At 41.3% G+C, this 69,347-nt stretch overlaps 4 protein-coding genes across 7 annotated transcripts; 1 reads left to right on the forward strand and 3 right to left on the reverse strand.

The window, feature by feature from the left end:
• Positions 1–1,150: 1,150 nt before the first annotated feature.
• On the reverse strand, positions 1,151–3,500 carry LOC130206789 (alpha-2A adrenergic receptor-like). The gene has a single exon (XM_056434913.1). It carries the CDS (start codon positions 3,352–3,354, stop codon positions 2,188–2,190), a length of 1,167 nt encoding a protein of 388 aa, XP_056290888.1. The 5' UTR covers positions 3,355–3,500; the 3' UTR covers positions 1,151–2,187.
• Positions 3,501–5,786: 2,286 nt separating this feature from the next.
• Positions 5,787–10,383, forward strand: smndc1 (survival motor neuron domain containing 1). Its single transcript, XM_056434915.1, has 6 exons — positions 5,787–5,896; positions 6,269–6,388; positions 7,344–7,486; positions 8,519–8,680; positions 9,868–10,021; positions 10,134–10,383. Exons 2-6 carry the CDS (start codon positions 6,269–6,271, stop codon positions 10,269–10,271), a joined length of 717 nt encoding a protein of 238 aa, XP_056290890.1. The 5' UTR covers positions 5,787–5,896; the 3' UTR covers positions 10,272–10,383.
• A 1,546-nt stretch (positions 10,384–11,929) lies between these two features.
• LOC130206790 (max-interacting protein 1-like) lies at positions 11,930–20,424 on the reverse strand. Its single transcript, XM_056434914.1, has 6 exons — positions 20,113–20,424; positions 18,908–19,010; positions 18,579–18,608; positions 16,666–16,780; positions 14,195–14,366; positions 11,930–13,424 (listed from the first exon to the last, which is right to left on the reverse strand). Exons 1-6 carry the CDS (start codon positions 20,339–20,341, stop codon positions 13,261–13,263), a joined length of 813 nt encoding a protein of 270 aa, XP_056290889.1. The 5' UTR covers positions 20,342–20,424; the 3' UTR covers positions 11,930–13,260.
• Positions 20,425–24,735: 4,311 nt separating this feature from the next.
• On the reverse strand, positions 24,736–51,473 carry add3b (adducin 3 (gamma) b). 4 transcript variants are annotated; one of them, XM_056435446.1, is made up of 16 exons: positions 51,287–51,473; positions 43,380–43,584; positions 42,378–42,606; positions 40,935–41,079; positions 40,200–40,351; positions 37,601–37,681; positions 36,806–36,955; positions 36,368–36,511; positions 34,491–34,589; positions 33,633–33,806; positions 31,391–31,651; positions 31,098–31,214; positions 29,922–30,011; positions 28,547–28,670; positions 26,707–26,802; positions 24,736–26,537 (listed from the first exon to the last, which is right to left on the reverse strand). In XM_056435446.1, the coding sequence occupies exons 3-16, from the start codon at positions 42,567–42,569 to the stop codon at positions 26,317–26,319; spliced, it is 2,046 nt and encodes a 681-aa protein (XP_056291421.1). In that variant the 5' UTR covers positions 42,570–42,606; positions 43,380–43,584; positions 51,287–51,473; the 3' UTR covers positions 24,736–26,316. The 4 variants fall into 4 exon arrangements, with proteins under 4 accessions (XP_056291421.1, XP_056291419.1, XP_056291422.1 ...); XM_056435444.1 differs by having other exon boundaries at positions 43,380–43,785; XM_056435447.1 differs by lacking the exon at positions 43,380–43,584.
• Positions 51,474–69,347: the final 17,874 nt, after the last annotated feature.

Here is a 69,347-nt window from a genome sequence, read left to right on the forward strand (position 1 = left end):
ACTGTCTTGCATGTTACATAATGTGGATTATTTGAATGTGAATTGCTACTTATGTTAGAATATCCCAACAACAATAAACATATATTTAAGTTGTAACTTTTTTCACCCTTTCAACATCACGATACCCGTTGTCAGCGTCAGTTACAACCTCATATTGATTGAACAACTTTTCCAAAACAGCTCTTTCTTGCATAGCTTCTCAAATACCAATGTTGTCTCATATTTCTCGTGTCAGATTGTTCGTGGGAACTCTAGCAGCAATACCGTGGTCTGTGGTTTGCCATCTGTGGTAAGTATGTTGTATTTTAAGACTCAGAGACATGGTTGAACCCAAACATGTGTACCACAGGAATCTCAAAACACCAGAGTCCCAGAGAGCAAGTCATGGGAATCACTATGTTATTTACGGTCTATACGAGAGGTGGCTGGCAGAAATGTTTGCTAAGTTAACGTAATTATGGACGGTGCATTTACTCTATTTAGATTCACAGACTGATAGGGGTCCAAAAGTATGTTTGTTGAAGGAAAGTGGATATAAAAAGTTCATATCCATAGGGCTGTTAACAGTGTTCTCAAAAGGAAAAGAGATGGGGAATGCTGATACACCACATTTATAAGCTTGTGTGGATATTAATTAACCTTACCGTAACAATGTAAGTTGTCGCAGCCAATCATATCTCCATTGCTGAGTGTTCTTTTGTTTGACTCCAGGGGATGATTTAATGCTGATATGAAGGGCTATATAACTCATGATAAACTCAATCAATATTGTTCTGCCACTTATACCTCCTAGGCATCAAATCCTTGTCATATAGTTATCATGTTCTCGTGCTCGTTATGAGTGAACTAGATCGTTGGTGGTATGGGGATAATGTATTTTAGCTGTCCTCTTGCTATTGAACAAGGATTAGATAGATAGACAGATAGATATATACTTTATTAATCCCCAAGGGGAAATTTGTCGTCACAGTAGCAGCACCAATAAACTAAACACACGAGAAAAAAATATAAAATATGAAATATAAAAAACAGGGATGAAAGATTATATATATGTATATACAATGAAACATATATGTATATACACACACACACAAACAAATATAATACAATGACTGTGCAAAGTATACAAAGTAAAATATAAAATAAAATATATATGTATATATATATACAACACATATGCATACACAAATACAATACAATACTAATGACTGCAGTGTAAAATTAAATTCAATATAAAAATATTAAATATAGACAGAGTGTGCCAAATGCAAAGTGTGTGTATGTGTGTAGTGTAAATAAATGAAATGTGTGAAGTGCAGATCAACATAGTGTAAATATGAAGTTATTATTACAGTTATTGCACTAGGATCTGACAAGAGGTGATAGTTTTCTTCAATTTGGCAATACTGTAACATTTACAATAATCGACGTTCCTAAATGTTTCATTGTTATGTCCAATTACAGAGCAAGAGGGGCATACTTTATGAATAATATTCATCTTTTTGGCATTCCTCCTGCAGGATAATTACTGTCATGAGAACATGATGGAGCTTTCCATCTTAATGAAATCACTGGCCCGTTTGTTTCCAGACTATTTTCCTTATATTTACCTTTCAGTGGATTGCAGTATTTGTAGCAGATGGCACAACCAACCTGAGTATCATGTTTCTTCCTCTAGAATATGGTCTATCAATTGGAAAGGTTGATGAATGAAGTGTTCTAGTCTGTGACTTGAGCCCGAGTGGTCTGCCTTTATGTTACACACATTATTATCATTATTAAATCGATCATTCTTTATAGCCTTTTAAAGTCTAAAGAATCAGTGCACAAGAGAGATGATATCTGATACATTCAACCGCGGTTACAAATGAACACATACGTGTAGAAAATGTATCGTGCATGTTGTCACACATGTGCAATGTGAACTCCCGGGTTGTCACAGTGTAACACCAGCTGTTAAACAAAGTGCACATTAAATCTTTGTCGCGTGATTTAATGTTACAAACATCTACCGATTTGGAAGCACATTCAAATGTTAAAACGCGAAAGCAAAACATGCTACATTTCACATTTTTAAAATATTCTATAAATATCTTTTCATATCGTTTCATGTTATATTTACACAGGAGCCTGTATATTACTGGCCAAAATGTTGCTTTCGAAATGCCGAGATAAAAATCGCATTCGCTAACCCCTTCTGTCCCTTTTGCAAAGGATCTTTTGAAACAACCTCCTGAAGTCGTGATTGAATATCGTGTATATCAAAGGATTTAGTGAACTATTGCAGTAACCAAACCAGAAGAACATTTTGAATAATGTCTCTGGTACACAGCAGGAGTCACACACGGCGGTGAGTGTGTACGTGAAGAAAAAGGGGAACCAGCAAAAAACAAACACTCCCATGACCACAGCCAGAACAAATGTGAAGCGCCTCTCTCTGTACTGCCGTCCTGTCCACTTGCTCACTCTCACGCAGGGCTCTGGCTTTGGAGAGGTTTCTCCAGCCTTCTCCCGGGCCACTTTCGTTGTCTGTACGTCCCTCCTCTTCTTCAGGAAGCAAAGGATGCTTTCATTCCCATCAGACGACGAGGGTTCTTCCTCCACGTCGAGCCCGTCGACATCTCGACCGCCTTTTCTCTCCAGAGGGTCTGAGCCACACTTTGTGTCTTCTGGATTGTGACATCCTCTCTGCCTTTCACCTGGATGGGCTCTTGTTCTTTTCTTGGCGATCTGGTATATTCGAACGTACACCATAATCATGATGAGGCAGGGTGCGAAGAAAGAGGCGGTGCTGGAGAATATGATGTACCATTTCTCCTCGCTGATTTTACATTTAGGGCTGTCTTCTTTGCCCTCGTCCTTTTTCATTGTGATGAGCGGAGGGAATGAAATGATCGCCGCCAGTACCCAAACGATGACGACTGTGCTTTTAATCCTGCGCGGTGTCCTCCTCTGGTTGTACTCGATTGCTTGAGAGACGGACCAGTATCTGTCCAGGCTGATGGCACACAGGTGAACGATGGACGAGGTGCAGAAGAACACATCCAAAGCCAGGTAGATTTCGCACCACACTTTACCAAAGTACCAGTTACCCATCAGTTCATTGGCTAAAGAGAATGGCATCACTGAGGTGGCGACCAGAATGTCTGCACACGCCAAAGAGACTAAGAACAGGTTCTGTGGCGCTCTCAGGGCTCGGCTCGTAGTCACAGCGATGACCACCATTACATTTCCAAACACAGTTAGCAGGATGAGGATGCCCACAAAGACTGTTAAAGGCACAGAGGTCTGCACTGTGTAAAGGTTCCTGTCAGGCAAAGTCTCATTTTCGCCGGTGAAGTTAAGGCAACCCATCAGGATGAGTTGTGGTGTCGATGGCTACGGACAACGAATGCTCTTTTAGGAGATTTGGAAGCTGTGCTTGCCAGCAGTCTATAAATATCATCCATTCAAGAACACGGCATCAGAGAATTGAGTCTTTTCATTTTGCCCACTGGAAGATTTTGTTGAAGAAATTTCTGCTTCTTTCCTCTTTGTCAGTCAGAAAAAGAGACAACAGAGAAAAAATCATGAGAAATGTGTTTGCAGAACAAAAATAGAAAAATATTGAAAGAAATAAAGGGATTGTTCTTTCATTCACAGTTTCCCCACATGAGATTATTTGAAATATGTATATATTCTTTAAACCACAAACATTTTAGGATAGAAACGTTCATAAAATAGACTTACATTGCAGACAGTCCTGGCTCAGAGAGATCTTGTCATCTTCTGACTGAAGTGGAGAGCACGTTGTTTTATAGGCTTGATCTGACGCTGAGGATGTGTGATATTGAATCCTCTTCAGTGAGCTCGGGAATGGGCGGAGTTCATCCCCTGCTGGAGCTTTAAAAGCAATTTTGTGTTGCTCTCCGACCCAATAACCACTGGCTGATTTTGGCATTAACAATATTTTTGATTTATAGATGTAATATCTGTAGTTTATTAAATTAAAGTGGATTAAGAGTACACTCTTATGGAGTAAACTCAATGGTTTTGCAGTTCTGTCTTTATGGGCAAAATCTTTGGATGTATTCTGAAAGAAAAATAGCTTGAACTAAATCCTGAATCAAGAGGATTGAAGCAACTTACTGAGGAGATCAATCACTACTAGTGCAACAGTAAGAGCAGCTTTTTTACTGACATAAAGATTTCATCTAGACATGATTTGCTTTCCCAATAACTAAGTAGAATAAATCAAAAATGAATACACTGAGACATTTTGTGTATTTGATAAGACAAATCTAATTATTATTCTCAGCTACTACGCAAAGTATGACATCTGTAAGCAAGATTTGATTTATTATTTGCAATGCTGTATGTGTGCCAGATGTAAGATAAAGTCATTTTGATTGTGGTAGCTCGTGTTGATTGTGACAAAATGCCTAAAGAAAACAGCAGGAAAGGTAATGCATGCCATTGAGCATGCATTACTAGTTATCTACTTTAGGATTTGTATGCCATTGTATTTATATAGACACAGCAGGACACATGTTTTACTATAATGACTAACATATATTTATTAATTAGGAGTATTAAAAGGGTTTCTATAAAGAGACATATTCAAGTTTTAGTGTTCCGAGGCATCTCTATACCTTACTCATCTGACATCCAGACTAAAGTACAGAGTATGATATGATTTGTTGTGGCTCAGCTTTGCTTCAACATGCGTTGTTTTAAAAGAGAAGCAAAATGATTTATAGAGCAGCGTGATTTATGGCTGTGATTACAAACCTTTTTTTATGATTGCTTGATACACAGCAGGTCCACGTGACTGTCTACTTGTGTATCTATATAATGTATGTATGTATGTATGTATGTATGTGTGTATATGCATATATGCATATATGTATACATGTATATGTATCTATGTATGTGTGTGTATGCATGTAAAAAAGTCAAATTAATATAAATGAGTATAAAGTCAAACAATTTTTTTTTAAACATTACAACTTTTTGCATGCAAAAACATATATATATATATGTGTGTGTATGTATGCATGTATGCATATATATATAGTAGTAGTAGCTTTATTGTCAATTTCTTCACATGTTAAGACATACAAAGGAATCGATAGGACGTTTCCCACTCTCCCACGGTGAAACATATAAAAGTGCACAGGCACAACAGATAAGACAAGACATTTCCTAATACTAAGTAAACATAAAGATTCACGTACAGTTGTTATAAATACTATATATATAAATACTATAAATACATATATATATGTATATATGTGTGTGTATATATATATATATATATATATATATATATATATATATATATGTTTTTGCATGCAGGCATGTATGTATGTATGTATGTATATATTATATAAATATATATATATATATATATATATATATATATATAATTTCCAGAAAATGCCACGTTTTAGAGAATATTCTGGTTCCTGGAGCAGGTCTAATAATAATATATAGATACATTAAGATTGAAGTCAATAAGTAGCGTTTCTCTTCATGTAAATACAGAAACTTCATTTTGACTCCACAGTCAGACTCACAACCGCAACCCGTACGGTATGACTACAGTTACATGAGACACAGCAGAGTCTCCTACGTGCATGTTAATTATAGCTCGTATCTACCAGCATAGGAAAATGAAAAGCCAACTAAAGGGCCTGCGGGTGCACGGTCCGTGCCGCTGGAGACACTAACGAGCCGCTCTCGACTTGACGTGAGTTCACGTGTTATCGCGAGAGCGTCGATCGCGGACTTCCGATTGGATATTTGTGTCCGGCAGGAAAGGTACTGTTGTTCTTTTCAGCAGTCGGTTTGGCAAATAGTCGGAAAGAGATTTGGATGCCTGCTGTGTTTGACGGTGAAGAGCATTTATACCAAGGTACGATTGACAGTTCCCCGCTGTAGTTGATGGCCCTCCGCTGTTTGTTTCTAGCTTTCTAGCTATAATCTCCGTCGACGGAAGAGGCCGAGGGACATAGCTAACAGCTAAGCTAACCTCATAGCGTGAAGCTAATGTTGCATACCGTTATGTCAGGGGTTTTCTTCAACGTTACGTTTCGTGTTCACGGTTTCTCTCACTTTGCGGGCACGTTTTCGCATGCAATGTACTTTACGAGCAGTGCGTGGGCTTCAATTATTGCTAATCTAAGATGTAATATGTTTGACGTTAGCTGCTCGGATGTGCAGCTAAGTGGAGCTGTCGTTAGCCGAGTTTACGAGAAAACGCTCTTCTGTTTTTGTCAACACGCAGATGTCGGAAGACTTGGTGAAACAGTTGAGTAGCTACAAAGCCCAGCTACAGCAAGTAGAAGTTGCTTTATCGACCGACCAAGAAAATGAAGACCTCCTCAAACTCCAGAAAGACTTACAGGTTTGTGTGAATTGGGATTCATTTGAAACGATTTCCATTGAAGATGCGTATTCGTCATTGCTGGATTTGCATAAAAGGACATAAAGAAAATAATACACGTATGATCATTATGTCAATAAAAAATGGGATTAATCAGATTAACAGAGTTCCCATTATTGCATGTATGAAATGTTGATATTGCACAGTAGAGTACATCGATAGTGATGGATGTTATGTACATACAGACACTATTTGTCCATTAAAAACTAAAATGATGGACATTTTTTTTCCTTCATATTTCATGACTTTTCCTAATTTATTGGGGACAACGAGGTAAACACAAAATTCACATGCTGATATGTTTTCAATGTCCTGAACACAACTTGTACGCATCGGTGTTCTTTGGGGTCAATTTGAATTCTGTAAAGAATATAAGAAATATCAACTTTTTTACACACATTGGGTTTGGTTGTGTATCTTTATTTATTTCTTTAAAGGGCTATTTAGGTAGTCAACAAACAAACATAAAGTACCTGACACTTAAACTTGGGAAACAATATTAATTCTAATAATTTTCTGGAGGTTTAAATTGCTGGGGGCAAATTGAACCAGAGGGTAAAAGATGTTAGTACATTTGAAGGTAACAGGAGGGTTGAAGGATAATGTTCTAGAATTGTGAAATACATTCTTACATTTTAAAAATATAGGCAATCATTAATGAGTTTTCAAAGTGTTATGTCAGTATTGATATGATGTATCATGAGCATTTTCCAATTTACCTGTCTAGATTAGCTAATTCTGAATAGTGAGGCATGTTGCAAAGACTTCCCTCAGTGCTTTGTTTAATAATAGCCAAAACACAAATAATATCGCATTCCCAACTATTGCCGTTGTCACTTTTGCAAGCAGACTTTTACAGAGGGGGGGGGGACTTGCCTACACTTCCCGTGACCGTTCGATTGCATTTCTTCTCCAGGAAGTCATTGATTTGACAAAAGACCTCCTGACCTCGCAGCCCACTGAAGGTTCTTCCGGTCCCAACGGCTCATCCGCCGCAGTCGCGAAGCTCGGCTGGAAAGTGGGCGACAGCTGCATGGCTGTTTGGAAACGGGACGGACAGTGAGTATCACCAGCCTCTTCTGATGAAAATAAATAATGCAATTGCATGCCTTCTTGGTGCATCTTAAATAATGCACAAACTGCTCATATGTCATATGTCAGCTTTTCAGAAAGATTGTTTGAGAAATGTACTCGGAACAAATTTTGAAAGCGGGGACCTAAAGTAGAGAACCATTTTGGCTCTCTATGATATGATATATGATAATATACCTTTATTCGTCCCACAGTGGGGACATTTCAAAAATCACAGCAGCGGTGCACATCAGAGCATTAATAAAAATAATTATAAAACACAAAACTAAAAACTAATACTAACTAGAACGGGCACTCGGTAGAGCGCATACCTTCGCATATCACAAGATTGGGCATGAATTCTGATCATTTTGACATTAGTTGCATGCCAATTGGATAGAAATTGACCGTGCTATGGTAAAAAGAAGATTTTGACCTATCCATGACCTTGACCTTTGACCCGATCGATCCCAAAATCTAATCAAATGGTCCCCGGATAATAACCAATCATCCCACCAAATTTCATGCGATTCGGTTTAAAACTTTTTTTGTTATGCGAATAAAACGCATACAAATAAATAAATACACGGCGATCAAAACATAACCTTCCGCATTTTCAATGCAAAGGTAAATATACTACTATTACTATACTATTGTATAGAAGAAGCCTGGATTCATTCCCATGCTGCACATGTTATACATTTGCCCGAGACAACTGGGCCCAGGAGATGCTCTGGAACCAATGATTGTTTACTGAAGAGACTTGCAGCATGTTTTTTGTCCTGCAATACATAACCCAAAAAAGCAGCTGCCGTTTCACGAATGTTTGAATTCAAGAGGAGCACAAGTCGGAAATTAATATACCTGTGCTACATTTTTATCGAAAAGAATATCCAAAAGTAACATATTGCAGAGTTTCATTTGTCATTAGTGTTCTATATTGTTTTAAACATTGCTAATTCGGTAGTGCTGGAGTATTTGGCTCGTACTCACCTGCTTACAGACGTGATTCTTTGACAGGGTGTATGCGGCTGAGATTGAGGAGATAGACCGGGAGAACGGCACCGCAGCCGTGACCTTCGCCGGCTACGGAAACGCTGAAGTGATTCCACTGCAGAACCTCAAAGAGCCGGAGAATGGGAAGCGCTCCAACGACGACGGGAGTCAAAAGCCCAAATCAAAGTATGAACGCGCACCTACACGTACACTGTTGCTGTCGTTCTGCTTCTTAACGTTTTACGGGAAATATATCGGGACTCAAATTGCACTTCACACGTGCCTCCAATTTTTTTAAGAAGTCACGTTTTTTTGTCTCGCGCAGACCGTCGTCAGGGTGGCGTTCAGTAAACACTTCACTGCGCTCCCACACATCACCGTGTGTTGATATGGGTCTGTGTGATGTTCACGATTTAGTTTAGTTTATTTCGATCAGCAAAATATACAAAAATCCAAATTCAACAAAAGAAGAAAGTGGCTGACCGAACGGGTCGAGGCTGAAGCTATCAAGCTTATAAGTGCCCTAACCTATGATTTCACGAAAAAACTTATTTCAGAGAACCATATACATATACCTACATATAGACATATACACATGTACATATACACATGTACATACATAAATATTCACACACATATATACATATACACACACATACATAAACACACACACATAAATACACACATTACATATTTACATAAAACAATAAACAAAACAAAAAACTTGTCCCCATTAACTGTTACTTATGATGCTTCATCAATGCTGTTACGTCTATACTTCGCCAGTCATGTCTTTAAATTTTTTCTTGACTATCACCAGATTTTTACTTTCTTTGATGTCATCAGTTAAAATATTCCACTGTTTCACCCCACAGACAGATGTGCACATGCTTTTTAATGTCGCTGCACAGTAGATGATTGGCAGTTTTTGACTTCATATTGACATTCAAACCAAGCCTGTCGTAAATAAATCCCACGCACATTTTTTATTTGTTGTCCGAAAAAGATATTTTAACAGGAACAATTTTGATTCTGGAAACTTCTTTCACTAAACAGTGCCTCTGTTTTTGTGTTAACTAATTTTCAATATGTGCAGTGTCATTTTCCCACACAAATAAAGACACTGTATCAGCACATACTGAGTGAGGAGACCCCTAGTGTGCCCTCTTTTAGCATATATTTACTTGTATTCAATACTTTAGTTCGTACTATTGCTGCATATATTTTCTTCTTGGTTATTTGTTGCCAATAATGCATTTGTCCTCTAAGTTATACTGAAGGTTGGATTCACTAGTGTTTTTATTTCCTATTCAATATATCTTGTTTGTCATTGTATGTTAATATATGTTTCTCTTCCTTGTCTGTCTGTGAAGAAAAGAGCAGATAGCAGAGCAAAGAGAGTATAAGAAGAAAAAAGCCCAGAAGAAGGTTCTCAGGATGAAGGAACTGGAGCAAGAGAGGGAGGAACAAAAGTCAAAGTGGCAAATGTTCAACAACAAAGCCTACTCGAAGAACAAGAAAGGACAGGTACTAATTTTAAATGTTTTTTGTAGAGGCCTGAATGATTTAAAAATTTAAAAAAATGAGTGTGTGTGTGTGACATTTTAACTATCTTGAAAAAAACTGTTTTTCTCTCTAGGTCAAGAGGAGCATATTTGCGTCTCCAGAAAGCGTCAATGGGAAGGTGGGCGTGGGAACTTGTGGTATTGCAGACAAGCCGATGACCGAGTACAACGACACGTCAAAATACAACGTCAGACATCTAATGCCACAGTGACCTGATCTCTTCCGTGTATAATAATCCACTGTGTACGAGCTGTATCGGTGCATTTCCATTGTGTTTCTACAAAAATGTATGTTTCCCCAAGTAAAGAATGGAATTGCTTGTGCGCCATTGTTTGGAATATTGATGTAGTTTTCTTATATACCGTGTAGGTACAACAACAAAGGAATTCAAGCGGGGGTTAGAACAAGGTCACCGGTTACGCAAGAGCAGGCTGCGGTGTTGTAGGAAAGCCGTAGCGTTTGAAGGGTGTCCAGATTCCTCAGAGGTCGAATTGTGTAATACCTGCGAAGAGGAGTCTAAATATACACCGGCAGATTTTGGTTTGTAAATTTGAAGTTTGTTTTTAACGACGGGCCCATTGTTGGGGTCTGAATGTCAATATGGTGTATATTTGACATGGCTGAATTTACGTTTTAATGTGTATATAACAGTGAAATAAACATTGTTTTGTTTTCATTTTTGGAGATCAATGCTTCCACCTCATTTTGACCGTTTCTACATCATCATTGTATTGCTGCACTGTAGGTGGCAGTAAAGACTCGTAGCATTATTAACCCTCCTGTTACCTTCAAATGGACTAACATCGTTTACCCTTTTTGAGCACAGCAATTAAAACCTCCAGAAAATGATTAGAATTAATATTGTTTCCCAAGTGTAAGTGTGAGGTTCGTTATGTTTGTTTGTTGACTACCTAAATAGCCCTTTTAAATAAATAAAAAATGTTGATAGTCTTATGTTTTACACAGTGAAAAACAGCCTGGGGTCAAATTGACCCCAAAGAACACCGATGCGTACAAGTTGCGTTCAGGACATTGAAAACATCATGTGAATTTTATGTTTTCCCAGTTGTCCTCAAATAATTAGGAAAAGTCATGAAATATGAAGCAAAAAAAAGTATGCCAAATGTTGAATGGGGTCAAATTGACCCCAAAGGTCACAGGAAGGTTAATGACGTGTAGCATTTTGCAACCGTTGATGCAACTTCTCCATACATGTCTCGAGAGTCTGCACGTCGTGAGCTCAGAAGTCTTCATGAACAGTGTTGGCTCCAGACGTGATCAATGTCTCCGATCCGTGCCAGTCTCAGACGAGACACCCGAGTTGAACATTCGAGTATTAGTGGGCGTAATGAGAAACAAAGACATTGTTTATGTTTGGCCGGTAGAGGTTTATTAAGATTCCAGGGACAGTTATTGGGAACTGTAAGACTGACTAGCAGGGGACCAGCAGCATGTTTTGCAGAAAAGTCACCTTGGATTGCTGATTAACACACGAGAAAACATTCTGGGGTGTGCTTCAATGTACTTCCTGAACACAAGTCTCCTTCATAGTGCATTTAATAGATTCCCAAACAGGTTGGGGGGGAGGACCTGTAACGAGGAACGTTGTGCAAGAGACATACCCATGTTAAGACACAATTTGGTGGCGATCTCCTTTGAACTTGGACCAAAACAATGCATTTGAATGGTCGTATTGAAATGTCTTATTTGGTTTCATGGACTCTTTAACAGGTCAGCAGTGCAATTCTGTGTCCAAAATACATATCGTTAGTAATGGGAAGTCTCCAAATGTCGAGGATTTGAACTTGTCCTTTTTATGCTACGGTACATAAATGATACAGCGTTAAACATTGAAGTATAAATCAAAAATGAGTATTCTGTAGCGTTTATGTTCATGCTACAGACATTTAAGACGTGTCAATCCAAAGCACATTACAATATGATAGCTACATTCGATACACATGCACCATAGCTTCTTTTTTTCTTCTTTTTGTAATCGATTACAATCGGGTTTTTTCCTACTAAGTATGAAAATTGATGCTACTAGTTGGGCAAGTGTTTAACTAGCAAACTGCAATTTGGCGTCGGACGGACAGAAAAGTGTGTTAAACACAGCCAGCATGACAGTTGTGATGGAAGTAGATGCTTTATCGCTGACAAGCACGGGATAGTATTACTGTCCAAATCAAATGGAATCCGCCCACTATTGTCAAGATATCATTCTTAAAAAAAAGACTGAAGCGATACATTAAAACCTTCAGCGCTGCAAATGCGTCAAATTGGGCTTCAATTTCTCGTCAAGTAACTATTTTTTTTAAACGACGTGAAGAAAACTAACAGCGGAGTTTTTTTCTTTTTCTTCTTCTTTCTTTTTTAAACCATCACCAAATACCTAGCGACAGAAAAAATGAAATATACCAAAAATAAATACTATATGCAAAATAAATTAGAATAACAAGGGTGGACTGCGCACCACCGGTTTGGATACAACGGTCGTTCAGTCGAGAGAAGGGACGCCACGCGGACCGGCGATGGGTGTGAGTCTTAAAGCGGAGCGTCGAGGAGTGTAATAAACATGTTGGAATGCAGACACTGCAGCCGTTTCCACTGGCTTGCACACTGTCGAGAAGTGCCATCTGGATATATCATCCAGAGAAAAAGGGCAACGTTATTACAAGGCAAATGGAGCGAACATTCACAATGGTGAGCTTCTAGCTGGTATTGCGTTTTTTAGTGGTTGTTTTTAGTTGTTTTTTTGTGCTGGTTTTTAGGAGGATGAACTTGACTAAAGGTAGAGTTCCCGCTTCAGTGTTGGACACTGGTGCGTGGGTCCTCTCCAGGGTCAGTATTGAGTGCAGGTGTGGTTGAGTCAAGCTGATAATGGGATATTCAGGTAATTGGTTAAGTCAACTCTGGAAAATGAAGAAACTGCGTATTGACGGAGAAGTTAACTTTGGAGGCTTTTGTGTACAAAATGTTTCAGACTGAAGCCCCTTTTTTGGAAGGAGAGTGTTGAACTTAAGGCTGGTTCTCAGGAGGGGGGGAGTAGACATTTCACTTGTCAGGTAAAGGTGGGATCGAGGCTTGTTCTTCTTATGGAGACAGTTGACCCTGAACTGCGGAGGGAGGACGGAGCTGCCGGCTGGTACTGGTGAGAGCCACGAAGGCCCGCAGCCCGGGTAAACGTATCGGCTGGTGCTTCAAGCAGAGAAGGCCAGTTTGAGGCTGCATGTGGAGTAGCCCTCGTCGCTGGCGGAGCTCTGCCGGCTGCTGTGGTCATCCAGGTCACTCGCACCACTGGTGCTCACGCTGTCCATTTCTCCATGGGAGAACTCAGTGCTTTCGACATCAACTTCGATCTCCTCTGCACAACAAAAGAAAAACGCTGATTAATACAGATTACTTTTCGGAGTCATGCCAGTCCAAATACGTGAAATTGTGCTCGCCTTAGTGTCAGGGTTCTTATACATCTTGACCAATGGATTTTCCAGGACTTTTACAGGACTTTAACCCTCCTGCCGCCTTCGGGTCAATTTGACCCGATTCAATGTTTAATGTCTGTGTTCTTTCGGTAGTCAACAAACAAACAAAAAGTACCTCACACTTAAACTTGGAAAACAATATTAATTCTAATAATTTTCTGGAGATTTTAATAGCTGGGGTCATATTGACCCCAAGGGTAAAATATGTCAGTAAATATAAAGGTAACAGGAGGGTTAAACATTGAATCGGGTCAAAATGACCCGAAGGCAACAGGAGGGTTAAACCAAATTTCCATGACCAAACTGAAATCTCGGTATGAACATGAAAAATTTAGAAAATTTAACGTATTGAGAGCGCACGCCGGCTTACATTTTGAGCGTCTTTCTTTAAAAAACATTAATTATTTCAAACTCCATGAACTCAAACTCAAATGAACACGTGATTATCACAAATTTCCATGACTTTTCTAAAACTTTGAAGATTTAAGCTTTTTCCCATGACTTTTCCAGGCCTGGAAATGACCATTTTAAAAATGCCATGACTTCTCCAGGTTTTCCATGACCGTACGAACCCCGAGTGTGTATGGTGACACGGCCCAATGACGCTGCTAAATTTGCCCTTGGGGGCGAACGCTCCGATTGGGACACTGACCTCTGTCAGACTCGGAGTGGTCAGAGTCCATGTGGGAGCCCTGGCTGTCCGTACGGACCCGGTCCCGGTCTCCATGAGTCTGCAGCTGGGAGAGCTGCCTCTGCAGATGCCTCTGCTCCCTCTCTAAGGTCTCCAGCTGGTGCAGACTCCTCCGGTCCATCTCTTCAAGTTTCTAAATATGAGAGAGATGCAGAAGAGTTAATTGTGTTGTTGCGTCACGATGATCTAGAAGATCGGCGTGCGCGGATCCCGAGTGCCTCGTTTGGCGTTCACATGAATGACGCAGCGTTGACTCCAGCTCTGGAGATGTTCCTCGTGATTAACACTCTACATGCATGAGAGGATGGCGAAACTTGTCTTGTGTGCAGTGGAGCGATGTTAATATGCGCGTCGTCGAATGTGATGCCCCGCGTGCGTTCTAATGAAATATTCAACACAAGGACCGCAAGTTGCCGGTTGGATTCCAGAGGAGTAGCTGGCGTCATGTGTGCGGTGGATATAAGTGACATGTGACTGTTGCTTCATGGGTATACAAATGAAAATGAAGGTCGTTTTGGAAGGATCATTCATTATTTGCCTTCGCAGCTCGAAGTCATTTGTTCAAGATGGATTTTGGTTAATTTCAAACAGCACACATAATCGGTTTACATGAATAATGTCTAACAAGCTCACAAATAAAGTCCTCAAGAGGCACTTTGAACATCTGTAATCCAATCACTTGACTTCACACCACACCCGATCGTGCAAATAAATATATTTAAAAAACAGATGTGTGCTGCAATAGTTGCATATTTTATAAGTACCGACATTTATATGCAAGCCAGTTGTTGAGCGAGATTAACTGCAGCTGAAAAAGAAGAAAAAACGTAAACCTCTGTTCTGGCATTTGTTCAGTGAGATTTACCAACACAAATAATCATTGATTACAAGTTGACAAATGATGTTTGTGGAATGAATACCGATTTGGGATGTTTTGATGGAATTTAGGGAGTTTCATGCGGCTTTGGCCCCGCCCCCTTTTACTCTCACAGCCTCTGGTTACCAAAAATACAACACGGCCCCATTAAGGGTGGGGGGGGGGGGGGCACATTTCCTGGACTTTAAAGCAGGCAAGTCCAAAGTCAATAGTTGACATCACACACTGTAGGTACTGTATCCATTACCTCCCGCCGCTGTCATAAACTCCCACACACTGTTGCCAGGTTTTGCTTTCATATTGCAGCCATCAATCATCCCTCAAAGAGGCTTGACCGCCGCTGGAGCCGAATCTGGCCGAGACCGAAGCCATCAAGAGAGGCAAAGTGTCGTCTCGGATGCTCCGCGGCTGCTGGGCCATCGGCGCAGTCTAGACAACGTCCGTGGCCCGTTCAGGCAGGCGGCTCCAACACGAGGATTGATCTGGTGCTCTGAAGGTTTAATCACGTCTGTGCACTATTCACATCCTCCTGTCGTGTGAAAGACAATCTGGCCGAACACTCGATAAGGCTCGAACGAGTCCGTCGCTGAGGCCGTGGCGTCTTCAAGGGAAGCTCCTCTCGTGGTTCGGACTGGACGGAATTGCCTGGAGGTACATAGTCAAACCCATATCTCATTTAACCATGTGACTAGCACCAATATTGTGTCCGTTTACCATTAGTTTTGTGTGTGCTGCCTTAAAACTTTATAGAAGACACTTAAAGCACCATAATGGAGTTTTTCCCCTTTAGCGCCCCCTTCAGTTTTGGAGGTATTTAACGTTTACTTCAGTGTCGTAAATACCCAGTTACGATAGATGCAGCCTCGCATACACTTGTATTGATGACCAGACGAAGTCAGAAACCAAGAAATGATGTCAACCGATAAGGTAAGAATATTCAAAGATTTTACATAAATATGACTGCATAGTTTTATTCATTGTGATATCGGAGATGAATGCTAACATAAGCAAAAGAATGACAACATTTAGTATAGATGAAATACCGATCGCGTTTTCAGCCTATATACGTTGTTTTCTAAATGTTTGAATGTGGAGTACGTGTGATGGAATACAATATTGTTGACGACACCAAAAAGCTACATATTCATAATTTACATTGGAACGTGTAATTGATTACAAGACTTCGCTTGCTTCGCCCTTATACTGTAGCTGCGAGCGTGGAGTGGCACTATATGACATTGCGTAATCACTGCCAGAAAGCAGGTGGAAGTCCATCCGCCCCGGATCGGGCGGCCCCAGAATCCTACATAGCGGAGTTATTTCCCCACAGACCCCCGATGGCAATGGCGGAGGCGCAAATCGCCATATTAAAAGTCATTGTAGCGGCACCATTTTTTTCAAGCTGTTATTTTAAGGTACAATTGTTGCATAATGTTACTTTAACTGAGCCAAAAAGATAAAAGAAGAGGTGGGAAATGTTCTGTGTCTGTTGAACGAATGCACCTAGAAATGTGTACAGATTTCAGCCCTCAGCAACACGACAGGGCTACCACACCTTGATGTGTGCTTTGGCCTTGTTCAGCAGTCCCAGCGTGGTGTGCCGACTGCTTTCGGGTCCCAGAGGGATGAGGGACTTCAACCTCTCCAAACACAGGCGGAGATGTGCTCGTCTGCGGGAGGAGACGTCATCATGTCATTTCTCTTCCTTTCGCGGCGTAATGTGCATTATAAAACCATCAGTCATGACAAAAAAGATAAATTTCCAGACTAATGTGTAATCGTCCTCTGCACTGATTGCGATTCAGTCCGATGATAACATTTCCTACCCTGTCCAATGTGATTACAGGAACAGTTAAGGCAAACCACGATGCGATCGGTCTTGATCAATTCTAATTCTGATGGGCTAGCATTAATCCGTGTGCGATGAGCAATGTAACCGACAAGATATATTTAGGGTGCTCGATTCATCCGTTTATCCATTTTGCTAATCAGCCACGCCATCGGACTCTTTTGCAATTCCGTATGGATCTGTCTGGCCCCAGATTTAAAAGCTGCTGAGGTCAGCTCGGCCCGTTTCTGATCCACCGAGGCCTCTGGGCCGGCGGTTGCAGACCAAACGCAGACACTGGCAGAGGACACTCGCTCCTCTTTCAAATAATGTCGTCGAATGTAGGTCAAGTTGCGTTGTCAGGCCCTTCTCTCTGCATCGGCCACCATTTTGTGATATGAAATAGCACCATTGTAAAAATAAGCCCGGCTCTCGAAGATGCTCTCAGCGCATCACACTGAGTGCATCCGTCAAACCAATATTTTCCCACACACACACGGCGTGCTTTTGAGGATTAACTGAGCATTTAATTTTTTAGGACAAATGAGTCCTGCCTTATCCTGTATTCGTAGCGTTGCAAGCTGCTGTTAAATCTGCAGCCGAGACTCTCAGGAAGGAGCCCCGTTGTCTGGAAGCAGATGTTTCCCCTTTGCTGACTGGGGGAAACGTCTGCATGTCCTCCATGAGCGGCGCTGCTCCTGAGGCTGCACTACGCATGCTTTTTTATTTATTCGCCTCACAAAACGCACACTGCCACGATACACACAAGGTGGATTTCCAAGTTGTTGTTATTGAAGATTTTTTTTATTTTTATAATGTCCTGTGATGATTTATGGGCCTGCAGTGCATTTCATTGCCTTCGCATTGAAAATGCGGAAGGTTATGTTTTATCGCCGCGTATTTGTATGCGTGCGTGTTATTCGCATAAGTCAAAAAGTATTAAACCGAATCGCATGAAATTTGGTGGGATGATTGGTTATTATCCGGGGACCATTTGATTAGATTCTGGGATCGATCGGGTCAAAGGTCAAGGTCATGAAAAGGTCAAACTCTTCTTGAATCGCATGAAATTTGGTGGGATGATTGGTTATTATCGGGGGACCATTTGATTAGATTTGGGGATCGATCGGGTCAAAGGTCAAGGTCATGAAAAGGTCAACATCTTCTTTTTACCATAGCGTGGTCAATTTGTATCCAATTGGCATGCAACTAATGCCAAAATGTTAATAATTCAACGCCCAATCTTGTGATATGCAAAGGTATGCGCTCTGCAGAGTGCCCGTTCTAGTTTTTAGATGGTATGCATCAAGATATGCAAACATGGCAGAGTGGAGAACGCTTGTGGTTTATCAGCTTGAAGCTCCATTTTGAGACAGCTGGCTCTGGAGTAGACACTCTGTGAGGCTCATTTACTACAGGAGTTCAGATGCTTCAGTCTTTCTCTGTGTGGCGTTTGCACGTCACTTGTTGTTATGCATGTATAACAATAGTTAATTGAAGTAAGATAACAATGAAAATGCAAGATAACCGCCTCGTCTCAATATTTCCCTATTTTTATTTTGTTCCTGTTTAAGTACAGTACTTCAGTACTTTTCTCATGAACATGCATACAACTACCTCTTGAATTTTGTTGTACTCACCTATTTTTTTCCAGTTCATTGTGTGCTGACCTGTTGAAATCATAAATATATAAACACAACTGTTATGCATGCCTTAATGATGCAAAATACTTTACAATATATATATGTACACACCAAATCCAAAACAAATGCTGTAATGGTGCCGTAATCATTCGATAACATCATGCTTATAAATAATCATATGAAGTAAATAATGATTTCACTATTGTTTATCAGGAAGTATTTTTAAGGCATTTTGTCATCCACACATGAATGAAGAACAACATAACATTTTCTATACGTACTACTTATGACTTAATTCAAGCACCTTTTGCAAGACAATGACCTACCTATTGTTAATATTGTCCAACTTCCTATTCTTGAATTTATGTTGTTTCTGATGGTGTGCAGTCTGGGTGTCAGGGGACGTCGAAGCATACCCATGCTCACATTCTGGGAATGAGAAAAATCGAGGGGATTAAAAATAGCACATCAGTTTCTACAAATGTGCGACAAGCAAAAGGCTTCACGAGGGCTGAGACCGGCATGATGGACGTGACCTTATTTGACCTGAATTCCCAAATTACATTTAAATGTATGGCTCGTGGCAACTCGCCCCTGGAAGTAAACTAAACATAATGAAATAGGAAGACAACCCTTCTTAGAAAATGTTAATATACATGCATGTATTGTGTGTTTTTTAACACACACACACAGACATACACACGCACACACACACTTCTAGTCTAGGGTTGCTTATAAACGCCTACACTTCCCATGAGCCCACCGTCCCAGTAACACGCGACGCCCGACTTGAACCTGCGTGTGATTGGCTGTCTCCTGTGACTCCAGCTCTGGGAACATGCGTGTCGACCAATGAAAACTTTACAATTTGTTCCATGTGGAAACCATGTGAACAACACACACAAGGAAGCAGCAGCTGCTTCTGCAAATGAGAGGTGGGCTTTGAATTGAAAATGTTAGGAGGAAATAAACTCTAAATCGCAGTTATACCCGCACGAGGGTCGTCGAATGGGATATTATGTTGAAGAGAATGTGATATTTAATTAGCAAGCGTGAAAGGTTTAAAGATACAATAGGAAATCGGAAGTCTCAAACATCAAAATTATCTAGGCAACATGAAACAACCTAGGGGCACTATATGCAAACCACATTTTTTGTATACGTATATAATAAATGAACCGTGCTTACTCAGCGAAGGCTTCCATGGTCGGCAAAAACAAATTAATAAAAACATGTTAATGGTGGCAGAAGATACTTTTAGCTCAAGCCTATTATTGCGATATAATAAGTCTGGCGATCCAATTAATTTCCGAATTTAAAAAAAATGTAGACCACCACCTGATTTCCTTTCACTTGGTGATAAACTCTAAGAGTAAGGTCGATTAAAGTCCAGTTTTCCCCGGAGCAGGTGAACTATCCCTGGCCGCTGCCGGGGCCAGCTCATCTGTCCGCTGCGCGTCTTTTGTCGCCTTCGCCTCTATTGTTGTCTGCTCGGCGCGTTACGCGTTAATAATATCCCGTGTTTACTTACTTCCGTTGCTCTTCTCGACATTTTCTATGTAAGTTGCGGCGTCGAGCAGCACTTGCACGTTCTTCATGAAAGTGCCGATTTGGTCCATTGCGGAACATTTGGAGTATAAAACGTCGCTGAGAGAATAGTCGGCCAATTCTCCGAAATCTTGCTGGTCCGTGAACGCGTCAGACTCCGACGGAGCCTCTTCGGGTTTCCGCTCGCTGTGCTGTCGCATGTACTTTACCATTTTTTACTTTCGGATTGTTTTCTTCTTCTTCTGTGGGGGGGTGGGGGCTTTGACAAATAGACGGCGGTGGAATTGCACTCCTTGTCCCGTCTGTGCACCGAGCCGATGACTGAAATGAACTCGGCTCGATGGAATTGCAGTCCTTAGCCTCAGCCACTTGCCCTACTTGGTGGATAATCCCTCCCACTAACGCATGCACATTGCATTCATTGTCAACCTTGCCATAATAAATCCTCATTATCAACACTGCAAGAGAGGAATAAATAGCTCACGCGATGCCTGCTTTTCTTTTGCAACTTGTAAATAATGATGACCCGTGAACAGACTTCATAAACCTGGATATTGGAGACATAGGGGGAAGGGTGTGTGTCTCATGTGGCAGCTACTCTTAAATTGGTTTGATATGCAAAGTTCATATTGACATGTCAGAGTTAGTTTGAGGTTATTTGATTGAGATAATTTAGGTGTTTTCCCCTATACTTCCTTGTTTTCCCCTTTCTTCTCCAGGTGTGTTGTATAATTCTCCAGAACTAAATCAATCTAAGATCACAATGAGATAACAAGAACAAAATAAACCAATGAGATTATGGTTAATGTCACATTAAGCCATCTGCTGGGGCTGCTTCAGTTCAACAGAATGTCCCTGGGAGTGAAAGTAACCTTGATCTTTAAAGTTTCCTCAGATTACATTAGAATGGGGTTTACTTCTTGCTTTCCTACTTCTGTTGTCCCTTGTGACTGATTAAGAAGTCATTCTTCTCCCCCACACACCACGAGGGACGGAGGAGGAGAGAGGGGAAAGGGCCTGTCTTTACGAGGCTAGCCATGCGTGCAGGGTTGTGTTGTGCCTCTGAGACAATGGGTGCAGATGGCTGGCCCGCTGCAGATGTGGCCCGGCGCCTCAGAGAGAGAGAGAGAGAGAGAGAGAGAGCACACCCTCCCATGGAGTTTATTTCAGCTGCCTGGCAAGGCCTGCTACTACATACACCAGGCCTATTCAACTAGCGGCCCGCGGGCCGGATACGGCCCGTTTGAGTTTAACTCCGGCCCGCAAGACTGCCTGTAAATCTGTATAGCTTGGTAAGAAAAAATAAAACTGACGGACACGCCTCTTTTATACATTGAGACATCTAACCCAGAGCCATTGAGTATCACTGTTGCCTCAACCAAACCTGTATGGTTACATCTTTATGTTACGCACCCGTGTTGGTTGCCGGTGTTACACCCCTACTGGTTTTCAGACCTACTGGTTTCCCTGCGCGTGCGTGCGTTGTGTTCTCTTCACGTCTGCAGCGGGGCTCTGTCTCGCGCACCAGATTTGTCACACATTCACAAACATATTGCTGGAGATCTTCAAGCCTCCGTTCATATCCATGTCGGCGGTTACGATTGTATAAGTGAGCAGTGCATCACAGCCACGGAGGAAGAAATAAATTTTCGAAAAAATTAAAATAAAAAGATCGCCCGACCTGGTTTCGATCCCTTTCACGCAAAAGGAGTCTGCACTCAAAGACATGCAGTCTGTGCGCTGCACCACCAGATATTAATGTCATTCCAAGTAATTTATATATTGATCCATTAAGTCACATTTCTTATGTTTTCATGGGAACAGTTTGGTTTGGGATCTGAAACAACTGGTTGCCTTGAGCGGATATTTACACTTTGAAACATGTTTATAGTGATGCTTGTTCGCAACACTTTTGCCACACAATACCGACGCATTTTCGTGTGTGACTGTTTACCTGTGGAAATATACATTTCTGTTTTTAATTTTGAGCCATTATTTGATCAATATTCTGTGCGGCCCTCACACCCCCGGTGATTTTCTTATTCGGCCCACTTGCTACTGAAGTTGAATAGCCCTGACATACACTACCGTTCAAAAGTTTGGGATCACTTAGAAATGACTTTATTTTTCAAAGAAAAGCACTGTTTTTTCAATAAAGATAACATTAAATTAATCAGAAATACACTCTCGACATTGTTAATGTGGTAAATGACTATTCTAGGTGGAAACGTCTGGTTTCTAATGAAATGTCTCCAGAGGTGTATAGAGGCCCATTTCCATCAACTATCACTCCAGTGTTCTAATGGTACATTGTGTTTGCTAATCGCCTTAGAAGACTAATGTCTGATAAGAAAACCCGTGCAATTATGTTAGCACAGCTGAAAACAGTTATGCTGGTGATATAAGCGATACAACTGGCCTTCCTTTGAGCTTGAAGTTTGTAGAACAAAATTAATAATTCAAATATTAATCATTATTTCTAACCTTGTCAATGTCTTGACTATATTTTATATTCATTTGATAAATAAAAGTGTGATTTTTCATGGAAGACACGAAATTGTCTGGGTGATCCCAAACTTTTGAACGGTAGTGTACATCTGAACACTGGAACAGAGACACACTCTTTAGTGGCAAAAAAAACAACAACAAAAAACAGGACCAATTTGTGGAAAGATGCAATCGTCTTATAAAATCCCAACAAATAGAGGCCTGTTTTTGGAATACTCCTCCCCCGTTTGATTAAGGCCGCATAACCCCAATGCAAATTGTATCTGGCTGCTACCCACGTGTTAAAAAGGACAGATAAAAAAAGAGCCCTGGCCATTTCCAGCAGGAACAGGCCCGTCCGAGCTGTGAGGCTCGCGCGCACGCTTGTGACCGACTGTGCGAGCCGCACGGCGATAGCGGGCGGCAGCGTGGAAAGCTGACCCGCTTGCAGGTCGGTGTAGAATGTGACCCCAACTGGAGTAATCTGAAAAGCCTGAGGATTACACCATTTGCTCTGTCACAGAGGAGGCAAAGTCACACGGCGCTGGCGTGTGTGTGTGTGTGTGTGTTTATGAAAGAATGTGACAAACATCCACACCGGTCTCACATGGTGCGGACAGCACAAGGCCTTCGGGATGTTGTCGAAAGGGAAAATGAATTCATCTGAACGAAGAGCCGTCGATCTATTTATTGACCCGAGGCGTTCGTCTCGCATGCTGGTGGTCTACGAGAGGACGGGCTCAGGTGAAGCCCCGTTGTTTTAACCCTCCTGTTACCTTAGGGTCAATTTGACCCCATTCAATGTTTAACCCTCCTGTTACCTTTATATTTACCTTCGCATTGAAAATGCGGAAGGTTATGTTTTGATCGCCGTGTATTTATTTATTTGTATGCGTGTTATTCGCAAAACTCAAAAAGTATTGAACCGAATCGCATGAAATTTGGTGGGATGATTGGTTATTATCCGGGGACCATTTGATTAGATTTTGGGATCAATTGGGTCAAAGGTCAAGGTCATGGAAAGGTCAACATCTTTTTTTTTACCATAGCACGATACATTTTTGTCCAATTGGCATGCAACTAATGCCAAGATGTTCATAATTCAATGCCCAATCTTGTCATATGCGAAGGTATGCGCTCTACCGAGTGCCCGTTCTAGTTACTGACATATTTTACCCTCGGGGTCAATTTGACCCCAGCAATTAAAACCTCCAGAAAATTATAAGAATATTGTTTTCCAAGTTTAAGTGTGAGGTACTTTATGTTTGTTTGTTTGACCTAAATAGCCCTTTAAATATATAAAAAAGTTGATATTTCTTATATGTTTGACACAGTGAAAAACAGCCTGGGGTAAAATTGACCCCAAAGAACACCGACGTTAAACATTGAATGGGGTCAAATTGACCCTAAAGGTAACAGGAGGGTTAAAACAACAGCCTGCCCTTTGCCCCGAGGTCACAGCAGGACGCCCCAGCAGGCCAGACGGGCGTCACCTGCTCCATCCTCTCCTTAGCGCCGTCAGGACACGGAGGAGCTCAGTGCTAAACTTTGTCATCCACATGGAAACGGGCTGTACAGATAACAAGTGTGGAGCCCGTCAGTGGTCATTCCATTTACATGAGAAAAAGGATGGAGTATTCCTAAGAAAAATATATATTTAATATTAACCACCAGACTTTTTGTGAGCCTAATATAATTTGAATAGGCTGTAATCCTGTAAATGTCCCCACTGCTGGATTAATAAAGGATCATCTTGTGTCTTACTTTGAAATGTTATTGTCTAAATGTGTTCATTTTTATGTCCAATTAAATGCACTTCTTCTTGACCTGATCTTATTGTCGTCTGCAAGTCATCTTCTAGGAGTGTGTGTGTGTGTGTCGGGGGAGGGGGTGTAGGTATAGCCCCTGTCACTCCCCCAACACCTGTTGGAGACACCAAATCCCCTCTTTGTCTCCAGACCCCTCTCAGTGGATTACCATGACAACGGCCATTCATATCATGGCTTGCGACTGATTATACAGCCGCACACGGTCAATTATCACTGAAGAGAGTGCATTGTTTTAGGGGGGCGCTGCTTTAAAAAAAAAAAAGGAGGAAGCAAAAAAAGGGCAGGCCGAGTACACCGTCTCTACAAAGCTTTATTTTGTACTTGAGTCGTTGTCGTCTCTTCGAACTGGATATTTAGCTCGAGTTTCACATCACACCAGACTGAAATAAATGCAAAGTACCCAACAACATGAAGAAAAAAACAACGTCTCCACAACTGTATATGAGTATAACATAAGGAATGATAACGCTGCGTACATTTTAGTCAATAAGCAATGGAGCAATAAAGCAGTTAAAGGAACATATTCAAGCTTTTATTACATCAGGCGGAAGGCAATTTTCAAGACAGATTTTGAGCACACGGGACACGAGTGAGACAACCTGTGGACACGCTGCACATGTTCACTCAAGGGAGCTTAACCTAGTGGAATTAAAAGGATAACATAAGTGTTAAAATATAGTTATTAGATTGTACTGTCACATTTCTACGTCTCATTGTTCCACATTTGGTTCTGCGAAACAAAAGAACTTCACAAAAACACAAACTATTTACAAAGGCAGAGTTCCCTCCCTCAGGGTCAAAACACATCATTCACATTGTTGACTGGGATGTTCATATATATGTCTGGTCCTCTAATATTCTTTGTATCAAACTCTACCGGTGGCTTTCCGCAGCTTATTGCCATCAAATAACAAAATGAAATCGTAACATCGATCGCTTTCGACCGTCTGCGATTCCCGGGAATTCGCTCTCATCGTCCAAACAAGCCGAGCTTTTCTGTCATTTCTGTAAAAGTCAAACTTTTCCATTCATAAACCTCAATATGGAACAATCATCACTTTGCAGGGCTCTTTCTGTTCGTCACAGTCGATTCCTTGTCACAATTACAATAAAGCAGCAAGCGTGGGAACAATACCTCACAACAAATGTAAAAAAGCTGAATAATCCATCACAGCATGTCTAGAATAAGAGTAGTAAGTAAATATGCAGACTATCAAATCATGTATTTAACTAACAAACACTATATTGTAATACCTAAAATATGAACCGACATATATTATGACAAGGTAGTATTAGTATTGGTACTATGAATATGTTCGTACTTCTTATAAGGCTGAACGTTGTCTAATCTTAGTATGTTCAGTCACTGTTACACACGACTCGTGTGATTGTAATATGTAAGAATTATAAAAAACTATTTTCCTAGCTTTTAGTATACATTCAACAATGAACTTGTGCAAAAAGAAGAAGAAAAAAAATCACAAGAACCTAACTGTCAATCTGATGTTTCCATAACCGCTGATTTTAAATCCCATTAAAATATGGGTAATAACCCCAGATTAGCAGTTTAGCGTTCACATTTGATTAGTTTTGACGGAGCCCTTTGGGAGCGGTTAATCACAGGTTCTCGTGGGGGGGGAATTTCCTATTACCATTTGCTGGCACCTCTTGGAAAAACTTTCACATTAAATAATAGCTGTGAATGAGGGAAGGCTTTAAAAACAACCCGGTCCCTTGAGACCTTCTGACTAAACGACAAGTCTATTTTTTAAAATATATTTCACTTCAACGAGATTGAAACTACGCAGGCAATCCAGATGTTTTGCGAGCCAAACACTAATTGGTTTTTTTCTTTCACAGAGTAAACGACCTCAGGCCTCAGCTTTTTCTTTTTCTTTCTCATCCTTCCGTTTCTTGCTTTTTTTCAAGAACGAAGGTGTGCGGAACTTGGTTTTCTTCTTCTTGGGCGACTTCTCATTCGGCGCGACGGAGACGTCGACCGTTTCCGACGGGCTCAAGCTCAGCTTGGATACCTCGACGCTCAGATCCTCGTCCGTCTCCTCCGAGCGGTCTTTCCCGTTGGGCATTGGGTCTGTCGAAAAAGATGAAGCCCCGTCAGCGAGCGAGGAGGCAGATGAGAAGTGCGTTCCCCCCCCCCCCCGATTACACCAGATGGATGCAAAGCACAGGTGCCAACGAGCAGCTACCGCCGACACTTTCACGTCGTCGTAACTTCCAATAGCTATTGGCGAGCTAATTACCTTGTTTAGCCGGCGTCATCACGGGGGAGAGAGAGAGGGAGATCGTCGAGCCGTCGAATGTTGTCATCTCCTCTGCGTCAGTGGCGTCGTCGTCTTCTGCGAAAAAGGATGACAGTCGCCAGAGGTCAGTCGTTCATTGACGCCACTGTGTGTTACATTCATAAATTCATGTCGCTCAGAATATTTTAGGTTTTTTTTCACTCTTTCCAGAAGCAACAGGACTAGGAGTCTCTATCCATAGCTGCTCCAGCCCCTTAGTTCAGCGTTTGCGTGCATAGATTTGCCAATTATCATCAAACAAAAAAAAGCACAGCGGAGACGGACGCAAACGCCTTTGGGTTTTTCTCAGGTATTTCATTTAACGGTAAAACGAAATACCAAGAAAATTCCATTTTCGACCTGAAGAGTGAAGGAATCATTAAAGTGATAATAAATCCTCCAGAAGGGGACACGAGTGTCCTCACGGCGGCGCTAAAGAACTGGTCTCACAATACTGCTACATTTTCACCAATCTCAGAGACTGACGCGTTGTTATTGAGTTAGTGATGAAATAAAAGGTGCTTTTGACCGATGGATTTCCGTGTCTTTAAACCAAATTTCCATGACCAAAATCTCGGTTTACACATGAAAAAGTGAGAACATTTAGTCTTTAAACAATGTGAATTCCAAAGCATACAGTATCCATTAAATGAAACAAATGACCAGCGAACTTTCCAGTTCAGGTGCGTTCACTTGCAATGCGAAAAAGAAGATTGCGCCGCCAGTATGAGAGCGTATGCCGGCTTATATTTTGAGTGTCTTCCTTTCTAAAACATATTCATTATTTCAAACTCGGCGTAAATGAACATGTGAATATAACAAATGTCCATGACTTTTCCAAAACTTTTCTGATTTAAGTTTTTTCCATGACTTTTCCAGGCCTGGAAATTACCATTTTAAAATTCCCTGTTTCAGTGAAAATAGTTGCAACATTTCCTTTCATGGGGCTGCAAGAAATACAGCAAACCATTGGAACATATAAAACTACAATATTAGTACGGCACCAAAATAATCATCGAGACATAGTCGTTGCAATCTCTGCAATAATGCACGTATGTCTTAATTTAAAAGACATACTTCAATTTCATTTCATGGTTCTTCAGAAATCTGCATTCGTTGGGTCCGACACTCGAGTTTGAACGACTTCTTTCTCGCCTCGCTTGGCGAAGTCAGAGACGGCGGTTCAACTTTGAGATTAGCTGTAACAGTTTAGCTCCACGCCTTCCTTTTTTGTAGTAGTTGTTTTCATCCGGTCACTAACTATCATGTCATTCCAGATCCTGCTTCCCATCTCGTCAGTCCAACTCCCCTCACCTGCCTCTGATCACCTCGTTAGTCCCTCATTACCTTCACCTGGTCCTCGCGCTCTTCTTACCTGCAGCCCATCCCCTCAGTCCCTCACTATTTAGCTCCCTCACTTCCACTTGTCCTCTGCCAGATTGTCTTGTGTTTTTCCGACCGAGCCCGCGAGCGTTCCATAGTTTGATTATTCTGTCTGTTCCGATCTTGACGACGCTTGCAGTAAAGAATCTTTATTTGAATTATCTGTCTCATGAGTCGTGCATTTGGGTCCACCCTAATCCCGTCGTGACATTAGCTCCGTCTCTCATCTCAATTTCATGACCTTTGAACATTGAGGATTAACTTCAAAAACGTCATACACCCCACAACATGGGATGATGTCAGATATGAGCTTGTGTCAACCCTAACAGGATTACATTAAGTAGAGGTTTGCCGTGCCTCCGAGGAGCAACGGGGCGCTTTGAGGCTTTGCGATCGGAAACAGAAAGCGCCGGTCTACCTTCTTGGCCGAGCTGCTTTCGCTCCACCAGGCTCTTGTATTCCTCCAGCACTCTCTCCGTGAGGCCGTTGAAAGGGTTGGGCGGAAGAGAGCGAGTCTGCTCCTCGTCCTCGACGATGAACGCCTGATTGAAAGGAGAGAAGAAAAAAATCATCACGGACACTTGATTTATATTTTTAATTATCGCACTGTGTTTATCGTTACCTTCGCATTGAAAATGCGGAAGGTAATGTTTTGATCGCGGCGTATTTATTTATTTGTATGCGTGTTACTCGCATAACTCAAAAAGTATTAAACCGAATCGCATGAAATTTGGTGGGATGATTGGTTATTATCCGGGGACCATTTGATTAGATTTTGGGATCGATCGGGTCAAAGGTCAAGGTCATGAAAAGGTCAACATCTTCTTTTTACCATAGCACGGTCAATTTCTATCCAATTGGCATGCAACTAATGCCAAAATGTTCATAATTCAATGCCCAATCTTGTGATATGCGAAGGTATGCGCTCTACCGAGTGCCCGTTCTAGTTGTTAATGTCATTGTCTATTCTTGCACCACCCGCCATGACACATTCCTTGTATGTGTAAATATACATGGCCATAAAAAGGTTTTCCGATTCTGATGTCTTGCATTGTTCAGGGCGGAGAGGTAATTGCTCATGGGTAACAAGAACAACTGGTTTTAAATTTCCATACAAAACACGGACAGTTGTTTGAATCACAGGGTTGGTGACTAGTTCAAATGACTCCACCACGGGACGGAAGGACTGCTGCGCACTCAAGGTGCGTTCACACCAAAAGCGACGCGATTTTTCCGCGCGGCCGAATCCCATGAAAAGTCAACGTACAGACGCGTGTGGCTGCGATGGACGCAACATTTTTCCGGGCGGCGCAGTGTGGGCGAGACGCGTTTACGGCGGCGCGTTTTGAGCGGCGCAATTATTGGAGATAAGCCCCGCCCCTCACGGAGCTTCACAACGCTTATGGCGTGAACACGGCAAACGGTCGAGGGAGTAAACTCACGCGTTTTGGGCGACGCGACAAATCGCGTAGTTATTGGTGCGAACGCACCTTTAGGAAGGCGTTGCCATGTCTGCATTGTTCCCCTCTGACATCGGCTCTTTTTCTGTGTGTCTTTTGTTGAATGCAATGTTTTGTTTTTACTTGTGCGGCTCGTTAGTGAAATGTCCTGAATGGAAGCGTTGGAGGCTGAAATGTCCGTCGTGATTGTGTTTAGGGATTTAAAAACTGCGGCAGTGTTTTAGAAAATGTGCTTCAGCAATTAAAAACCGATAAACAGTGACACTTTCTGTATCTTGTGGCGCGGCCTCAACTGTGACGTTGTACCTTTTTTGAAATGCTAAGTATACTCACTGGGCCTTTTATGGTGTCCACAACGATGCCTGATAGTAACTGAGATTTTGGTCCCGAAGTCATCAGGTCACCTCTGTGCCGTTCTTTTATCTAAACAGATGCAGGCAACAAAATCATATTAAACTTGGTTCAGGAATATTGGACATGACACATACAATATATGTGTGTCACACATATGTTATAAACACACAACATATTACAAGAGTTCTTCAATTGATGATCAGCTTTGTGGTGGATTCTGTATGGACTGCATTCTACTGTAAAGGGATTAATGTCAGTGGAGCTGTATCGATTAATCTATTCAAATGTAGGGATCGATTCTGTTCTTTGTCATATATGACAGCAAAGTGAATAGTTTATGTTTTTTCCCCACTTTGGATTGAATACAACAACCAATTTGAAACATCAACTTGGGCTGTGGAAAAATATAATAAAGACAAAAACAAGTAATGGAGGAAATAAATGGCAAATTAATCGATTGTTAGTTGCAGCCTTACTTGCCAGAAACTATTGATCAGCTGTAATTTATCAAATACAAATGATGTACCTAATTCTGTGCCATATATCACAGAGAATTCAATGTGTGAGTGTATGAGTGTAAATATGATTTGAGAGATGTTTGTAAGTTCACGGTACAAAAGGCTAAAAAAGGCATTAAAAGAAGATGTATTTCTGTTGTAGGAGTCCAATTATGGAATAATGTTGAAATGGATGTAAGAATGGTGAACTCCTTTCTGGTTTTCAAGGGAATTATTTATAAAACAATTCTTGAGTTATAAATGTAATTAAAAACGTATTAATATGGAAGATGTATGTGGTAGTATATATAAATATATTTTGTTTTTTATTTTTGTTTTTTTGTTTTATTTTCTTCTTTATTTAATATTAATTTTCTGATTTATTTTGATTTCAATTTAGGATAGGAATTTATAAGCATTTTTTGCTTCTACCTATACCTTTTCAGTCGTTCTCTTTTGTATATTATATCGGATAATGTATTGTATTTGATCGACTGAATAGAATACAAACAAACAATGTTAAAATAGTGTGCGAGAGCTTCAAATGGACGTACCTTTTGAAAATACCAATTCTAATAATGATACAATGCAGACAGAATATGGATTCATTCTTTGAATGAGAAATATACATGTGAAAAAATGTCATGTTTCAACCGACCCTGTTCCTCTTATCCAAAACCTCGGTGGGATCAGTGTTGAGTGGGACAAACTGGTTGGGGTCCTCGATCTTTATTGATGTGCCGATGTTATTGCCGGGCTCGGACGACTTCATCCACTGGGGAAAAAAGAGAATAAAGACAAATTGGGGAAAGAACTCAAATAAGATAAACATTGTATTTTTCAAGCTGACCACAAGAGGGCAGGCTAATACTGATATAGTGAGCTCCTTCCCAGGCCCAAGGGCTAGATGATGACATTCGGTGTTACAGTTTGACGTGAACATCAACGCACCATGGTCTTGGTCCTGGGGCTGACATCCCCGCTGGGCGAATGATCAGGAACATCGACCCTCAGGTAGCTGTTGGGCGAGTTGAGCCACCGGGTCCTTTCTCGCTGCTGCTTCTGCGCCATGAACTTGAAGGGGCTTCGCAGACCCGGCTCGCCGTCCTCCGGCGACACAGATGACACCGTGGCGGGGATCTCCACGTCATTCTTAGAGCGGGGTTTTTCACGGACAATGGGGTTCTTATAGGAGTAGCCTGTTCTGTATCCCTAGAAGCACAAAGAGGAGACGTTACTCGAACACACTAAATGAACAATGTTCCTTCTCCGGAGGTGTTTATACATGTTCTCCAGATAACACCCGTTACATTAGAGTGATCTAATGCCAATAAACACAATTCAAAGGATGCACAGGCCACCCAGGATCCACTTAGACAATGCTTCTAAATATTTAAACAACGCTGTGTATACAAACAGCGTTTTTGTTGTTGCAGATGCGCCCAGTTTCAGAGGGAAAAGATACAACTTTGGTTTAAAGCAGTGTGTTGTTCACAATACATCAAAGACGAGTAGACAACTAGAAAACCGATGGGAATTTGCCGTGGGTGCAGAGTGTGGTCTGAAGCTCGAAGTGCAACACGACACTCGCAATCAAAATTGTCATTTTCTCGCAAGCAGTGTGACAAGTTTGATACCAGAAAATAAAAACCCTGCGTCGGGCTTTGATTGACACAATGTGGGGCAGTCCATCATTTGTTCACAGCATTGTTGACTGCCACTCACAGTTTTCAAGCATTTAGCAGCGTTTCTTCGTGTCTATGCGTGATTCACTAATACACCGCGATGAACGATACCCACCTGGCATGGACAGACTGACGTCCTGTTGCGTAACATTTCATTTAGCTGACGCTTTTATCCAAAGCAACTTACATTCATGTTTAGTCACACACAGAAGAACCGCTAGCGGGAACAATTCAAGTATCTTTCTCAAGGACAAATTGCAGGGTTCTTACACATTTTGACCAATGGATTTTCAGGACTTTTCCATGACTTTAAACCAAATTTCCATGACCAAACTGAAATCTCGGTAAACATGAAAAATTTAGAAAATGTTGCGTATTGAGAGCGTACGCCGGCTTATATTTTGAGCGTCTTTCTTTAACCCTCCTGTTACCTTTCGGGTCAATTTGACCCCAGGCTGTTTTTCACTGTGTCAAACATATAAGAAATATCAACTTTGTTATATATTTAAAGGGCTATTTAGGTAGTCAACAAACAAACATAAAGTACCTCACACTTAAACTTGGGAAACAATATTAATTCTAATAATTTTCTGGAGGTTTTAATTGCTGGGGTCAAATTGACCCTGAGGGTAAAATGTTAGAAAATGTAAAGGTAACAGGAGGGTTAAAAAATATTAATTATTTCAAACTCGGCGTAAATGAACACGTGATTATAACAAATTTCCATGACTTTTCCAAAAGTTTGATGATTTAAGTTTTTTCCATGACTTTTCCAGGCCTGGAAATGACCATTTAAAAATTCCATGACTTTTCCAGGTTTTCCATGACCGTACGAACCCTGAAATTGCCTCGGAACCCACCCCCCGATTGAAAGACGGGCCTGCTCACCACTGACCCAGTCGCCTGTTGCAGTGAGTGCACTGGCCTTTGCACCCAGCGCCATATTCAAGTCTTTGAGACATCCAATTTCCTAAATTGCGAACACCAGAGTCCTTCCAGTGATCGTGTGGCCTCTGTGGTGGCGACTGCCCACAGCGCGCCTCTCCATCTGGAAGCGATGATTGTGGGCGGGCTATGATCACACGGAGCCAACACAGCTGCAGCTCACTCCAGCCGCACTCGTTAGCGAGACGCACACTTATACAGACAGTCTGACATGTTCTGTGTCTACAGAACGAGTCCGGGCCTTGCCAATAGCAGCGTGGTGGTCTAGCAGGGTTTTTAATTGACAGAAGGGCAGCCCTGCACAGCACCAACATCTTTAACCCGCAGACACGTTGGCCACAGACGGAGAAAAAAAACAGGGTCTAATGACAATTACGCGAGTATCTGAAAAAAAGACATCAAAACGGAAAGCGCTGCATCCAATTACGCAATTTTGTCAGATTAGATGAACGAAAACACATGGAGCTTCATTGTGTTCCCTAATCAGACACTTCCTGAGGAAGCGCCTTACACAGGAAACTCAAAGCATCATGGGTAAAAGGCAGGGGTCAGGGTTCGCTCACCAGGTTGTCCAGCATCCTCATGAGAGACTCGAGCTCGGCCTCGCCCACTTTCCACTTGACCTCGTTGTCCATCACCGACCCGGCAGCGGCCACCCGCTGGGTCAGGGGCTTGAACTTCTCTCTGTCCAGGAGCACGAGGTTGTCCAGGCTGCCTGAACAGCCCAAAGCGTTCACCTAAACAAAAGGCAACTCACTTATTCTGGGATACACATTTTTCACTTTTGGAGTCACAAGCCATAGTACGACTTATCACATGACTGACGGTTTCCCCCAATTAATATGTGTGTATTCTGCAACGTCAAAACGTATCAGTCATATTTTGTCTTCTAAGATACAGTAGGATTTTCATTTTCAAAGGAACGTAATTATAAGACATATGGGCTTTTAATATGTGTCAAAAACAAGAGAAAAAACAACAAATACATTCCACACACACCAGGATGGTGAAAAAACAAACCATCAGCCGAGCCCAAAAAAACCCAGCTGGAGTTTCTCTGAAGCACTGCAGGGTTCCGCCTGGCTCTGACTCTGAACAGTGCTGCCTGTCACATATTAGACTGAGCTTTATTTAAACCTGCTGTATGTTAGACATCAGCTTTCCTTTCATTTCAGGAACGGCGGTATTACTTTTCGATTTAATACCCAGTCTTGAGTGTAGAAGAAATGATAAAGATTGAGTGAAATGTGAAAGAAATGCTGGTGATAGTAATAATAAAGTGATTTAAACACATGTAGTTAGCTTATACATGTGTAAAAGTGTATCCAGGCGACCTTCAAGTTCAGAAATTGCTCTGGGAAAAATATCGCAAGTGACATAAAGAGGTAGTATAAAGAATAATAGTATCAAGCTTTTCAGACCTGGATTTCACACGCTTGCTGCGAGTGGTACACGTAGTGAAAAGCCTCTTCTATGGTTTCTCCCAAAGCGAGCAGCCCGTGGTTCCTCAGGATGATCACCTAAAAAACACACAGGCAACACCTGAGCCGATGCTCAACCAATATAATATAAGACTACAGCAAATACTCAGGGGTAAGATTTGGATTTTGAGGGGATTGCAAATACAGATGCAGGGTGGTAAATACACACTTACAAGTAAAAGATAATTAAGGGGGGTGCCGGGGTTGTTTTTGTTGTTGTTGTTGTCTTTTTGTTGTTTTGGTTTTTTTGGAGGCGGGGAGGGTATGTGTGTTTGTATGCGTGTGTATATGTATATATATGTATGTGTGTGTGTGTATGGGTATGTATATGTGTGTATATATATGTTTATGTCTGACATTTTTGTACTTGTTTTATGTTTATATCACTAAACGAATAAAAAAAAGTAAGTGACAAAAAAAAATACTACAGCAAAACCAGATATCTTAAAGTACATCAATAACATGAATCAATGTGTTTGTTAATGAGCAAATATTCCTGTATCAACATTCATGGAAGCCGTAGTGCTGATACCGTCCCTGCATCTTAAATCCAAATGCCACCCGAAATCAAAAAATACATTGAGCCCGTCTGGTTGTTTTGAACGGTGAACAAATTTCACAATCAACCGAGCTGTCTCCCTGGGGTGACGATATGAGCACCAGGAGCTGAATAGATGCTGTCGACAGGTGTTTCTCATATTCTGTCCCCGTCATGTATGCAAATGAGTCATATGCGTATTCGCTTTCTCGTGGGAGTTGGATAAGCCACCTCTTGCATTTTAAAGACCGGTCGCTGTGAGCGCCTCTGTTGCTCACTAAAAACATGTCAGCATATATATTTATATATTTATCCCTGCACTTCTCGCACTCTCCACTTCTTCTTGCACTACTGTTTCACAGCTACTGTATATAGCCATTCCGCCTTGTATATACTTTCTTAAGTCACTTTCTTAAACTTCTTAGACCGTTGCACTGTTTGTTTTGTACTGCACTGTTTTGTTTTTGTTTTGTATTGTGTTGTAATGTATATTTGTGTAAGCACACTGAGAGTCACTTTACCAAGCCACATTCCTTGTTTGTGCAAACTGACTTGGCCAATAAAACCTGATTCTGATTCTGATGTTGATTTGTTTAGAGTGTCTATCTCTGGACACTGCCGGGCTAGCTGCCTTCTCCCAGTCTTTTAACTCAAGTTAATCGTCTCTTGGCTTTAGCGTCATATGCAGCAGACAAATATCTGTCATGACTCAGAGTTTGTGTCTTATTTTGAAGTCCTTGTGTCGTCTGTCTCCCTGTGATTGTCTGCCCTGGTCCTGATTGTTTCCTTCTGTGTGATTGCTGGCCCCGCCCTCATTGTGTCCACCTGTGTCTCGTTCCCCGTTGTCCAATCACCTCCGCCTGCCTGTGTATTTAAACCCTGTTTGTATCGTTCCCCAGTGGTGGCATCGTACGGTTTGGATCGTGTGTGTCGTCCTGTGTTACCTGTCTAGTTGGAAGTTATGTCGGCATTTGGGTCCTCTCTCTCTACGGCGACACGTGACAATATCAATCAGTATCAATCTTATCATCCGTCATATTTATGCAAAATGCAAAACTGTACGAGTCATCAGTGTTTCTAATGTTCTGTTACCTTAATGCGATTGTGAGATGGTGACAGAAGTTAGTTAGCAAAAATAAATAAAAAATGCATCATTTGTGTGACACACTTCAGTTCCGGTTGTGCAATCAATCTCCGGTCATAACTCGTGACTTCCAACGCCCGCTATCCTATGAGGATGAGAGCCTGTCGCCAATGGAGTCCCTTGGTTTGACGGTACCTTGGCAGTCGGGCCCAGAGCTTTCTGGAACTCCACCTTCTCCTCTTTATTATCCAGGCTGCCATGGTAACCACAGCAGCTCACATCGCCAAGAAGCAAAGCCTCCTGGGAAATGGGCAGGACTCCACATTTCATCGCGGACACCTGTTAACGTGTGATAAAAGCAAAAAAGCTGTGACGCACCGACATATAAATAGAAGCACGTGTTTCGCTATCGGGCACACACAAAAGTTGACACAGTGCCGTTCATCACGAGCGGTGCATTTTACAGCCGAGCTTCAAAGGACATTTTAAAAGCCCGTTACAGGGCGCCTGCATCTAAAATAAAGAGCGGGGGGGAGGGGGGGCTGCTTTTAATTCCGCCTTCTCCTCGGTTAATAAATAATCATTTAGCAGCAGCTTTTATGCTTTAAATAAGCCCGCCTGGAGTGTACTTACAGCAGCTGTAGCGGGGGTATGTATATGGATGATGCATCTCACGTCGGGGCGCATCGAGTAAATGGCGGCATGAGGAGCAAACCCAAAGTGGTCGATGCCCAGATCAGTAGAACCCTGGTCCACCACCTCACCAATTATGTTTACTTTCACCTAAACATGGCAGGAGAAAAAAAAAGAAGAAGAGCCCAAGTCATTATTTTAAATACAAAATATGTGAACCATTAACGGTGCCCTGTGGAGTTTTCTTGTAAACAAACGAAGCTGCTTGAGGCCCAACAAAGCGTTGACTTTATTTATTTCCTCATAAAACAGCTGCAATGCAGTTTCCCCCTTCAATATAGATCGTAAGCTGCATCATTCACATCCTAGTTTGCTTGCTAGCATTCTCATTCCTCCCTACCTCTGGCTGGAGCATGACTGTGTTGAGTCGCCTTCATGCTCGATTGTCTGCATGTGGCTCATTATCCCCATGTGCACACATCCGATCTGGGATTTGTATGCCATGTGTCCCCTGTGGGCATTCATGACGTACAAATAAAACAAGGACCCACACAAGAAAGCGCTCAATGGTATCATTATAAAACGTTTTTTTCCTGACGAATGGGTGGCTCCATAAGCACTACTCCGGGTCAAACACTTAATTCATTCATCATGTGTCTTCTGTAGACATGATATGTTGATTAAAATGATCCGTACACTGATAATCCAAACATTTCCGCATCAGCTTTTTGCCCCGGACACAGCAGTCTGCACTCATGATTGGAAGATGACAACAAAACAAGTCCTTGTGCTTACCAAATTTGCTGCCGTCACCTCAGCGAAAGACAGACCTCGTGGACTAATAAGAACATGGTCCTGCTCTTTACTCACACGCACCTAAAACACAATGCACGTGTTATTCAAATCCAATCTAGGTTACAATAAAATTAATAACAGGAGACAGACATTCTGAAATGTCTGTGATGTTACAGTGTATGATCTTAGACTAAACTGTATACATATACATAGATACAGTATATGTGTATATGTACGGATGTATATACATGTGTATGCATGTATATATATATATACTGGATATGTGAATATATATATATATACTGGATATGTGAATATATATATATGTGTGTGTGTATACGTAGAAACATATGTGTATATCTATTTCTGAACCCAATGCTAAATATATACACATGTGTATGCATATATATATACTGTATATGTGAATATATATATATATTAGTGCTGTGAAAAATAACGCGTTAACTCAGTTAATCCAATTACAGGTTTAACTATTTTTTTTTTTAACGCATTTAACGCATGCGCAGAATGAGCTTCCAATCCGTCTGTTGTTGGTCGTCGGGACGAAAAAAAAGTCACTTGCAAAATGAGCTTCCAATCCACCACTGAACAATTAATCAGACTCTTCCATCTGCACTATCTGCACTTTTTGACTACTGTCTTTAATGTCTTTTTTATATTTATCCCGCTTATTGTATATTGTGTGTGTGTATAAGTACGGAAGAGCAAAGTGTAACCGGAGTCAAATTCCATGTATGTGCAAACCTACATGGCCATTAAAGCTGATTCTATTTCTATTCAATCTGAACTCTGTCCGCTCTCATGCAGACGGTCTGTTCATCGGTAATGATCCTTCCGCAGGTTCACCTGCGGAAACCTTGTTACGACTTTTACTTCCTGTAGATCAGGGTCTCAACACGTCGATCGCGACCTGCCAGTCGATCGCGGCGTAGTGTCGGTAGATCGCATGACATTAAAAAGATTGGCCCGCCCCCTGACATGTTCTCTAGAGCACGTCTTTGTTCTTTTATTAAACTAAACGTCTGTTGTTGATCGATCTCCACAGCAGCATGTCATCTCTGTCTCTTCGCGTTGCGTTAACACTTATCGATCTCCGTCTGGCGCGCCACAGAGCTCCGTCTTGCGCGCATCGACCGAGCAAAAAAAGTCACTTGTCAATCTGTCCACCTTTAGATTGTATCATGGTGGAGTTAATGGTTGACAAACAAGAGAAAAATGCTCTGTTTAACCCTCCTGTTACCTTTACATTTACGAACATATTTTACCCTCGGGTCAATTTGACCCCAGCAATTAAAACCTCCAGAAAATTATTAGAATTAATATTGCTTCCCAAGTTTAAGTGTGAGGTACTTTATGTTTGTTTGTTGACTACCTAAATAGCCCTTTAAATAAATAAAAAAGATGATATTTCTGATATGTTTGACACAGTGAAAACAGCCTGGGGTCAAATTGACCCCAAAGAACACCGACATTAAACATTGAATGGGGTCAAATTGACCCGAAAGGTAACAGGAGGGTTAAACATTCTGTTTAGGATGAAGATGTATTAATGTTCCATATGGAAGAAAACTGCTAAATAACTGCTGAGTTGCAGCACCATTGTATAGAAGAATGTATAAATGTATATATCCGTCTTTTGTCATAAATCTCTATGTTCTCACAAAATATACCGAGAATATCGGTAATATGTGATTAATCATGATTAATCCACAAAAACCTGTGATTAATCCAATTAAAAATGTTAATCGTTTCACAGCCCTAATATATATGTATGCGTGTATACGTAGAAACATATGTGTATATGTATTTCTGAACCATATACTGCTTCTGCAGGAGTGTTTCCCTCATAAATGTATTCTTGGAGGGGTGGGATGGGGAAAAGTTTGTGTAATGTTTTTGTTTTGTCTTGTTTTTCTCCTTGTTTTTATCTTATGTTAAAAAAAAAAAACATCATCCTTGTGTGGTGATTTCTACAAGGTTATACATTTGTATATTTTCTTTTTGTAAAATAATATTTTCAGCTTAACAAACTGTAAATGCTATTTCACTACAAATATTCTGTAAAAAAAAAATGTTAATAAAAAAAAAATCTTTAAAAAATAAAAATAAATGTATTCTTGTCATGGTCAAAAAGCACCAAAGCCACAGGAGTCCAGATCTATACTGCTAAAAAGTTATTCAAGATGGTGTAGCAGCTACCCAGAGCAGGGACAACCATTTCCGAGATGCAAGGGTACAGGAAACCACAAAGGAAAGCTCTCTTCCCTCTAAAAAACTCCAAAATCCACATGTGGGTTGAGAAAACGGACTTTCGAGGCTTCTGTCTTTGGGGAAATCTGGGCTTTGTGTCTCGACATCGCAGGTGTGTTAATCACATATTTGAGTTGGGGTTTGGGCTTTTGGGAAGCTGTACATATTCACAAATCTGACTTTCCCAAACCATCAACAATATATTGGCTCTGAAACTTAAGAGGTATTGCTTTAAGTCTCCAAGTAGCCAGAAAACATGAGGCCCACATATAGTTCCACGAACATTGTGTGGCAGACGTGCAATGGAGCGGCGAGAAGTCGTACTCACAGTATTGTAGGAGGTCGTAAAACGAGCCCAACTGAAGAGGTCGACAAGCCTGTAGAGGCCGGCCAGCCCGCAGCGACTCTGTCTCTCCCCTTTGGCGAAGGAGGGAGACTCCATGCCGAACAAGTCGTTGACTGGAGTCACCATCCCGATGCCTGCCAGAGGACACGCCCCCATCAGCAACATGTGACGCACCAACCACATTAAATATGCATTTTTTTCCCAAACATCTAGAAGGATGATGACATGGTTTGCTCCGTCGGTATATAAAGTAGAAACGAGTCTCTCCAGATGAAGCTTAAAAAAAAGGACCTTTCTCAGAATTCCCATGGAGAAACCGAAGTGTATTTTTGGGCTGCAACACCATAAAAGGGCATTTAATGATACGGGACCCTATCTTTTACAGCCGCCGTAACTTTACAGTTTTGATTTTTCCTTTTCAAATTGATCGTTTCAGTTCTGAGCTCAACAGACACGTAACAGCGAGAGTTTTAGGCGAACATAATCCACATTGCAAACCGCTGCTGATCATGAGGGCTGGCCACTTGATCGGAACACTGACAATGAACAACGCTGTCCACGGCTCTCGGCCTTCTACGCTGTTTCAGGGTTGTTGTTCAGTGTCACAGGAGTCTGAACATGAAGATATTCAGCCTGCATAATGCACAATCAGGCCCCAAAAGGAAGATAAATGGATAAATTGGAGATATTTTCACACAGAAACACACAGCTACTCACTGATGGGTGAAGTCAGAGGTCCAGCCCCTCCCAGGGTGCTGGCCATGACCAGGTCAGCAATCTGCCTCAGAGCCAGAAGACCTGTCGGGTTGTTGCCCTTCGTCATCTGATCCTGAATCAGACCTTCCAACTCGTCTTTAAACACCTGTGGACAAAAAAGAAGACGTTTTGTGTCCGGCTCATTTAGCCTTGCAACACCATAAACACAACCTCACCGTATCTTACTTCAAGACCTCAGGGTGCCAGGGTGCAAAAGCACGCTCATTAAATCGGTAAACAAATCACCAAATACAACTAGAAACTTCTTTGTATGGCTGTGAAAAGGACTTGACTAGAAGCAGGGGGATCGCATTAAACCGTACAATCAATGTTTGCCTTCAGAAGTAGCCCGTGAGTCTTGAAACGACACTCTTTTTTTAAATCTTTGTTTATCTTTATCTTATTTGTTTATCTTTATTTATCTTTATCTTATCTTATACTTAAGTTAATACACACTTTGCACTGTTGCTGTCGCGTTGATTGTTGTTTGTCATGTCAAATGTTGCACCTTTCGGCAAAAAAAAATCCTCGTTTGTGTAAACATTCCTGGCAATAAACGGATTCTGATTCTGATTTTCTCTCTCCTCTGCAGCTAAGCTCCAGCATTCTGCTTCACCCAACCACGGTTCCCATGGTGATGAAATGATCTCCACTTGTTGGGCCTGTTATGCAACCAGAGTGTGAGCGTGTCTTATTTTCATGCACTTCATCGGCATAGTTGATCTAAATCGACTGTACTGCTGTTTCTGGTATGTTATCTCCTGCAGGATACGAGTGCAGAATGAAAGGAGAATACTACAGTTAATATGTTCATGATCGTTGGCTTAAGCTACCGAGTATCAGAAAATAGCAAAAATGCACATTTATATTCCTTGTTTTTTTTCCCGACCCTCAATCCAAAACCCACATATCTTGCAGTTTATTAATGTGCAAGACAAATAAAGCCAGAGAACACGCTTACAACCATACTTAAAAGTTTAATCGACGTCCAAAAATTGTTGCGAGTTAATTTGCAGTTGATCGACTAATCTTTTAATCAAAAGGGCAGTTTTAGCTCCAATTTACAAAACAGATATTGTGTGTTTTAAGTATCTCAGAAATGTGTTAAAATATGTCTATTCTTGTCCATACCCATCTGTGTTAACGTTGGTTAAAAAAACCATAGAGATGAAAACTGATATGTCAATGTTTATCTGTGAGGGTAGCACATTTAATTCAAGCTGCGGTGTAAAGCACAGCGAAACCCATCAGCGTGTATCAAATGACCACCCGCAAATAAAACAATGCATTTATGTCGGCTTCGAGTGAAGACGCCTCTCCGGCTTTGAAAGCTCCGACAATTACTCATACGCGCTAAAAGCGTTTGCGTAGGAGTCCACTCATACGGCGCCGCGGGCTACGTACTGGACTCTGCAAGATCTGGGTGACTCTCTTCTTCTGCCCCATCATGTTGAAGTCCTGCCTCAGGTCCGGCGACAAGTTCTTGCTGCGGAGGTCAATGTCATCCACTCGGCCCAAGTAGCGCTCCTTGGGGTCGTTGTTGGACAGGGACAGGGTGAGGGACCCCGCCACCTGCCTCACCTCCACCAGGCTCATGTCTTCGCTGCGCAGCCTCCTACTCTTCCTCTGGGATCTGGAACAAAAAGATGAAACCTCGCGGCTTACTTCCCATCCAGGCTGTCACGGCAACGGGTGGTTGTTTCACCGGGAAAGATACTGCACGTGTGCTGTGTATGACTCATGAAATAATAACAGGGAATGAGACACAGGCAGGGGGGGGGGGACATTGTGTTATGATTGATGCTGCAAAGCTGGTGATGTGCAAACAAAAAGATGAGTTAGTCACTTCAGCTGTAAACTCAATGCACTAATTATTCACAGAAGTCATTACAATGCAATAACACAGCAGTGAATGTGAAGACCCAATCACTCGCATTCTCCCAGGTTTAGTTTCCTCTCACTTTGTGGGTTCTTAGCTATAAAAAAGCTCGCTGGCTCTTCACAGATGGAGGCCGACTCATAAAAGCCAACAGTAAACAAAGGTAGGCCTCGCGTCGGTGAGCCCGTTGCAATAGCGGTTAGCACCTTTGGTCCCGCCGTGGTACCTGTGTGTGTGTGTGTGTGTGGGGGGGGGGGGGGATGGATACAGGAGACCCGGCCAGCACTCCCGTCACATTAGCCCCCCCAAAACAAAAACGTTAACTTCCACCGGTGGTTTCGCAGGAGTCGGTTCTCCAGAACACTCGGTACACGGCGTCAAAACCCGCAACTTTAAACTATAAATACTATATAGTGCGGAAAAAAAGTACCGCGGGAGGAGGGGAGGGGGCGGGGGAGTTAGCCGAAGCCAACACAAACGCACGAGGAGGGGGAAGAAAAAAAAAGTGTGACTAAGTTGATAGTTACCTGAAAACAAACGTGCTCAATTCGCGGGTTCACCGGCTCCGGGGGTGTCGACTTTCCTTTCCGACAAAGAGGCTCCGGGATATTTTACTCCCGACTCGGACACATTGTGCGAAAGAAGCGCAACTTGGCGCCGCTACGGTCTCCAGGCGGAGCGGGCTGCCTGCTGCTGCGGGTGAGCGGCGAGATGAAGAAGAGCGGAGAGCGGCTGCATGGAGGAGGGTGTGGGAGTGTTTGTGTGGGAAAAAAGGGAAAAGTGACCATGTGACTTCACTTATCCACCCACCACCGGGCCTTATGTATGCAGCGGGACAAAGGAATGGCCGCTCGGGACCAGCCGACAGATTCGAGGCTCTTCTTTACAACAACACTGAAGCTTTCCTGCAGGGTTCGTACGGTCATGGAAAACCTGGAAAAGTCATGGAATTTTAAAATGGTCATTTCCAGGCCTGGAAAAGTCATGGAAAAAACTTAAATCATAAAAGATTTGGAAAAGTCATGGACATTTGTTAAAATCACATGTTCATTCACGCCGAGTTTGAAATCATTAATATATTTTTTAAAGAAAGACGCTCAAAATATAAGCCAGCGGTAGCTCTCAATACGCAAAATGTTCTACAGTTTTCATGTTTATACCGAGATTTCAGTTTGGTCATGGAAATTTGGTCTAAAGTCCTGGAAAAGTCATGGAAATCCATTGTCCTGTACCGTGGTGTAGTTTTTCACGACCGTACTGTATTGGTGTTTTTTTTCTTTCTTTTATCTCTGTCTAAAATATACCCCGAGGAACTTGTTTTACATTGCTGGAGTTTGAGCCAAAGTGTGTGTGTAAGATTCATTGGCTTCTTACCACCTCATTTCATAAATAACTGAGGCTCCTGTGTTGCCAAGGCCCCTCAGTGTGGAGGTTTTCATCAAAGCTATATGGCCCAGCCGTAAAAAAAAAAATGAAGCACTTCAAAGTCAGAACAAGTGCTTCCCTCAAAAAAAAAGTGAGCGTCTCCCACAAAAAGTTTTTTTTATAGTCTAGGAGGAAACACAACACTATCTCTGATTTATTTTATTCCCTTTCGACTTGTCCCTACAAACACGATGCACCCATATCATTTCCATGTGCCGAATACAGTGACACACATTATTCTATAAGTAATATGCCATGTGCAACTATATACTACATCATACATGCATTTATAAGCAAAAGGATCATCACTAAATGTGCTGGCTTTGCTTTCTTGGGAGTCAAATAGCGCATAAGATCATCTCATTATAATATAGCCATAATAACACCAGCTAATGGAGCCTCGTGTTCGGTTGTTACAGAAAACATTCGCTCGCTGCTTTTTCTTCAAACGAATGAAATTGTCTTTCTATAACTGTAAACGGGAAATAGGATTAAGATTAAAGCAAATACGAAGCTGTGCAGCCCTTATACCTCACATCTCTTCTCTGCCGTGCTGGCCGGTCTCTCCAGAGAGGATAGCAGAGCGATATTCAAATGCATTTAAGTGAAGGCAACGCAGAAATCTCACATTTTCCCAGCACCCTGCCCCTGCTATCGCTATTACCCCTTTAATCACTCACACGCATATCTAGATTGTAGGAGTAAGAGAGAGACTGCCTGACATAACAATGCCAGGACAGAGTTGAGTCTGGGAGGCGGAGCAGCAATGTGAACATATGGGTTTGATGTAATGAAAAGCAGAACTTCCTCACTCCAGGGCTGTGTGAACCCTCAAATTCTGAAACCCTGCCTCCCTGTTTCTGGCAGAGCTCCCACTGAAACCACATACAAGCTTAAATGTCTCCACACACGCAAACACACACTAAACACACACTCGACATCCTCCCACCCGCCAGCCCCCGCATTCTTGCTGACTATTTGAACTTTTCAGCGAGGGCAGTCTGTCTTCGCAGCATTGACCAAATGTCAGGTGTGATTAGTCGACGGCTCATTCATGACGATTACTTTTGAGAATAATGATGTCCACAGATAAAAACACACCATTGTCTCGTCACAAACCTGCTACTCCCCTGGAAATAACTTACACATGCAGACACACACATGATGCCTGGAATCCACAGTCAAACCTGTGAGAGAGACATCAGTAAAAAAAGAATAACAATCAGCAACATGTCAGGGTTGAACTTTGGCTGAGCTTAAGAAAGTCTGGCTCTGTGGCAGGCAGAGCATGTCGGACTGAAAACGCAGGGGTGCATGAATCCACCTTTTGGCCTGCAGTCTCATCCCTGCTGCTCATGGGTTTGAGTTCATGAAGGCACTGGCTGGGGCTGTCTTTGGTTTTTCTCTGATCTGGAATAAGCTGAAGGGTCTAATATGATAGAGCCTATAGACTGTCCAGTAAGTGCAGGGAGAATGTGGAAGAGGCTCACAGCACCATCGGCACTCTCGTCAACATTACAAATTGGTAGAGTCACATTGGCTATTAATAATGTATGGGGGTGTATGAAATGTATATGTTAGAGTATTCCAAAATGGACCATTAAAATCAATTGACGATTCCCCTATTAAAATAAAATTGCATTCATTATTTCATACAGAAATATGAATTATGTGGTTACATTTACATTTTATTACGGTGATTTAGTGAACCTTTAGTGAAGTTTAATGACTTGTGAGTGAAAGAGGAAATGACAAATGAATCCAGTGGAGCTCCAGATATTTTGCCTTTAAGTCCCGAGTCCCTACTTCCCATGATGCAACTCAATAGTTTCATTAGACCCTCGCTGCCTGCTAATGGAGCATGTCTTTCCCACCTCAATGTATAACACAGACATTGTGTGTTATACATGTGTTGCCTCCACGTCTAAGCTGATAATGACATCAAGTTTTGCCAGACCCCTTTTTACAATAACCATTTCTGGTAATTATAGTTTGGCCACTGCTGCAACTCAACCTGACCCCGAGCCCATGTGGCAGCACAGTAATCTGTGAAGCTTACAATTGATTAAAAACATTTAGATATAACTTCACACAGCTGCACATGGTTTGCCCTCACAAACCTGAATGTGATCATGGACCACAAAGAGTTGGAGACCACCTTATACCTAACTGTAAAAACACGGGACCCCCACTGACACTGACTCAATTCCCTTCATAATGACATCATCAAGGTAATTTTCTCAAATTTGACCAAAGCTCTTTCAGACTGACAGACATTGTACACTTCTTGATAGCTCATCTGGGCCGCTTTATTCTCATGTTATTAACTAGAACGGGCACTGGGTAGAGCGCATACCTTCGCATATCACAAGATTGGGCATTGAATTATGAACATTTTGGCATTAGTTGCATGCCAATTGGATATAAATTGACCGCGCTATGGTAAAAAGAAGATTTTGACCTTTTCATGACCTTGACCTTTGACCCGATCGATCCCAAAATCGAATCAAATGGTCCCCGGATAATAACCAATCATCCCACCAAATGTCATGCGATTCAATAAGATTGTGACCTTTTTCATGACCTTGACCTTTGACCCGATCGATCCCAAAATCTAATCAAATGGTCCCCGGATAATAACCAATCATCCCACCAAATGTCATGCGATTCAATAAGATTGTGACCTTTTTCATGACCTTGACCTTTGACCCGATCGATCCCAAAATCTAATCAAATGGTCCCCGGATAATAACCAATCATCCCACCAAATTTCATGCGATTCAATAAGATTGTGACCTTTTTCATGACCTTGACCTTTGACCCGATAGATCCCAAAATCTAATCAAATGGTCCCCGGATAATAACCAATCATCCCACCAAATTTCATGCGATTCGGTTTAATACTTTTTGACTAATGCGGATAACACGCACGCACGCAGACAAATACACGGCGATCAAAACATTACCGTCCGCATTTTCAATGCGAAGGTAATAATAAAGCACCTCATAGCTGATGATTTACATAAAATACATTCATTGGTTCATTGGATATTATGACAAAGACTTTGTTAGATCATGATATAACCTTTTTTTTCGTCTCTAAGATTCTATGGAATGAGAAATAAACAGTTTCCCTGTTTCTGTGGAGTCTGCAGAGTCTCGTTTTAAGCTGCCGGATGAAGATTTAAATTCAGCCTGAACTCTCAGGTACCGCAGATGTCACCAAAGTACTGGATAATGAGATGCAGACCAGAGACGGCTGTCAGTGGATCTTTGTCATTGGGAACGATGAACGAATAGACGATCACCGTCACGGTTAATTGGGAAACCTGCTCGGAAAGCACTGCAAACATCGAGAGCAACAGATGGACTTTTTTTTTTTAATCGTGATTGACGTGGAGGGGAAAAAAATGACACCTTTGTCTCAGGCCTGTTCCCAGCAGGGTTGCCATGGTAACCAGTGCACAAACTGTCTCTCGTCTGAGGCTGAATTAGAAGAAGAGTGAATCGCTGCCAGATAGCGTCCACTTTCACAGACAAGAGGCTGTTCTCTGAAAAATGCAGAGAGAGAAAATAGAACTCCACCAGTTCATGGAAATACAATGAGGAGAAGCAAATATAACTCCAGTTATTCAGCCTCCTTGACGGATTGTTTTTCCTTGTATTAGAGCGCAAAGAAAAGGGCCATTGTATTCCCTCATTAATTACAGCCATTCTGTATTGATAACCTACAAGATTGAAATCACAACTATTTTCCTTCCATCTATATAGATATCGTTGAAATATTGGCCACAGCCCTTTTTAGAGTTGTGCCAGATCCCTTTTACCCATAACCATTTCTGGTAAACTTTGACCACTGCTGGCCACCTTTTTTGATCAACTCAACCTGACCCCTTGCCCATGTGGCAGCACAGTAATCTATGAAGCTTAAATTTGTTTAAAAAAATTGAGATATAACTTCACCCTCACAAACCTGAATGTGATCATGGACCACAACGAGTTGAAGACCACCTTCTACATAACTGTTAAAGCCTAAACCTGTAAATGTTTTCATGTGAGTTATCATGTCATTCTGTCATGCAGACAATATAACAAAGTCGATATCACTCGGTTTATGTGACTCACTTGGTGTTTATGATTCATCAACAAAGCCCGGGACCCCCACTGACTGACTCAATTTCCTTCAATTACCTTGCACATTTTTTCTTTAAAAAAATACACATGCCACTTTTATTTTATAACATTTACTTGTTTTAACGTACAATTATCTGTTTGTTGGTTTACCATATTTCTTTTAAAATCTTGTCTCGATTACTGCTTATGTTTATTGTTGATTGTTTATTGTTATGGGTGGATCATCGAGGTCTGGATCGTGGAATATGCCTACTACCAACTATGCCATGGCCCTGCTGAGACTCCGCCCACTCCTCCTCTCTACCTCCATCTGCCTGATGGATCATCGAGGTCTGGATCGTGGAATATGCCGACTACCAACTATGCCATGGCCCTGTTGAGACTCCGCCCACTCCTCCTCTCTACCTTCATCTGCCTGGTGGAATATGCCTACTACCAACTAGTCATACACTCTGTCAGATTCATTGATTGTGTTGTTACTATGTTTTAATTTGTGTATAATGATTCCTTCTGTACACATGACATCTATTGTTCTGTCCATCCTGGAGAGGGATCCTCCTCTGTTGCTCTCCTGAAGGTTTCTTCCCTTTTTTTCCCCGTGAAGGGTTGTTTGGGAGTTTTTCCTGCTCCGATGTGAGGTTTTGGGACAGGGATGTCTATGTGTACAGATTGTAAAGCACTCTGAGACAAATTAATAATTTGTGAAAATGGGCAAATCCCTTGTACCGTATGTGCAACGAGCTTGGCAATAAATATTTCTGATTCTGATGAGGCACTGTCTAACTTGATGGAAATTTGGGCAATATAAATGACTTATTGGAGCATTCACCGATAGTTCACATTTGTGGGAATTGTTTAAACACAATCAAATGTGACTGAGCAAAGAGGGTGTCGCTGCTTGCCCTCCTGTACTTTTCCAGGAATGCTGTACATTAAAATACACATTTGAATGAACCTCAAGCTAATGCTTTTGCATTAACCTTGGGGAGAACTTGTACCACCGAGTTTGTATTTCTGCTGCAAAACAATGCCATTGTTTTGACAACATCACACAGAATATATCTCGACTTGCTAAAAATGGCCCCGTAACACTCCCACAGCAGGGTGGGTGGCAACAACAGAGCACACTTTGAACCTCAAACAATTTACATTGTTACAGTTGGATCGGTGCCTTCGCAGCTTTTGGGTGTAGAAGCGCATTGGGACGTGGATGTAAACATAGAGACACACACATTGCGGTGGTGTGGAAATAGACAGACTGTTTACCTAACTAGAGGAGCTGGCTGTAGTCCCCACAGCGGTTATCTTTGGATGGCCTCCATGTTGGAGATCTAGTGGTTCGTGTGCAGTTCACTTTTACTCAAGGCTGTGGTCGAGCTAACAGATCCCTCATATGTTTGTTTGTGTATTTTATTCAGTCAATCAAATCAAATACAATACAATATACAAAAGAGAGACTGAAAAGGTATAGGTAGAAGCAAAAAATGCTTATAAATTCCTATCCTAAATTGAAATCAAAATGAATCAGAAAATGTATATAAAATAAAGAAGAAAAAATAAATAAATAAAAAACAAAATATATTTATATATACTACCACATACATCTTCCATATTAATACATTTTTAACTACATTTATAACTCTCAAGAATTGTTTTATAAATAATTCCCTTAAAAAACAAAAAGAAGTTCACCATTCTTACATCCATTTCAACATTATTCCATAATTGGACTCCTACAACAGAAATACATCTTCTTTTAATCCCTTTTTTAGTCTTTTGTACCGTGAACTTACAAACATCTCTCAAATCATATTTACACTCATGTATTGAAAATAAACTTTGTACACAGTCTGGCAGTGACTTTGCTTTAGCTCTGTACATTGTCTGCATTATTTTAGAATAAACCAAATCATTAAATTTCATAACACATGATCTGTAAAATAAAGGGGTTGTGTGCTCATAGTAGCCAACATTATTCATGATGCGTATCGCACGTTTTTCTAACACAACTGTTGAATTTAAAAAGGTTTTATAGGTCGAACCCCACACTTCCACACAATAAGTGTGGAAGTGTGGGGTTCGACCTATAAAACCTTTTTGTGTGTCACATCGTAACCAACACCCTGGGAAAAGGGAAGTGTTGATTTTCAATTTAGTAATGCTGTAAAATTCCTGTGAACCTCAAATATTTATGCAAAACACCTGCCATTTAGTACAAACTGAAAAGCATCCACATTTAATGCAGTTAAAAGAATGTCATTTTATTATGAAATTCACTGCGCGACAAGCTGATGACATCATAAAACACAATCCATCAAATTAATCAAATGAAAACTGTAAAAAAATATGAACAGGAACAATCCGTTGCACGGGTGAAAGAGTTTGGGTCAAGACCTCCCTTTTCATTTTTATGGCGCTCTATAACTCACATCACCAGGCACACATGTTATGAAATCCTGTTTCTGCCGGAGCCCCACATCTAAAGTCAACAAATGCTTGTTCATTTTTGGAGGGGCTGACATTAATTGAAAGCAGCTGTTTAAAGCCTCTGCAGCTGGAGTTGATAGTGCAGCTGCAGAGGGGCCAGTTTAACAATGAAGAGCTACCTCAATGTTTGGGCTTGAGAATGTTGTCAAGTAGATGTTAATGCACAGAACACATACACAACATGTCTCGATATATTGGAAATGCTCTCTATCACGTAAAGTGTCCTTTATCTGCTAACAGCGCATTGAAATGAACCTCTTCCTCTCCCAGAGCTTCAAATCCCAGATTACACAATCGCCCCACGCCACATCACGTATGTGCTTTGTTCTTAGCTCCAGCAAACATCTGTTTCAAAAAGGTAACGATTTTTAAAAAGAATACAACTTACGGTGTTCGTTGTTCGTTTTGAACTTATCCTGCGGGAGAATTTCTCAGGTTTGACTTCAAGCTCCCACGGTTCCAGCAGTTACTCGCTGTTTACATTATCACTTTGAAGAAGGTCATCTGGTTTCCCAGAAGAGAGGCAACTGCTGCTTTGCCTCTGATCTCCTGAACTCCCTCGGCTCCTCTGTGACGGCGGCTGCCTATTCTCACAGGAAAGCAGGGGAACTTGTCAGAGGAGGCTCTGGAGACCAAGCTTTGAGATTGGACTGGACTGAACTAAAAACAAATGGGAGGGACAAGCCTTCAACCCCGACATTTATTATGTATGCTTAATCGTTCTTTGCTAAATTCTGACTAATTTCCCGAAATCTCAGGATTTTAAGAACTTCAAAACTAGATCATAAAAAAAAGCGAATATTTATGAAGCAGGAATTACTCGTAACTCTATATCTAACTCTAAATGGAGGGAAACTGCAGCAACGTCCTGCCAGGCAGCTTTTTCCTCTGCATATTGAGCATGCTTCATGTTTCTAAATGTCTCCGTCGAGGAGGACATCGTGGGTGCACACAGTGAATGTTTGCCCGATATCACCTCCTCCCACGTACTCTCTAACAGTGAGTGAGTAGGATGTGCTGCTCTCGCTCTTTACTGCACCTCCTGAATACACCAGGCAAGTCGATGTGGATTGCATGCCCGTGATAGGTGGGTCTGGGTCATTTTTATCTTCTCAAAATATTACTTACACTTAAAACCCCATCAAGAAACACAGAGGGAGTGAAATGTGTTAGCGTTTATTTTTTTATAGGTTCCAGCTCAACAAGACTCTGCCGTGAAACCAACAAAATAATATGTTTGCTCTCGATAAAAATAGATTTGATCCATCTAATACAAATCCATATGTTTTGGAGGAGAAACCAACGGGAAGCCGTCCTCTGGTGATTTTATTTAGGTTGGCAGCAGCTGAGTCAAATATAGCCCTTTTTCTTTTCCTCCACTATGCTGTTGTTGTATTTGCACAGGCTGATAAAACATTCATTTCCTGAGTTTTCTGCAACCACTGAACCACACCCACAGAACGGCCCCGGCCCAAGAGTGCACCCAGGGAGGTCAAAGGTCACAGTCGGATGAAGGCAAGTTATTAAAATAAACATCCAAATGGTGAGACCCACACACTTCCTCTTTACCGCTATAATTGAGCAGTTATTTCATTTTTGTTATGCCAACACACACACACACACACAACCACAACCACACACACACTCAGAAAGTTTTTTAAATGATGTCATGTCCGGTATAACTTGTCAAACAATATTCCTACACTACACTGCCATCTAGTGAGCACTCTGCAAACATAATGGCAGTCAAATATGTCGCCTCTCCTCTTGTGTCTCCTCCTGTCACAAACTCTCGCTCTCTGGTTTGTTTTTTGCACAGCGTGAACCAGCTATCTGGAAAATCAAGAAAATAAGAAGCTCGGGGCAGTGAAGGCGGGAACGTCACTCTGTGGATGGTTCGTAGCTTTGGGCCGTGATGTTTTGTGCTTCAGATTTGGGTGAAAACAAAACTACAACTGTCAACAATGGTTTATATTGAAATATGCCAGGAATCTATAAGATTGTTAAAGTTATTTCAATATATACAGTAAATCATACATATTAGAGGTCAATGAAATCAAACCTTCAACTATAATTTGCAGCGGAATTCTAAAGAAATGTTTTCATTGCAACGAGGTGGAAGCAGATTGCTTTATTTGCTTTATTTTCCCCCATCAACCTTCAACTGAATATTGGATTCATGAGTATTTCGGCATAAACATGGCATCAAGATATGAAGGATCTTATCCAGGGCACAGGCGAAAGTGATCACACAAATTGGCTCCAGCAAAACATCATGGAGCCTATGAGGGATCATGTCGGGTACGTTGATGTAACAGATGACAAAATGACACAGACAGCACAAATTACTCTCTTTCATCGAACATAGACTGATAAATAAGCTTTGAAAAGCGTGAATGAAACCAATGAGCTGAACTTGTCAAAGAGAAATCACATTTATAATATGTGGGTCTGATTCTCAGATATGAATCCTACAAAGCAATGACAAAAGAAAACTGATGTTGCCCTTTTGTGTCGTCTTGTAGAGCATGTCGTGTGGGTTTCTGTGAGGTATTCATACAGGACGCAAAGCTGAGATGACTATGAACTTAAAGATATTTTAAGGAAGAGAGCATTTGTACGAGTGACTGACTTGTCAGAAGCACTGGCATCAAACCCATAAGCATCACCTTAAAACATGGATCCAATCACACACACACACACCTTTCAATCTTGAGGCAGTGGCAGAGATAGTCAGTGCGTTTACATGATGGTATAATTCGAATCTTGCTTTAGTCGGACTATGCTATCTTTTGGGGGATCTGCTGTTATCCCAATATACATGGCAGTGAGTAATTCGAATCATTGGCCTTTGAAAGCATGTCATATCCGATACGATAGGTGGCGCTGTGTTCATTACAACTCGTGGTGATACAGCCATTTCCGCTTGACCTCTTCACCACTACCAACAACAACCAACAACATCAACATTTCGAGAAAGAACCATGAACTTTAGTATGTTCAACTCCTTCAATACATTAAGCATAAATTCTGTCTGCTCTTCGGTCCAGACATGTGTGGTGGCTCTTGTGTTCTCCAGAGCGTTGTTTGTTTGTTTTCTGCCGGCCAGGCTCCCGGCAGTGACAACTTATCGTCTCTTTCGACTTCCGGGTCACGACATGGGAGGGAGGGAGGGAGGAGGGTGGCGGGATCTCAAGCATGCGCAAAGACGCAAAGTCCAGTTCCTAATCCAATTCACCGTCACATGCCGCGATAGTCGAATTATCAACCGGATCGGATCGAGTTATCCAGGGGTGTTAATCGGATCGTAGTCGGACCGCACATCGTCGAACAAAGGTGTTTACGTGAAACGGATAATTCGATTTCAGTCCGACTAAGCCAGTTATTCGAATGCATTCAGTTATTCAGTGTGAGACCGATCTGGTGAGGAGGACACGCTGGAGATGAGAGTTCTGGTTCTTTCTTGAGCTGCCTTCTTCTCGGCAACAACACCAGCATGCACCACCAGCGTTTGACTCTGATGCCATTACTTATCATAGAGCCCAAGACTTTTGTAAATAGAACACAGCTTCTCCCTTGAGGCTACAGGGCTATGGTCTTTGTATTCAAGGGTCTTTGCAGCTTGCCATTCTCGTGTTGTGCTCCTGTCATTCCAGCACCCGCCAAGACGTCTGCTTTGGGTCATTTACGCCACCAGCTCCTTCGATAGAAACACACAGATCGGATGAAAATGGTAATCAGACTGCTCTTATTGACGCGCTGGACCAATCTTGGCTCCCTGCACCCCCTAACCAGAGCTTAGAGCCTGCCCCACTCGCCACAGAGAAGCAGAAGAATATCTCTGATCTAAAAGGCAAAACCCCGACTGTGGTTTCACTTTCTGTTTGTAAGGACAGGCTGCTGTCAGACCGTATTCCAACTTCGTTGAAGAGGCTGTCTCAGGCACAAAGCAATTAACTGTTGTTGTGCTTGTGATGGAGCCAACTGGGATGCACTGCCGCCTTAATTATATAGATGTAATCCTTTATTGATATATACAAACTGATATAATAATAATACATTCTTAGCCTTCATTTTCTATTATTTTTACCGCGCAAATAATGTTTCGCCTCACTCTATCTGGAAAAAAACGGGGGCAAAGAATGCGGTTCACTTTCATAATGGCATCCATTATCGCTGTGCTCCAAGTAATTTCCTTGACAACAGACAGTTACATAGTGTTAATATTTGAGTGAGAGAGGACTCAGTCCTAAAATTACCCAAAGTAGCCTAACAGCTGTAGCAGAGATATTGTAATTACCTTCGCATTGAAAATGCGGAAGGTTATGTTTTGATCGCCATGCATTTATTTATTTATTTGTATGCGTGTTATTCGCATAACAAACTGTTTTTAAACCGAATCGCATGAAATTTGGTGGGATGATTGGTTATTATCCGGGGACCATTTGATTAGATTTTGGGATCGATCGGGTCAAAGGTCAAGGTCATGAAAAGGTCAACATCCTCTTGAATCGCATGAAATTTGGTGGGATGATTGGTTATTATCCGCGACCATTTGATTAGATTTTGGGATCAATCGGGTCAAAGGTCAAGGTCATGGATAGGTCAAAATCTTCTTTTTAACATAGCGCGGTCAATTCTTATCCAATTGGCATGCAACTAATGCCAACATTTTCATAATTCAATGCCCAATCTTGTGATATGCGAAGGTATGCGCTCTACTGAGTGCCCATTCTAGTTTCTTTCTGCAGCACCATAATAAAGACATAAATAGCACCTTTCTTTCAACAATTATGCCTCTGTCATCCCAAACAATACAAATGGAGTCAGACAGGATCACTCAGGAGGACGTGAGGCACTTTCCCAACTCTTGCACTCTTACTTTGCCATTGAAATATCCCCTACTCTTCGACAGAGATTGCTCAAGCCAGCGAGTTTGAGGAGCCACAATATCTCCTGAGGTGACTCCACATCTTAATTACCCCAGGAACAGAGGCGTAGATGGATATCTAACGCAGTGTCTGACTACTGCACTGGCCCAGAATCCCTGTAAGGCAATTACGACTCCTGCAAAGAATCGAGAGGCAGGGGTAAAGAATGGAAAGGAAACTTCATTAAAATGAAAAACATTAAAAGCATATCCCCCCTGTGATCATCATTTTCTTGTCCTGCAGTTTTCCAAACCTGGCCGAAGCCCAGACTCAGAGAGGCTTCAGGCTTAATAGTATCAAACTGAGAAGGATGTGAAGACCGCAATGCTCTGCCAAAACCTGCCCGTACAACAACGACACTCATCGTGTCATTTATACCTCCGATTGATTCCTAAACCCTGCAGACACATCCTCAGCATTTGTAGTCAAGCCTCATCTGGTGTAAATTTATTGTTATGGATTAAAAACAATAACTGTCTCATGGTTGAAATCCCAGAACTGGAGCACTACCAAAATGTAATCAATGGTTCTCTCATACATTTTGAGATATTTGGTATAACTTTATGACTAAGAGGCAACAACATGACCCTGTAAGTGTAGGTAATAAGCCAGCCGGTTTGAGATAAATACTTAACATGCTGAGAAACTCTGTAGTTTCTAGGTCAGGGAGTGGTTTTTAACATTGGAATTTAAAACAATTATTTTTTAGATATTTCTAGTAGAATAACAAGGGGACATGTCATTAAAAGTTACTTTCACTGACTTTTAATGACTGAGGTGATGGTGTGGATGATCACTCCTCTGAGGGCTGTAATACTTTGATATGCCATATAAGTAAGAGCGATACAAGAACTTTCTAATGGAAAACAATGTGGAGAAGGAATTTAATTTTAGGATGTGTGAAGCAGATTTTCTCACATGCAGACAGCGCATTTTTGGCTTTGTGTCTGGGAGATTGAAAACTGTTTTCACCGTGAAAGCTGATGGAAAAAAAAGAATATTTTAGACTTGTTTGCAGCACAGTGAACTCACAACATAGATTTGAATAATCACGTATCCTTCTTAGATTAGGTGTTCCTGCAGAGGCAATTACAAAAAAACTAAACTTGAGGGCATTTGTCTTGTTATTTTCTCTCGGATCCTTGAGGAAAGCAATCAGACTATTCAGCTGTGATGTGTTTGGCGTCAGCACATGTCCAACTGGCACCTAAACCTGATCCCCGGGTGGCTCTTGATGCTATTATCATTGAATACTTGAGGGCTTTCTCTTTGCCAGAAGACATTATGTTACTGTAGAAGAACCATTTAGCCCAGGGTTGCGTTTAGGGAGGCGAGAGGGGGGCGGGGCACGGACATAAATGGCCTATCTAATCCTAATTTAATGCTGGTACTTGGACAAATGTTAATATTAAGAAATATTAAATCTGTTGAAGCTGACTTTTGTTACATTTCCCCCTCTTTCATGTTTCTGGGAAGACTAAGCATCTTTTAATCATGCTAGCCGCTCTGTGCGGCTACGTAGCCACAGCAGTTCTTTTGGCTAGCTTAGTGCGTACGCATGCTACCATACGCTAATAAGCTCAAACCTGAACGTAAAGCCGAGGCTGATGGGACTATCATTACCTCTGCAGGTATTTATTAATAAACTAAAGAATGAGACATGATGTTCTGGACGATAAGTTAAGGCATCAGCAATATTATTAAAAATTATCCTGAGGGAGACTTTAGTGTCTGCACGAAATTTCCAGACAATCCATCCGTTGTTGAGACACTTGACTCAAATGAAAAAATGTCCTCTGCGTGCTGGAGGAAATGTCGGGGGAAAGTCGGCATGATTCATCCTCTGAGGACTACGAATGTTCGTAGGCCTACTCATTTTGTGCCAATTCCTCTTGTAGATGTTTAGATGCGTGACTGGAAAGTGTTCAGGAGTGACACATTCACAGGGCTCTCAAGTTTTGAAGACAGGCATTTTCATTGGTTGCTGGATTAAATCTTACCCAGATACAACAGATTGGCTATTGTGTAGCCCATTTCTTTTTTCTGATTGGCTGATAAGTGGCTCCTCACAGCAGAACTCCAGGGGAGCGCTTGATTCCTCCACGGTGAGGGCAGCGCGGCCAGCTCATGTTTGCGCGCTGCGGCACATTAAAACATTAAATAGCCGAGAGTTTTTTTCAGCGTGAGAAATACGATGTGTGGCGGGAGTGCGTGACTTAAGACCGCAATGCGTGAGTCTCACGCTCAATGCGTGACACTTGAGAGCCCTGCATTCATCAGGATTATCCTTTGGAGCTCATGAATGTAGACTATGCACAAAGTGCCATAACCCGATAGTTCTTGAAATACTGGATTCAAATGGTTAACCGACTGGCCATATGCATTTCTAAAAAACATCATTACTTTCTGTGTGGACCCTTCCTCAAGCTGGATTCTGATCTGACAGTAAAATGTGATTCATTTTGTTCTCCCCTCCAGGAGCATATACAAGAGAGGAGGTGCAGGTCAATGGAATTGAGACTTTTGTGTCCTGCTGCTGCCTGTGCTACATTAAAAGTGACGTCAGAGAGAGAGTTACTTGCTTTTTTAGAATAGAGGACAGGACTATCGGTGCAGAATGCAGCAAACACATTATTCTGAGTGGAAACTCCACTTAACTTTGGCCACAGCTGAGTTTAGATTCCCAGATACAATTCATCTTCAGCGCTACAGTGTTACACAAACTCAAGAGGAAATGAGAGAATGGGCTTAATGGTTTCTTTCTGTTGGGTTAGGGTAAGGATTGTTGAAAGGATTGTTAAACCAAGTGTGAAACGATTCAATATCAATATTCTGGACGCTTTCATTATTCACGAAGCAATTGTTTATGCAGCTGGACATGAAGTAGAGACAAAAATGTATTCAAGGGTATTTTTCACCGAAAAGTGAAAACCACATTTTGGATATAGACTTGTCAAATGCGCTGTCAGATAATGCTCAATCATCTTTTAGAAAAGTCTTCCTGCCCTTTGGGACAGGTACAAGAGCTTTATAAGATTGTTTTTCTTCATTCATCATCATTTTTCAACATTTCAACATATAGTGAAATTCTGTCAGCCAAAAGAACTCCTGGAGAAGTCGGGTCATATGTCCATGATATGGCGTGGACACAATCACCACATATGTATGGCTGTTCATTCTACCCTAATTTATCAAGAAAATATCCATGCAATCGTTAAAAACTACAAACTACCAACTGTACATCGCATAATCTTTCAAATGCAAAAGCACACACTGTAGCCGTATAAACGGCCCACAGCGCTCTGTGAAATGCTGCAGCTTATTCAAACTCTGCTGCTAGATTCCTCATAAAAAAAGCACCTCTTTCCGTTTCTCAAATCCTCGCACTGGCTTCTTGTCAAAACAATTGATTTTAAAATACTGCTATTGATTTTTTTTTTTAAAGCACTGGACAATTTGGTCAAAACACATGTCTGATCTGCAGCTATGTTACCAACCATCCAGACCGCTCACATTTTCTGGGCCGGGTTTACTGTCTCTCCCCAGAGTTTGGAGAGGCAGCATTGCATTGTGAGCAGCATTCATCCCCATATTAGTGAAACTGAGGTCCGTTCCAACCCCCGGTTCTTTAAATCAAAGCTTGAAATGGTTCTGTTTGCTGCTGCCTTTCGATGGAAAGCCAACTAGGGATGGCAGTGACCAATAGTCAGTCTAACACTTTGTTCCAGGTGGAAATATCTCAACAAATATCATATAGATTGCCATGACATTTTGTCCATGACATTCATGGTCCCCTGGACTTTACCTCTAATGCCTCCATGAGGTGGATGTTTTGTGATTCAGAGCAGAATATCTATTTCAAAGATTGCGATGACATTTGCAACCAAGCTATTAAAGGTTCATAGAGGATTAATTATAATGATGTTGGCGCTTTGAGTTAGTAAGCATTGTGGAATGTTTTTTTCATCAACATCTGAAAGCCTGTTTTTACACACTGGACTTTTATAGACATGTTGTGTGCTGCTTTGTGTGTAGTGTGTCTGCCTTTCTCTGCTTTCACAATTTCACTCTAAAGAAGACAATGTAGAAATGGGCTACACCTTAACTTCACCCCACCTCACACACACAGTGTCCCATATAGTCTCATACTGCACAAAAGGATTCTAACCCAAAGGGCATCTTTACCTATAATTCACAAACAATGAATGCAATAGATTGAGATTAAAGCCCATTTGGCTCATGACATATAGCTGTGGGTCGGGTGCAGTACCTGGTGCTCTTGGTTGTCGATGTCATTGTCAAAGAGCATCACAGTTAAATGAAAGAACTAGTATGGGCACTCGGTAGAGCGCATACCTTCGCATATCACACGATTGGGCATTGAATTATGAACATTTTGGCATTAGTTGCATGCCAATTGGATAAAAATTGACTGTGCTATGGTAAAAAGAAGATGTTGACCTTTTCATGACCTTGACCCGATTGATCCCAAAATCTAATGAAATGGTCCCCGGATAATAACCAATCATACCACCAAATTTCATGCGATTCAAGAAGATTGTGACCTTTCCATGACCTTGACCTTTGACCCTTGACCCGATCAATCCCAAAATCTAATCAAATGGTCCCCGGATAATAACCAATCATCCCACCAAATTTCATGCGATTCGGTTTAATACTTTTTGTGTTATGCGAGTAACACGCATATAAATAAATAAATAAATAAATACACGGCGATCAAAACATAACCTTCCGCATTGTCAATGCAAAGGTAATTAAGCTCATGACTTCAGTATCTTGGCTGTGATTCATGTTAGCCAGCTGCCCTGGGATTTGAACTGCATTTTTTTGAAGACCAACTTCAATCATTTTAATGAGTTTATCATATCACTGCTGACTGAGATTTCCCCGATGTCATTGCAGGGTCCACACTAAATGTATTTTATTGTTGTATCCATCGATCCCCCCCACACCACCAAATACATTCATTATTAATGAGCTATGTCTCTTGGTTGCTCCTCAGAGGCAATCAAAAAGCGACACACATACTGTATAGTAGAATCTCCAGTGGCGCTCCAACACTGCACGGCCCGATACGTTAAAGGTGGAGAAAATCCTGCGCTTGTGTCACAATGTACCATTCACAGTCCTCTCCATGTCATAATCAAATAGTCATCAATAGTAATCAAACGGCGACCTTGAGTGCCTTGAAAGGCGCCGTAAAAAATAAATTTATTATTATTATTAAATACAACAATTTGGCAAGAAACCTAATGATGCATCAATTATATTCACAAGCAACGTATTTCCAAATCCAAGTCTGATGAAAATCCAAAGGCAGTGTTTGGGTGGATGGTGGGCGTAGAAAGGGCAGCGCCATGACAACACGTTCACATCCAGTACCGTCTTTGATTAGACAGCAAAAGCCCTTCGGTTAAAGTGAGTCAAGACACGGGTTTTTGATATATGTTAATTACCTTCGCATTGAAAATGCGGAAGGTAATGTTTTGATCGCTGTGTATTTATTTATTTATTTATCTATTTGTATGTGTGTTATTCGCACAACAAAAACATCTTCTTTTTACCATAGCGCGGTCAATTTCTATCCAATTGGCATGCAACTAATGCCAACATTGTTCATAATTCAATGCCCAATCTTGTGATATGCGAAGGTATGCGCTCTACCGAGTGCCCATTCTAGTTAAGTAAAGCTTTCCTGTCTTGTTTTTCAAGTCACTGTCAACGTTTTCAATGTTTAACCAAGAGCATGAGCTTTCCTTAACCTTAATAGAGTACATTACTAAGTATAACAACAACAGGACTAAGAGTTCATGTTAGCGGCCCTCTAAGGCTGTATTTGAGTAAAGCAGTGCTTTCAACTAACTGCTTATACTGCAATTGACTAATTTCACATGTTAATTTAGCATATTAACATTTACTAACTAGAATGGGCACTCGGTAGAGCTCATACCTTCGCATATCACAAGATTGGGCAATGAATTATGAACATTTTGGCATTAGTTGCATGCCAATAGGATAAAAATTGACCGTGCTATGGTAAAAAGAAGATTTTGACCTTTTCATGACCTTGACCTTTGACCCGATCGATCCCAAAATCTAATCAAATGGTCCCCGGATAATAACCAATCATCCCACCAAATTTCATGCGATTCAAGAAGATTTTGACCTTTTCATGACCTTGACCTTGACCTTTGACCCGATCGATCCCAAAATCTAATCAAATGGTCCCCGGATAATAACCAATCATCCCACCAAATTTCATGCGATTCGGTTTAATACTATTTTACTTATGTGAATAACACGCATACAAATAAATAAATAAATACACGGCGATCAAAACATTACCTTCCGCATTTTCAATGCGAAGGTAATTAGCACTAAACACAAAGTAGCCTAATGATGGCTACAGAGAAAAAGCCAGGTCACAAAAGCCAAATTTATTACATCGTAAAAGTGGACATAAATGTGTGTTTTCTTCGGCAAAATCAAGTTGTCACGACATTTATAACATAAGTATATAAATATATAAACTCCAAGGTGGTGGTATATGATCCAAATGTTATTGAGACAATCAGGCAAGGACCGGCGTGTATGGCTTACAGACATAACAATAGCTAGGACCAGGCTATGCCATGTGTGTGGCTAAAATACCTATGAGGTCGCTGTGGGACAAGTGTCCTTGGGCAAGACACCGTATGGTAGCTTGTTGTTACTGTCGAAAATTAGTCGTACAGACGTAACTTAATTTTCTCTAACAGGAACCCACATCCTCGGAAACAATGCAGAAGGAAAAGGCCTGTGTTTTATATATTTTAATTAGACAGAGCAGTCACTATCACACGAAAGAGAGGAATTCATAAAGATGAGGGAGTTTTATCGATGTTACCCATACAGAAGTCACACACAAAAGCAAACTCACCTTGACTTTGTAATTTGGTCTTTAAACGGCGCTGGATTAGTTATTGTGTTAGTATCGTTATTGTCCGTCATGACTTGCATTGTGTGACAGCTGCTGTGACCGATACCTTTATGAGCAGAATTAATGGGCTACCCATCTTTAAATGACAATCAGAGCCACCATGTGCCTGGAATCTAACAAACAAATGAATCCATTTTGACTGTATCATTATGCAATTAAACCATCATTAGGGCTCTAATTTACTGAAATAATGAGATCAGAACCCCCACTTTTGATTGATTTCTTTAATACTGGGCAATATTCTCACACACACTCTGGTCATGAAAAGACGTATTTCAAGTGACAATGACTTTGTTTAACTTCTTTTTTTTCTTATTCACAAAAGATTTATTCGAAATCATTGGAGAACAACTCGGACAGCGTTTCCTTTTGTTGCTTAAGCACTCCCATCTGAACGTCATATTTTATTTATAAAGACTGAAAGGTGTGCCACAGAGAAGGCTCGGCCTCCTACGTCAGGCTTAAAAAAAAACTGGATGATGCTCATAAAAAATGCATCTCCTTTTCAGAATGCAGAGTTTAGACATGTTGTCTTTAATTATTTCATTTGACATGAAACGTTTGAAAACATTCACTCCATATCCAAAAATGGGAATATTTATGGGTGCATTCTGAGGGTAACCCCATCTGGATGTGTTTGTTTTTTGTAACCTATGAAACCGTGACCACTTTTATACGAACCAAGCCTCATCAACTGTGTACTCATAATTTCCGCTCTCACACGGGTTACACAAAACAAGACAGTTACAAAGCTTGGAAAATACAAATATGAGGCGTTGAATTTACAACTTATAAGACCACAATTGAGACAAGAATTAGCACCAAAGTCAAACAACTTTTTTTTTTCTCGCAACAGGCGCCCGAGATGTCCACAAGCAAGCGAGCTGCAACACATCAGACATGAAAACCACCCTCAATGCACTGATTCATATATTTTTACAATACGAAATGTCCCATATCCCTACTGGTGCTTCACATAAAACCATTAAATACATAATGCAAAAAAACAAGATTTAAAAACAATTAAGAACATTCATTAAAACATTAAGAACAGTCAAAACGTTATGACCTGCAGCTTTCAGGGACTTTGTTCCAGATATGTGGAGCAGAACAACTGAACACTGACTCTCCATGTTTAGTTCTGACTCTAGGAACAGAGAGTAGACCAGTCCCAGAGTTCATGAAGCAGCAGATGACACACTCAGTGATTTATAAACTAGCAACAGGATTTTAAAGTAAATTCTTTGTTGGACCGGAAGCCAGTGCAAAGACTTCAGAACTGGAGTGATGTGATCCACTTTCCTGGTCTTAGTGAGGACTCGAGCTGCAGCTTTCTGATCGACTTTTTACAGAAACCTGTGAACACACCATTACAGTCAAGTCTACTGAAGATAAATGCATTGACAAGTTTCTCCAAATCCTGTTGAGACATAAGTCCTCTAATCCTTCATATATTCTTCAGGTGATAGTAGGCTGATTTTGTAATTGTCTTGATATGGCTGTTCAGGTTGAGGTCTGAACTACACCTCGATTTTTGGCTTTGATTTTTGTTTTTTAACATCAGACATTGAAGTTGAGCACTGATTTGTACTGTATCTCAAAAGAGGAACACAACTATCAAGGCTTTATAAAACTGTAGTGAACTTGGTGTCATCTAAGGTAAATTGGAAAAGCATGAAGCAACTTTGTAATCTTTAATCTTCATTTAGAAAACAGATGTGAAAGATCAGCAGGTCTCTAGTCACCACATCTGACTGGCTTTTCTCTGAGATTGGATTATTGTTTGGGTTTATCATATGTAAAGAAACTAATTCCATACTAACTTTTCAATCTCCATTTACCCCTGTGTTTTCACTGCAGGGGGCAAATGACTACTTTAAGTCATTTGAATGCATCTGTATGTATTTGTTATTGAGGGATCCTGCTTCTGCATAGTTTTAGTGTCCTCAAATGCATGGACCATTAATTTGCGGAAACATGATATCATTGAAATCCATCATTATAAGGAAGAGTTTTCCTCAAAATGTGCAGCTTTGATGCCAGCAATATTTCCAATGCTGTCACATCAAAAATGTTCTGAGAAGCCACTGAACTCTGATCGTCTCCCATGCGAGATGCTCGTACCTCATTTGTGACATGTTTCTAATTTGAGTCTTTTACAACAAAGTGCAAGGCGTAAAGTTTGATAATGATGAGGTCATGCAGTTAAATTAGGTATCCGTGTCATCACCCTCTCACTGAATACTGACGCCTCCATAAATACAGCCTATTGACGTCACCGCACAACTCCTCACGCAGATTCATTTGAACCTGCATACGGTTTGAGAATACAATTGTGATGGCCTTGACAACTCTCTCTCCTCTCACACCTCCGATAAAACTCAACTGAGGAGTCTGCCAGCCTTTGTGTTTGCTTTTCACAGAGGCAAATCTCAGAGGAACAGCGCTACGTTGTGCTGTGACAGTCGTGCCTGGGACGTCGAAGTCTCGCACTTTTCTTCCTTTCGTTATCTTTTTTACCCCTTCCTTGGCTTCTGAGAATAGGCTGAGTATTCCCAATTAGCAGTTTTACGAAGAGGTGTTGTGACACCCGGGGAATACAATATATAGTTGTTAAAGCCCACCTGAAGTCGTTGTCATTGTCTCGCAAAGATCGTATTAAGCTTGATAATAATCCAGAAACGATGTGAAGTGATGGTTGAATGTGTATGTTTATATCTAATCCTTACAGCACACCTGTCCAAGCCGCTTATAAACTGCTCCAGAAATTGACGTCTGTTGCCAGATCATTTAGACCAGCTGCCTACTGTAAGCTGGTGGGAGACCTGCATGCTCAGTTTAGCTGAAAGCAGGAAGAAGGTGAACAATGGCGAGACTCTACGAATATTGTTACATTGGGGCCGTTTCCTATTGGTGCTGTGACTCCATTGTGTATTATCTGACAGACAGAGACAATCAGAATCAGATTTATTTACCGTGTATGTGTGCACATACATGGCATACATGGCGGAAACTAAAAAAACACATCTTTTCCGACTATCTGGATTAAAACACAGATTAGCACTTCAGTGGCACTTAAATGGCTCTTTTTGTGGTACTTTTGTCGTTTGACTATGTTGAGGAAATGTTACTTTCTGTATTCTTGTTGTTCTTAGTTTGTACTCTTGGTTGAATGCACTTATTGTAAGTCGCTTTGGATAAAAGCGTCTGCTAAATGACATGTAATGTCATGTAATTTGACTCCTCTTTCACTTACATTCTCGCCGTACATACATGGAGTGTACAAATGTAGGCCTACAAATAACAGGATAAATATAAAAACTACATTGAAGACAACAGAATAGCAACATGTATGTACAGTGACAAAGAATGGGAGTCTTAGTGCAGAAAGAAAGTGGTGATAGTATGTAGATGTGTCTGCTTCGCTGCTCATCAGAGTGACGGCCAGTGAGAAGAAGAAGCTGTTCTTGCGTCTGCTGGTTTTGGCGTACAGTGCTCTGTAGCGCCCACCGGAGGGCAGGAGTTGGAACAGCTTGTGTCCAGCGTGTGAAGGATCTGCATTTATCTTTCCTGCCCGCTTCCTGACTCTGGAGGTGTACAAGTCCAGGGTGGACGGCAGGCTGAAGCCAATAGTTCTCGATGCAGACCCAACTATGTGACATATGTGCGCATGAAAAATATTGTTAAGTTTTTACAATTCTAGAGATACACTACCGTTCAAAAGTTTGGGGTCACTTAGAAATGTCTTTATTTTTCAAAGAAAAGCACAGTTTTTTCAATAAAGATAACATTAATCAAAAATACACACTATACATTGTTAATGTGGTAAATTAATATTCAAGGTGGAAGTGTCTGGTTTCTAATGAAATATCTCCATAGGTGTATAGAGGCCCATTTCCATCAACTATCACTCCAGTGTTCTAATGGTACATTGTGTTTGCTAATCGCCTTAGAAGACTAATGTCTGATTAGAAAACCCTTGTGCAATTATGTTAGCACAGCTGAAAACAGTTATGCTGGTGATATAAGCTATACAACTGGCCTTCCTTTGAGCTTGAAGTTTGAAGAACAAAATTAATACTTCAAATATTAATCATTATTTCTAACCTTGTCAATGTCTTGACTATATTTTCTATTCAATTTTCAATTCATTTGATAAATAAAAGTGAGTTTTTATGGAAGACAAAAATTGTCTGGATGACCCCAAACTTTTGAACTTTAGTGTATGTTCATCATACTTGTTTTTATTCCACAAACAAAACGAACCATCGCCATTTGGATTAAACAAACCAAGATACAATTTGGATCTTGTTATCTTTGGACAGAGTCGAACTCGCCGGTTCCCTGTTTCCTGTTTTTGAGCTCAAATAAGTTAGCCGGACAAATTCATATTTAGTTAACGTAGAGACACACGAGTGATGTTGAAATTCTGTTCCGACTCTTCAAGAAGAAGGGTATTTCCCAAGATATGTTTTTTCTTTAAATATACACCTCTGGCTTATCTTCCACTCGCACCACGTCTGAATCATGAAGGTGATCTCATCGTACCCCCCCGGGTCACGAGTGAGGCAGTCACTCTGGCAACTTGCCACTGGCATTGAAGCGAAAAAGCATTGATTTCTAATAGCGGTTTTGCTTTTAAATGACAGCACTCCGTGAGTACCATTGTGTGAAAGCTGCTCCAATGAACTCCATTGATTAATTTTGTCTTTTGAAATGGCATCCATGGGTCCAGTAAGTATATTTCTTTCATACTGAAACAGTCAATATGTGACTTTATTGTTCTCAGTTTTCTCAGGCAACTTATTCCTCCAACGGCTCAGCGTGTCTTGGAAGTGACGTACCCGAGATAGATCGGCTCTGTCAATAGAATGAACACTGACATGCTCTCAATAGAGGCATGCCCTCTCCCTGGCTGTGGAATATATTTATTAAATTGTCTCTCTATTCATATGCCGTTTGTGACGATCACCTGCATGCTGATGACTTCCACTCAGGGGATCTCAATGCCAAAGCATTGTAAATATGAGCACACACAGTTGCAGCTATACAGCTTGGTTTTAAAGCATGCTGCAGAGCAGACCAGCGCCGTATAATCGAGAACTGGGAATAGCAGCGAAGGGATTGACCTATATGAAAGGAGCTGTGCATTTTAGACTTTCAATCCTTGAAATCAAAACCTTCCTACGTGGAGATTGACGACAGAGTTGCCGTCTGTGCTTGGGGATTGTTGGTGGAAGTGCTGCCAAATGCTGTCCACGTCCCTGAGCTGCAGTGCAGGGTCAACGCTGGAGGTGGCTCCCTCAGCTGGGTGTAAGATGGCCAGTAAATCACAGGGGATGAAGGCCGGTGCTTGTGGGAAGTTGTGTGCATGATGGAAAGAATATGTGTCCATTCTTTTTTACATTTCAACGCTGTTCATCCTCACAGCTCTGTCGACTCTACACAACGCATGCATGATCCGCCAGGAGATTATCCATGCGCAACATCTTTGTGTGCTGGTGAATGTTTATGTTTGCTTTGATGCCAATAATTACCTTCGCATTGAAAATGCCGGAAGGTTATGTGTTGATCGCCGTGTATTTATTTATTTGTCGTGTGTGTTATTCATCAAAAAGTAAAAAGTATTGAACCAATCTCATGAAATTTGGTGGATGATATTGTATATTATCCGGGGACAGTTGATTAGATTTTGGGATCGATCGGGTCAAAGTCAGTCAGTCAAGAATGAAACAAGGTCAAAAATCTTGAATCGCATGAAATTTGAATTTGATGATTTTATTATCCGGATTCATTTGATGATTTTTTTTGATCAATCGTCAAAGTCAGGTCAAAGGTCAAAGGTTTTTTTTTTTCTTTTTTTTTTTTATTTACATTTGTTGTTAATTAACCAACAACTACTAATGTTAATGCATCATAATTCAATGTGATATGTGGTGATATGCTGAGGTGCGCCCATTCTAGTTGCATGTGCATGCGTGTGTGTGTGTGTGTCTGTGTGTGTGTGTATGCAGGTCACCCTGAAGCTGCCAGGCCAGATGTGCAGGAGTCTAGATTGTGCGGAGTGATGAGTGAGTGGCTCCCTCGCTGACTCTGCAGACTTGGAACAACGCACACAGGTCTCTCCAACTAATGAGTTCTCCATATAGAGAGCACACAACGAGAGCCTCCTCTTTGCCTCCAGTTTCAATCAGGACACCCATATCTAGGGAGCAGCGCTTTATATACTTTATATTATGCTGGCGCCGGACCAAGGAACTTGATACAAAATGTAAATCAGCATTGAGTAGTGACAGATTCTTTGGATGAGAACGAAGGAGACTCGGGTACGAAGAGACAGTGAGGTTATTTTTGCTTTACACTTTTGAACAGATACGAATGTCGGCTTTGGATTCGCTTACGGAGCACTTTCTATATCTGTTAAATTCAATTCAATTCAATTCAGTTTATTTGTATAGCCCAATTTCACAAATTACAAATTTGTCTCGGAGTGCTTTACAATCTGTACACACATCCAT

Source organism: Pseudoliparis swirei, chromosome 17 (assembly GCF_029220125.1).
Source record: "Pseudoliparis swirei isolate HS2019 ecotype Mariana Trench chromosome 17, NWPU_hadal_v1, whole genome shotgun sequence".
In the NCBI taxonomy this organism is placed as follows: Eukaryota; Metazoa; Chordata; class Actinopteri; order Perciformes; family Liparidae; genus Pseudoliparis; species Pseudoliparis swirei.

What these genes read in the sequence shown, in the direction of transcription:
- LOC130206789 (XM_056434913.1), bottom strand. Translation starts at nt 3,354, where the DNA reads ATGGGTTGCCTTAACTTCACCGGCGAAAATGAGACTTTGCCTGACAGG.
- smndc1 (XM_056434915.1), top strand. Translation starts at nt 6,269, where the DNA reads ATGTCGGAAGACTTGGTGAAACAGTTGAGTAGCTACAAAGCCCAGCTA. An exon ending in AACTCCAGAAAGACTTACAG is followed by an intron (nt 6,389 to 7,343) that starts GTTTGTGTGAAT and finishes TTTCTTCTCCAG; the next exon opens with GAAGTCATTGATTTGACAAA. An exon ending in CGAAGAACAAGAAAGGACAG is followed by an intron (nt 10,022 to 10,133) that starts GTACTAATTTTA and finishes TTTTCTCTCTAG; the next exon opens with GTCAAGAGGAGCATATTTGC.
- LOC130206790 (XM_056434914.1), bottom strand. Translation starts at nt 20,341, where the DNA reads ATGGTAAAGTACATGCGACAGCACAGCGAGCGGAAACCCGAAGAGGCT. An exon ending in TGTCGAGAAGAGCAACGGAA is followed by an intron (nt 19,011 to 20,112) that starts GTAAGTAAACAC and finishes TCTCATTCCCAG; the next exon opens with AATGTGAGCATGGGTATGCT. An exon ending in TTGGACAATATTAACAATAG is followed by an intron (nt 18,609 to 18,907) that starts GTAGGTCATTGT and finishes TGATTTCAACAG; the next exon opens with GTCAGCACACAATGAACTGG.
- add3b (XM_056435447.1), bottom strand. Translation starts at nt 42,569, where the DNA reads ATGAGCCTGGTGGAGGTGAGGCAGGTGGCGGGGTCCCTCACCCTGTCC. An exon ending in AGCAAGCGTGTGAAATCCAG is followed by an intron (nt 33,807 to 34,490) that starts GTCTGAAAAGCT and finishes CCTTTTGTTTAG; the next exon opens with GTGAACGCTTTGGGCTGTTC. An exon ending in AAAGCAGCTCGGCCAAGAAG is followed by an intron (nt 26,803 to 28,546) that starts GTAGACCGGCGC and finishes CCTTTTTCGCAG; the next exon opens with AAGACGACGACGCCACTGAC.